Source organism: Pseudopipra pipra, chromosome W (genome assembly GCF_036250125.1).
Source record: "Pseudopipra pipra isolate bDixPip1 chromosome W, bDixPip1.hap1, whole genome shotgun sequence".
In the NCBI taxonomy this organism is placed as follows: domain Eukaryota; kingdom Metazoa; phylum Chordata; class Aves; order Passeriformes; family Pipridae; genus Pseudopipra; species Pseudopipra pipra.
Genome location: NC_087580.1, coordinates 59444209 through 59516297, shown reverse-complemented (window position 1 = coordinate 59516297; position 72089 = coordinate 59444209). Strand labels below are relative to the sequence as shown.

The following is a 72089-nucleotide window of genomic DNA, read 5'->3' as shown; positions in this document are numbered from 1 at the left end:
GGGTGTCCCTGCCCATGGCAGGGGCTTGGAACTAGATGATCTTTAAGGTCCTTTCAAACCCAAACCATTCTATGATTTAGGAAGAGGGTTTTCATCCTATAGGCATGAATCCGACTTGCAAAGAGCAATGGAAAATCCAGACAATCTCAGGCAAACAAGTGGAACTTAAGGCATAGGTATAAAGTTGTCAGCACAAGACTGAGGCATTAGCATACAATACATTTGTGCTCTTCTCATCATGTTTCAGTCATAGTCATATGACTTGGTCCAGGCTTTTTCAGCATTCAAAACCTAATACACTTGTATATTAGCATGCTGATTCCTCCTAGATAAAGGGATTTCAATGCCTATTTACAAATAACTGTCCTTCAAGACTTGTGGCCAGATGGGAAATATGCAATCAAGTAATTATAAGTGCTGAGATTCTGTAAAGGCATTCAGGCTTGTATTTGTCTAGCAATCCCTGGCCCTGGGATTTGAGGTCCTAAACCTGTTTTGCTGCCCCCTTACTTCCAGATCAAACACCTTCATGGGTCTGTAGAGCTCTAAACAAACTTGTTTTATCTACCTACATTAGTTAAAAAAAAAATCTTTGAAAGAATAACTTGTCCTTGCAAGCTTGATACTAGCTCAGAACTAGTCTGCTCCATAGCCTGCATGAGGCTGGTGCAGGATGTGAGAGCAGTATTACCACTGTGCTCTGTGTCTTGGGCACTGGGTAGAAATGTGGTTTGCATCCTCATACCTTGTCTGTGTGAGATTTGTATTGTGGGAAGATTTGGAGGGGCACAAATCAGTTATTTGTAACTGTGGGGTCCCCTAGCTTTCCTTCAAAACCTCTGAGGTAAGTACCTCTGAGGTACTTTCAATGTTACCATAAGCCAGCATCCTGGGAACTGCCAACTCTGTGGCTCTAGGGCTCAATCTGCTGTCAGTGCTTGCACTGCACTGATAGGGGTTGGTGTCACTATACAGTATCTATATTATCACTATATGGAGATGATTAATGAAGAGCATAAGGTGGGATTCAGCAGCAGATATGTCATTTCCCCCAAAATGGGCATTTCTGTTGCGAGGGGTCTTTTAATTTCTCACTTTGTGTTGAAACTCTGATGCAAATATACAATTTGCCTATTATTTATAAACCTTAATCTATACTGATTAAAATATAATTTTAGCAGAATATTTTACAGGTCTAAATTATGCTTCAGTTCAAACCAGTCAACAGTGTCATGGTTTGAGATAGTCCCAAAATCCAATTCCCTAGCTCCATCCCCCTCCCACATCTCAACCTAATGTGAGATGGGTTTTTCCAGACAAAACACACCAGACTCAAAGTGGGGGAAAGGGAATATATTACAATGACTGTACAAATAAATACCATATCACATTATACACGTGATCACAACTATCTCTACCATGACATATGTATTTACAATGATCAGATCTCTTCTCCCCTCCAAATAAAAGTCCAGGAGGGAAAGAAGGACAGATCTCTTCCAGTCCTTAAGCAGCAGCTCTTCTTCTGTCCTCCATGCAGCAGTAACTGGGTTGTTGTAGCTGGATCTCTGTTCAACATACACAAGGGGGTCTCCAAGCCCCTCGGCTCTCCTTCGGTCCAAGCGAAGGCCTCACCTGTGGACTGCCAGCAGGGACAAGACTCGCATCACCACAGGCATATCACGAAATGCAGGGGCATCTTCGTGAAAGTCCCTTCCTCAGGGGATTCAAATTCCCGTTTGCAGAGCTCCGTGCTCTGTCTCCAGGCAGCGGGGGGGGGGCGAAGCCCTCCTCCGCATTCCTTTGGCTGTCCTGGTCCAGCTTCAGGACGCCTTTGAGCTTCTTAGCTCCTCTCTGTAAGTGCTGTAGCACTCCAAGGCTCTTTCAAGTAAGAGTCCATCATCTTCCTCCTTCCAGGAGGTCTCAAAGGAGTTTTGGGGGGTCTGGTACAGTCTTACCCCAAACTCTGTCTCTCAGCTGCTGGCTCTCTTTCTCCTCCCTTTCCAGGAGTCTTCTCTCCAGTGCTGCATGTTGCTTCTGCTGCTCCTTCAGTTCAGGTCCTTATCTCTGGCTCTCTGCCACCGTTTCTCTGGTCAGTCCCGGCTGCTGTTCTGTGCCCATGGAGAAAAACATCTCCCAGCATAACTACAGGCACCTAGCCCAGCTTTATGCTGTTCCAGGTCCCTGAAGCCCCCAGCCAGGGCTGGGAGGCCCCAGAGGGCCCAAGGGGCTTAGAGCCCCTTCCTCGTGGCCCTACAACATGGCCACCTCTCCTACAACAACCAAAACTACAACTCATCTCTTCCGGTCTGGTTGTGATATGTTTACATTTCTGCAGGAGTGACCATTGGGCAGAATTTCAAAATTTCTAGGGGTTTCCACCCCTTGGGGTCTACCACTTTTCTCAGCCTCTGGGGAAAAACAAGGTCCAAACCACGACAACACTCCACCCCTCGCTCCTGCGAAATTGTCAACATATCACAACAACTTAAAAAAAACTCTAATCAACATGCAATCTTCAACAAACTAAAATATAATCAAAATCTCTCTACTACACATCAATATAGCATCATCACAAACTTAACTCTACTCTTAGTACTTAACTTACATTACTATAGCCTTACTTTCTCTACAATGGTACAGTCTGTGTTTTGTCTGGAAAACTCTTTCTGCTACCACAAGCATCATGGCTCTTATCTCTTTCCCCTGATGGTTCGCAACCATCCTCTGCTACCATTTATGTCATGGTTTGAGATAGTCCCAAAATCCAATTCCCTAGCTCCATCCCCCTCCCACATCTCAACCTAATGTGAGATGGGTTTTTCCAGACAAAACACACCAGACTCAAAGTGGGGGAAAGGGAATATATTACAATGACTGTACAAATAAATACCATATCACATTATACACATGATCACAACTATCTCTACCATGACATATGTATTTACAATGATCAGATCTCTTCTCCCCTCCAAATAAAAGTCCAGGAGGGAAAGAAGGACAGATCTCTTCCAGTCCTTAAGCAGCAGCTCTTCTTCTGTCCTCCATGCAGCAGTAACTGGGTTGTTGTAGCTGGATCTCTGTTCAACATACACAAGGGGGTCTCCAAGGGAGTTTTTTCTCTGGGGGGAGTGCTGGGCCGTGTCCAGACGTACTGCTTTCTTTCAAGGGAAGTGGTGAGCTCTTGCCAATTCTTCAGCTTTGCTGGGTTTTTAGACTGTGTAGATCTGTTTTATTATTTGTCCCTTTTCACCCTATTTTATCCTTTTCCCTTCTCCCTTCCCCCCTCTTCCCTTCGACTTCGGGAAGCTATTTGGAGTCATAGATTCATATATATATAATTCTCATTGTATATCTCTGTTTTATACATAATATATATATATTTTTGCTAGAACTTTGGCTGCCTGATTTTTCTTTTTTTTTTTTCCCTCCCTCTCTGGGAAGGAGACCCTGTTGTCGAGTTTCGGAGATTTGGCAGGAAGCCAACTCCAAACTTGCACAACAATTTTGGTGTCAGAAGTGGGATATTTTGGTTAAGTTTGGCCTGTTTTGAAAACATTGTCCGGGAAGACAGCCAAGCTCGGTGTTATTTTTCGAACCAAATCTATTGTTTTGGGAACAGGTCTGGGAACACTGCCAAAGTCTGGGAAAGCAGCCAAGAAAACTTTGTTTATATAAACAAAGGGTTGTTTTAAGAACAAGAAGAAATAATAACAACAACAATGGGTAGTGCTGGCTCTACCTTCATCAGCAACTACCACAGGAACTCTGTAGGTGGCCCTAACAATGACCCCGAAATTGGCATTGCCCGACGGTCCTATAGGGCAAGGGCTCTTCTTTTAAAGACCATCCTACCTATTTCCTTGCTGATTTTAGCAATGTTTGTGCCCGTTCTGAGTTATCCCATAGGGAAACGTCCACGCCCAGAGGACCAATGTTGCCAGTACTTTTCTTAATCTCGACATCAAAGGCCTGGTAAAGGAGATCCCCATGGTTACGATTGGACCCAATTATTATCAAAATTGTGTGGCAACCATGCTGTTATTAATGAAGGTAATGGAAGTGTTGCTTAAAATTGGAAGAATGGTGTTGTATTGCTTTCCCTGTTGCAGGAAAGATCGCACATCAAAGGAGATCGCTGGAACTTTGGAAAGGGCTGCGGACAGGCCAGTCCCCGGGTGGCATGGAGCTTGGGTAGATTTTGGTAAATTAGTAGGAAGTGTGTCACCTCCCATTAATTGGGAGTTCACACCAGAACAAATGTTTGATTCCGGTGAGATGGCCCGTTGTCTAACAGAAGGGTGCTTCTCCTACAAGGATCCGAATATGCGATTCTCTGCTTTGTGCTGGGGCCTGGCTAATGCTTATCGAGCTGCTGTAGACCACTTTCAAAAGGTTAAGGTCAACACAGAAACCCAAACCACGCGACCTGAAACCAGTGATGTCCCTGCTAAGTCCACAGAAGTTGGGGTCCAAACACAACTTAAAGTCAGTGCCATTTCTACTAAGTCTACTAGAACTGGGACTCAACCTAAAACCCGGAAAGTCATTGTTGCCCCCATTAAGAAGAAGAAGACGTGGGTAAGGGAGATCAAGGAACTTACAGACCCATCTCTGCTACCGGAACACACAGAAGAAGAAGAAGAAGAAGAAGAAGGAACAGAGGAACCTATTCAAACCATGCAGGAAGTAGCTGACGAAGGAGCGGCAGCAACAGATGAAGGAGTGGCTACAAGCGAGGAAGGAGCCGCAGCAATGATCGAAGGAGCGACTGCGAGAGAGGAAGAAGTGGCTGTGACCGAGGAAGGAGCAATTGCAACAGAAGAAGCAGCTGCCGGAGAGGAAGAAACGGTTGCATGAGAAGGAGCACGCCCAAAAGAACTAGGGGCGCGTCCAAAGGAAAGCAGAGTAGTATCAAGAGAAAGGAAGGCAACAGTACAAACGGCCCGTGGTATATTGTCACTTGATGATTTATACCCTGACTACACATTCAGTGTTACAAAAGATGCAAAGAAAGGGCCAAAGTATCCCCCTCAACCTGAGAGAGAATTATTTCTACCCCTTCAGACCCAACCTTCTCTTGGAGGCGTGGATGATTGGAGGAAGCCCTTATCTTGGCACCCGAGAGACTATTCGCTACCTCCACCGGCTGGGTATCGTGAACGACATAGAAGTCCATCTCCACGGCGTGAACAACGTAGAAGTCCATCTCCACGGCATGAACGACGTAGAAGTTCATCTCCGTGGCGTGAACGACGTAGGAGTCCGTCCCCACAGTATGAAAGGCGTAGAAGTCCATCTCCACGGTATGAACGGCGTAGAAGTCCATCTCCATGCCATGAACAACATAGAAGTTTATCCCCACGGCATGCCCAGTCTCCACCTCCACGTGAGAGATACAGAGAGGAGGCAGGGGCGGTTCCACGTAAGAGCGGAAGAGTAAAGAGGGAGGTGGGAAAGATTCTACGTGGGAGAGATGGACAAGAAATAATGCGAGAAAGCGAAATTACACAATCACTGACCACAAGAGAGCTTCGAGATTTACGGAGAGATTATATGCGCTTGCCTGGTGAACAAATCCTCGCCTGGCTGGTGCGATGCTGGGACAAGGGAGCTGATAGTCATGTAATTGAAGGTGACGAAGCACGACAACTGGGATCCATTGCCCGAGACCCTAAGATAGAACAAGAAATGGGAAGGGAGAAAGCGGCATCCAGTCTTTGGCTCCGAATTCTTCATGCTGTGAGGGCGAAATACCCGTTTAAGGAGTCCCCGAAGAGTTCTTCGAGAAGGTGGAGGACTGTGGAAGAAGGCATCCAATACCTATGGGAATTGGCCATGCAGGAGATTGTCTACTCTGATCCAGAATATTATGACATCCAAGTTCCCGAGAATGTTCCTTGCACACAACCAATGTGGAAAAAGGTAATTCAAGGTGCCCCTAAACTGTATAGGTATTGCTTGATAACCGCATATCATCCAAAGATGGATGAACCAAGTGTGGACACCATGTGCGCTTGGATGAGGAGCATAGAGGAAAATCTGGAAGACCCCTTCGACCCTCTATACCGACACCCCTATGATAGGGAAAGAATGGAGAGAGATTATGAATACTACAGATATGAAGACGACCTTAGAGACAGAGATGACAGAAGGTATAGAGATTACAGAGAAAGGTCGATGGAACGGTCACGGCGGGATCGACGCAGACAACCTCGACCTAGACCTCGATCCTGGTCTCGATCTCGCTCACGATCTCCATCATTCACGCGTCGAAGGAAAGAAAACCCCAAGCGTCGGTCATGTAACCAATTATGGGCATACCTCCGTAGTAAAGGAGAAAACATGAAGAAGTGGGACGGTGAACCCACTTCCAAGCTTGCCGCTAGAGTGAGAGAACTGAAGCAAAAGGACACGGACAAGAAAGTTGTCTACGTAGTAGATGCAGACTTCTTGGAGAAGAAACTGCGATCGCCAAGGCACAAAAAGAGGGAGGTCCCCTTTGACGATGGCAAAAAGGCCTCTAAGAAGTCAAAGTCCGACGATGAATACTCTGATCAAGACCAGTAGAGGGGCCCTGCCTTCTGCCAGGAGAAGGAGAGGGACCAAGAAGATAATCGAGTTTACTGGGCTGTGTGGGTTCGATGGCCTGGCACATCGGATCCTCAGAGATACCGGGCCTTGATAGATACTGGAGCCCAGTGTACTTTAATGCCTTCGGAGCATCAGAGTACCGAGACTGTGTCCATTTCTGGAGTGACAGGAGGGTCTCAAGAGTTGTCAGTGGTGGAGGCTGACATGAGCTTGACAGGAGACCAATGGGAAAAGCATTCCATTGTGACGGGGCCAGAAACCCCTTGCATTCTCGGCATGGACTACCTGAGAAGAGGATACTTCAAGGACCCAAAAGGGTACCGGTGGGCTTTTGGAGTAGCCACAGTGATTGAAGAGGAGTCCAAGCAATTGTCTACCCTTCCTGGCCTCTCAGAAGACCCTTCCATTGCAGGACAACTACAAGTTAAAGATCAAGAAGTGCCAATAACCACGACAATTGTACACAGATGACAGTATCGGACGAATCGAGACACTGTGATCCCTATCCATAAGATGATCCGGAAGTTGGAGAGCCAAGGGGTGGTCAGCAGAACCCATTCACCCTTCAACAGCCCCATTTGGCCTGTACGTAAGTCTGATGGTGAATGGAGATTAACCGTGGACTATCGTGGCTTGAATGAAGTCACGCCGCCATTGAGCGCTGCTGTGCCAGACATGTTGGAGCTCCAGTATGAGCTGGAGTCCAAGACAGCAAAGTGGTACGCCACCATTGATATCGCAAATGCATTTTTCTCCATTCCCTTAGCAGCAGAGTGCAGGCCACAGTTTGCTTTCACCTGGAGGGGCGTTCAATATACCTGGAATCAACTGCCCCAGGGGTGGAAGCACAGTCCAACCATCTGCCATGGACTGATTCAGGCCACGCTAGAGAAGGGTAAGGCTCCAGAACATATCCAATACATTGATGACATCATTGTATGGGGGGACACAGCAGAAGAAGTGTTCAAGAAAGGACAGAAGATCATTCAGATTCTCCTCGATGCTGGTTTCGCCATCAAGAAGAGCAAGGTCAAGGGACCTGCCCGAGAGATTCAATTCCTAGGGGTGAAATGGCAAGATGGACGACGTCAGATACCAACAGACGTAATCAACAAGATTGTAGCAATGGCTCCGCCCACAAACAAGAAAGAGACCCAAGCTTTTCTGGGAGCAATAGGCTTTTGGAGGATGCACATCCCAGAGTACAGTCAGATTGTGAGCCCTCTTTACTTTGTGACCCGTAAAAAGAACAATTTCCAATGGGGTCCTGAACAACAACAAGCTTTCAGGCAAATCAAGCAAGAAATTGCACATGCCGTGGCTCTTGGACCAGTCAGAACGGGACCAGATGTAAAGAATGTGCTCTACACTGCAGCTGGAGATAAAGGTCCCTCCTGGAGCCTCTGGCAAAAGGTGCCTGGCGAGACAAGAGGGCGACCACTGGGTTTCTGGAGCCGAAGCTACAGAGGTTCTGAGGCCAATATCACCCCTGTGGAGAAGGAAATCTTAGCAGCCTATGAAGGCATATGAGCAGCTTCAGAGGTAATTGGTACCGAAGCACAGCTCTTCCTGGCACCCCGATTACCAGTGTTGAGCTGGATGTTCAAAGGGAAGGTGCCCTCTACGCATCATGCCACCGATGCCACGTGGAGCAAGTGGATTGCTTTGATTACGCAACGTGTCCGAATCGGGAACTCGAATCGCCCTGGCATTTTGGAAATCATAACCAATTGGCCTGAAGGTGGGAACTTCAGTCTGGCAGAAGAAGAAGAAGAGCCAGTGAGTCAAGCTGAAGAAGCTCTGCCATATGATAAGCTGCCAGATGAAGAAAGACGCTATGCTCTTTTCACCGATGGTTCCTGCCGTATTGTAGGGAGGAGCCGGAAGTGGAAAGCAGCTGTTTGGAGTCCCACCCGACGAGTGTCGGAAGCCACTGAAGGTAAAGGCGAATCGAGTCAGTTTGCGGAACTCAAAGCGGTCCAATTGGCCCTAGATATCGCAGAGAGAGAAGGATGGCCAAGGCTCTATCTGTACACCGATTCGTGGATGATAGCCTATGGGGATGGCTAGACCGGTGGAAAAAGATGAATTGGAGGCGTAGAGGGAAACCCATCTGGGCTGCTGATGTGTGGCAAGACATCGCTGCCAGAGTGAAGAAACTAAATGTAAGAGTCCGCCATGTGGATGCCCATGTGTCCAAGAAGTGAGCTAATGAAGAACATGCTAATAACGAACAGGCAGACCGAGCTGCACAGGTCAAGGTCTCGCAAGCAGACCTAGACTGGCAGCAGAAGGGAGAGTTGTTCCTAGCTCGATGGGCTCATGATGCTTCAGGTCATCAGGGCCGAGACGGCACTCATAGATGGGCACGAGACCGAGGGGTGGATTTAGCGAAAGATATTATCTCTCAGGTTATCCGTGACTGTGAAACCTGTGCTGCTATCAAGCAGGCAAAAAGGTTTAAGCCCCTGTGGTATGGTGGACGTTGGGAGAAGTATAAGTATGGAGAGGCCTGGCAGATTGATTACATCACATTGCCACAGACCTGCCAAGGTAAACACTATGTGCTTACCATGGTGGAAGCAACCACCGGATGGTTGGAAACATATTCGGTACCGCATGCAACAGCCCGAAACACCATCCTAGGCCTTGAGAAGCAGGTCCTGTGGAGACATGGCACTCCAGAGCGAATTGAGTCAGACAACGGGACTCATTTCAAAAACAGTCTAGTGGCCACTTGGGCACAGGAGCATGGTATTGAATGGGTATATCACATTCCATATCATGCACCTGCTGCAGGAAAAGTAGAAAGGTGTAATGGACTGTTGAAGACGACTCTAAAGGCACTAGGTGGGGGAACTTACAAAAATTGGGACAAGAATTTAGCCAAGGCCACCTGGCTAGTCAACACCCGAGGCTCTGTCAACCGAGCTGGTCCTGCCCAAGCAGAGTCCCTCCACACTGTAGATGGAGACAAAGTTCCAGCGATCCATCTAAAAGGTATGTTAGGTAAGGTCGTTTGGATCACTCCTCCCTCAGGCCAAGACAAACCCATTCGTGGGATTGTCTTTGCTCAAGGGCCTGGATATACCTGGTGGGTTATGAGGAAGGATGGAGAGATCCAATGTGTGCCTCAAGGAAACCTAAGCCTGGGGAAAAACTAATTCTGTGCCTTGAGTTGCATTTTACAGGAGACCAGACACCAGACGGAAAGAAAGACCTGAACAAAGCTGATACGAGAATCCAAGGATGGCCGATGATGACACAGCCCAAACCAATGAGCCAGCCCTAAACCGGAACTGTGATTATGACGAAAGGGTCAAGAACACAAATCGAGTTGCTGGTGGTGCTGATCTTCAATGACAGACGACAGCCTTCGAGAAAAATAAACATGGACTATATATGTATATATGTATATGTGCGGGATAGAGACGAACACAATATACAGGTGTTACGTAAAGAAATAGTATGGAATAAGGGGTGGAGAATGTGATGGTTTCAGTCTAGGCCTTCCTGGAAACCAGCTTGTAACCAGGAAGGAACTAGGAAGGTGACCAAGGAAGTATTCCATGCTATTCCTTTACGTAACCTAGGGTATAAATAAGGCATTGATAAGAGAGTTCGCGCTCTTCTCTTCCGGCGAGGTTGGAGAACGGTGGTCCCTGTCTGGGCCTGGCTTATCTAGAGCTGAGGCCTACAGTAACTGCTGTTATTGACCACGCGTGAGGGGGGAGTGCTGGGCCGTGTCCAGACGTACTGCTTTCTTTCAAGGGAAGTGGTGAGCTCTTGCCAATTCTTCAGCTTTGCTGGGTTTTTAGACTGTGTAGATCTGTTTTATTATTTGTCCCTTTTCACCCTATTTTATCCTTTTCCCTTCTCCCTTCCCCCCTCTTCCCTTCGACTTCGGGAAGCTATTTGGAGTCATAGATTCATATATATATAATTCTCATTGTATATCTCTGTTTTATACATAATATATATATATTTTTGCTAGAACTTTGGCTGCCTGATTTTTCGTTTTTTTTTTTTCCTTCCCTCTCTGGGAAGGAGACCCTGTTGTCGAGTTTCGGAGATTTGGCAGGAAGCCAACTCCAAACTTGCACAACAGCAATCGGCTCTTGGTCCACACAAGTATTCCCTGATACAAGGGCAGCTGAACTGATAGGGCACAATTTGGTTATCTACCATTTTGCAAATGAATACCTGGAGCTAATAAAGAGTGTTGACACTTCAGCATAAAGCCACGGAGAGAATATATACCATATCTCCTATTTCAGCAGAAAGAGAGTCCTGAAAAGATGTCCAAAGGGGTGGACAGAGGTTTGTTGTCTGCTCTGACTGGGTGTGTCTGAGCAGTTCTTGACACACAGCACTGCAGAGACAGCCTGTGATGAGCTCTCAGGGAGGTCGTGCCCCACTGTATGAGGCCTCTGTGCTATTTAAGGCTCCTCCTGTTTAGCAGCCAGTTTTGTATACAAGCCAGGCTAGCAATGTTTATCATAATAATCACAGCTTGTGCAAGGTTATATTCTGCTTAGCTTCTATTAGCTTTGTATTTCATGTTTGTGCCAAATAAACTGCTGCTTTTGAAATAGCTGAAATTGCTGACTTACATAAGAGCATATTCATTGTCATACATTCCTGCCAATAAATAACCATCCTGCTGACCTCAAAGGAGAAGAAATAGCAACAGGATCATTGTTTCCAGTAACACTGGCTGGAAATTTTCCAGGTGAATTTTTTTCCTTCATAAAATACTGATCTGATAAAATAAAAAAGACAATAGAGAAATTACTTGGTCATTGGTCACACTTTTCAATGGAAAACTAGTGATGCCTTTTGCATGATGGGCCTTTATGATTTATGTTGTGTTATGTCTTTACCTAAAAGTTAAAAAACAAAGAAGTCAGACCAAAATGTCTTAGCCTGAACAAAATAAGGCATAGGGACCATTTCCAAATAAAATATTTCATTTAAAAGCAGTCTCAGTGTGGTGGGTTGACCTTGGCTGAATGCCAGGTGCCCATCCAGCTGCTTTATCACTCCCCAGCCAGACAGGGGAGAGAGTAAGGTGGAAAAAAACAACTCGTGGGTTGGGATAAGGCAGTTTATTTAAAGCAAAAAGTAAAGCAAAGCTTGCGTGTGCAGAAGCAAAAGATAGCAGGTTTTATTCTCTACTTCCCATGAGCAGCGCTGGTCGGCCATTCCCAAGAAGCAGGGCTTCAGTACATGTGACGATTTCTCAGCAGGCAGCCATTGGAGGCAATCAATGCCCGCCTTCCTGCTCCTTGCCTCAACTTTTTATATCTGAGCTGACGTCATATGGTATGGAATATTCCTTTGTGTAGGGGAAAAGGTTAACATTATACAGGAAGGTGTCACATGGAAGCATGGGAAATGTAGTCTTTGTATCAAGTCCCCGGAGATGGACTCTACAGAGCATGCCCACTGGAAGGACTCGCTAAGAACTGTGGGAAATACATGATGTCATGGGGGGTATATAAAGCCGTGTTTGCCTGCTAATAAACAGATTTACCAGTTGCACACCATCTGGTTGGTCTGTGACTTCAGTGCCATACCTTTGGTGAGTTTTGGTCAGCTGGCCTACTTGGGTCGCCTCCCAGGATCTTGCCCTCAAATGAGGAAGGAATGTTACAGTGCTGGTGCTGTGCTCAGCAGTAGCCAAAACACCAGTGTGTTATTAACACCCTTCTAGCTGCCAATGCAAAGCACAGCACTGTGAGGGCTACTATGGGGAAATGAACTCCAGCTCAGCCAGACCCAGTACAATCTCCACCCCTTATTCCATACCATTTACATCAGATCTCATATCTGACTATCTCCTGCGCTAGCATAGATCTTGTTTAATGGCCTTCATCCACCCCTTCAGGTCTTGGGCTCCATTCCATTGGAATGGGTACTCAGGGCAGGAGAAGCAATTGATCATTGGGCACCAACACCAGCCCGGCTCGGGTCACTGTCACACTGTCCTTTCTCCTCGCAGAATTTGCTCTTCATTGTCCTGTGACTTTACTTCCTGCAACATGCAACTGAGAACACAGATCATCTTTCCCCCAAGGTTAAATCTCCTTGAGGCACACACCAGGTCTCCCCATCTTCCCTCATTACCCACCAGGTACACCCTGGTCCTTGAGCAAAGACAATCCCACAGATGGGTTTGCCTTTTCTCATGGGAGGAGAAACCCACGTTGACTTCCCCAGCCACTTCCCCATGTGTAGTACCGGGACTTTATCCCCTCCCAAAGTGTGTAGGGGTTTTGTTTGGGCAGGACAAGGGTGGTTGGCAGATCCCCTAGTGTTGACCAGCCAAGTGGCTTCAGCTAAATTTGCCTCTCAATGCTTCCATGTCCCATTACCTAACACTCTTAACATAGTTTTCAACAGTCCATTATACCTCTCAGAGGCTTGTGGGTGATAAGAGATGTGATAGATCCATTTGATGACATGTTTCTTTGCCCAAGAACTTATGAGATTATTCTGAGGCCTAAGATGGTGTTTTGAGCAGTGGCCTGGTTTACAGGATATGTTTCCAGCCAGCCAGTTGTTGCCTCCATCATGGTGAGTATGTAGTTCTTGCCCTGGTGTGTTCGTGGCAGTGGTCCAATGTAGTCAATTTGCCAGGCCTCACCGTATTGGAAATCCAGCCACTGCCCTCTGTTCCAGGGAGATTTTACTCGCATGGCTCGCTTAATTGCCGCACATGTTTCGCATTCATGAATAACTTCTGTGATAGCCTCCATGGTCAGGTCCACCCCTCGATCACGAGCCCATCTGTACGTTGCATCTCTTCCTAGATGTCTTGATGTTTCATGGGCCCATCGGGCTATAAATAGCTCCCCCTTCCGCTCCAAGTCTAAGTCTACCTGAGCTATTCCAATCTTGGCAGCCTTATCCACCTGCTCATTGTTCTGATGTTCTTCAGTGGCACGACCTTTGCACATGTGAGCATCTACATGATGCATCTTCAGAACCATGTTTTCTACCTGTGAAGCGGTGTCCTGCCACAATGCAGCAGCCCAGATGGGTTTACCCCTGCGTCGGCAGTTGGTCTCTGTCGCTGATAATGTCAGAACGGCCAGAGTGACACAGATATCAGACGTAGTCCAGGTGTAAGGTGAACAGGAAGCTGTTTATTGCTCTCAAGTGTTTCTTTTATACTCTTTGTACACTATCGTGCCACAACACAATTGGTCAAAAGTCTCAAGCATAAAAAACTGTAGACACTGCACACACTCTTATTGGTGACACTGAAGACACTGTCCATGCTGTGACATGCTATTGGTGGCACTATACACATTTTGATTGGTGACCTTTGGTCTGGGCTGCATTATGTTTGTTCCGTCTGGCATTACAGTAAATATTTCCTAAAAGTTGTTTAAATTCCTTGTCACTAATTGCCAGGCTGCTGACAGGTTCTCTATCAACCCCGACAATTCCCCCTCTTTTTTTTATTTTATGCCGCAAAGATGGCTTTGACAGTCTGTTGCAGGGCCCTTTGCAACAGGCTGATCAAGCAAGGCACCGGCATTGGCAACCCCTGACCCAAAGCTAAAAAGAAACACAGCAACAACATCTCACCAAGAAAGAATCCAGAGAGCTCGTCCACCATTCAAAACAAGGGTTCACTACAGTCCTAGAGATCCATGTAATACATTCCCCCAAAGTCTTAACACTCCAATACAAAAGCATTATTAAGTTCACACACACATATATTGTCACACATATATATCTACAGTCTCTCTCTCTCACACAATCTCTCTTCAGTCATTCAGATCTATTCTGATTTAGCATCTGTTTATGTGCCTGCATAGTCTCTTTCCCCCCTTTTTATATTTTAAAATGTTTATTTGATGTGTAAAATATTTTCTTGACAACAATTTGTTCTATGAGTGAGTTAGGAATCTCTGCATATCTGTATCTTGCAGTAATTTGATTTTTCTACGCAGCACAATAAAAACAATGTCATTTGAGTTAAAAGAATATAAGGAGGTAATGCCCGTACACCTTCAATTTCCAACCGAAATGCATCCAATTTGTTTCACAACCCAAGTTCCACTGTTATAACCATTATTTGTTATTGATGCTATTTCATTTTGGGTACTAACTTCCAGTTAAGTCAAAGTTAAGAAGACAGTATTACATACAGAGCATTCTAAAGGAGATGATCAAGGAACATCAAGAGAAATTACACATCATGCGTTATATACGCTACTTGATCTTATTTTTAGTTCCAGTGTCTTCTGTGAGAAGTCAGTCCAAGTTGTCTCTGATGTCTGGGACATAATTAACTCTCGGCTCTTGTTCATCTGCTTCTTTTAGTTGTTCTTCACCTTTAATACAAAACTCACAAATTTGTTATTAATAGTTCAGTCAGTTTTAAGTGGGTATCATGGGTAATTTTGCAGTTTTTCTTTGAAGCTGAAGGCCTAGTGATGATTCTTTGCAGTGTAATTCTCTCTGTTGGAGATAGGTTCCATGGCTTGGTTCTTTGAATTTTTTCCTGGAGCATTCTTCAATCCTGCTTCTCAAATAACATTGGTTAGAACAATCACATTTAGTTTTAGCTCATCTTTTTTAGGTCTCTAACTTCTGCATTTCCTTTTACTTTGCTTTTATCATTTTGAGTAGCATTTTATCATGTTGTACTGCAGAACAATTCTCTCCTATTGTAAAGTAAAACACACTGAATTTCAGGAAGGTCACTGTAACTCCAATAAAAGCAAATAGCAGCTTTCATTATGAAGAAACAATTGGCTGTTCAAAATGCCAGCATATGGAAATCTTTCAGAGGATGGGATTACTGATTTTGATAAGGGTCTTAGTTGCATAATTGGATTAAATATAGTTTTGCATCTTTTACTTTTCTATTATCAAGCCACACATGGTTTGGGATTTGAACAGGATTCACAAATTCATAGGGCAGATTCCCGCCTCTCTGAATGTAAAAAATGAAACTGGAGAACAATCATGTCCTTTTAAAACTTAAGCAGTCTCACCCAGCCTCTGAAACGATATGATCAGCTAGGATTTATAAGCAGCCAATTCTGAATTTTTGCTGATATTTATGTATTTTTCTGGGATAAGTGTGAAAACTTTAAACATCTTATTTAAACAAAATAGGTGTAACAGTTTAAGTTACATCCATGTATTTAAGAAGGTAACACTCTTAAAGTAGCTTTCAACTTTAGCAATTTACATAAAGCCACAGTAAAACTCACTCAGGTTGTTTTAAACTAGGGTTTTGCTCATAAGAGTATACCAGGGATCCAGAATGCACACCTTGCAAAGCAGCAACAGTTCTGGTTTAAGCTTGTCACCTGATAACAGGGACACACCTCTGCTGCTTAGCACAGAGACTAGGACAGATGCAGTTTAAACTTGAAACACTGTCTGTTGTTAAGAAGTTTCCTGTATTATATCTTTAGATTTTATCTCTCTTTCCACAAAGGTGGAAACTTCCAGCTAGAAACAGTTTATTTATTTTTCCCTTTTTTCTCTGGCAAAAACTGCCCCTGTCAAATAAGATATTTTTGAGCTAGGTATTCCACCAAATAAGTCTACCTTAAAGCTTCCTCAACAATCTCAAAAAACTTATCTGTAAAATACAGAAGCAACAAAAGAATGTTTACAGAGCTGTTTGAGCGTAGCACAGCTGTGCTTAACAGCTCTGCCGGAGAATCACTCCCCCCACACATTGGAATTTTCTTATCACAGACAGTTGTCAGCAGTTACTTTAAAAACTCTATTTCTCCATTACATTTATATATGTATTTTAAAACAATTTTGGTTATTTTAATGAACAACTTCAGAAAACAGTTAGTGAGACTATGTTATGAAATTGTAAGACAATTTCTTTCTCCAATCAGAAGGTTACAAAGTTGCAATTTTTACAAAGCAGGAGAGTTTCACTCCTGCTTAGTTGCCAAGCAACAGACCGTCTCTATCAGAAGAAATACACACTGTTTTTTCTCCCTGGCAAGGCTAAATCTTTTCAAGGGAGGGCTTTTTACTTTTCTTTTTCCTTTTTCTCCTGGCAAAGAACTTTGTTTCTTCACATACACACACACAGTAACAATAATATTGTGAGCTCACAAAAACACATTCCACAGACTCTAGAGTTAACACAAGAATTAACAGAAATATCAGAAGGCAGTTTTTTGCCCCCCCTTTTCTTCCCCCCCCAGTAGGGATCATCGTCTTCAGGCTTCCATGACACCAAACTTGATTTGTTGCATATTTTTCTGTGTTTTATCTTACACACATTGTGAGACTGAAACAGCCAATATGAACAAAAAATAGGTAACTTAGGCTGTGAAGAAGCAAGAAAAGGAGGTAGATGCTGACTTTTAAGTTCGAAGGCTTATACAGGGATGGGCTTTGCTGTCTTGTTTTCTGCCCAGTCCCCACTGTTCTAATTTATCTCTGTCCCTCTCCATTCACTTATATATCTTGATTTGAATTTCTTTTCTTAGTTGTTTTCTCGGTGGAGTGATCTGGTGGAAAAACTGTTTTTTCTGCAGCAGTGGCAGTGGAGGGGGGGGTCCTTACTTCTTTTCTGCCTCCGGGAGTGAATTATTAAATTTTTCTGCATTTTTTTGCTTGGAGGTGTAGTTCAAGGACAATTTGTTACATCAGCAACCTGCTTATCTTTCTGGGCAACTGCGTTTCAGAGTTTTAGTTCTTATATGAATTATTGCATAGATTGTTGCCTCCCGTACGCTTCTAAATCTTTCAAAGTCTCACGGAACAAGTGTTAGGCAAACACACAAAATGCAACTTAACGTAGTAGCTTCAAAGCCTTATTTTCAGTACTGTAACAGCACACGTCATAAATTAAATTCAACAACCTTGACATTCTTTCGGTTAAGGAGGGCTTTCCATGTAGATAGAGCTACACTTTCCTCCTTCATTATATGCTGTCCTGTCGTTAAAATATTGTCCCCGGTGGCACCCCCGTTAGCTTACCTAATGAGGGTTTGAAAAAGTTCAGGTCCGGACCTTTTGGCGGGAACCAACCCCGCTCTCAAGCTTCACCAGGCTCCGTTCCCCCTGTGCCTCGCCCCACAGGTCCAATCTCTCTCTAGGAGAGAAAATCTCTGCTCTTTCCCCCTCTAGGAGGGAAGTCACGGCAGCTCCGCAGTTGGAGATAAATCCTTCTTCAACGTTGCAATCACGTCGGCGTCTCCATATGTCGCTGATAATGTCGGAACGGCCAGAGTGACACAGATATCAGACGTAGTCCAGGTGTAAGGTGAACAGGAAGCTGTTTATTGCTCTCAAGTGTTTCTTTTATACTCTTTGTACACTATCGTGCCACAACACAATTGGTCAAAAGTCTCAAGCATAAAAAACTGTAGACACTGCACACACTCTTATTGGTGACACTGAAGACACTGTCCATGCTGTGACATGCTATTGGTGGCACTATACACATTTTGATTGGTGACCTTTGGTCTGGGCTGCATTATGTTTGTTCCGTCTGGCATTACAGTAAATATTTCCTAAAAGTTGTTTAAATTCCTTGTCACTAATTGCCAGGTTGCTGACAGGTTCTCTGTCAACCCCGACAGGTCTCCTTCCATTGCTGTAGCCACCCCCACAGGGCATTAGCCACCAACCAGGAGTCAGTATAGAGATACAGTAGAGGCCACTTTTCTCGTTTGACAGTCTTTAGGGCTGATTGGATGGCTTTCACTTCTGCAAATTGGCTTTACTCCCCTCCTCCTTCAGGAGCCTCAATGACTCATTGTGTGGGACTCCACACAGCAGCTTTCTACCTCGGTTTCCTACCACATGACAGGATCCATCAAGTAAATAGAGCAGAGCTTCTTTCATTTTCTGGTAACTCGTTATATGGTGGTGCTTCTTGGGCACAAGTCACCTTTTCAGGCAGTGCTCCAAAATCTCTGCCTTCTGGCCAGTCCATAATCTCTTCCAGGTTTCCCGGGCAATTGGGTTTTCTCATTCGGGTTCATTGTATAATCAATGCTACCCACTTGCTCCATGTAGCACTGGTTGTGTGATGTGTTGAGGGGATGTTTCCTTTGAACATGCCAGGCTTCTGATCCTCGATAATCCCATCTCCAAAACTCTAATGTTCAACCTCTGGTTTCTTCCGATGTTCTCTGCCAGAGGCTCCAGGTGAGACCATGCTCCTCAGCTTCCATGTAGAGGATATTTCACACAGCTGGTCCTGTTCAAATAGGCCCCAGAGCTACTGCACGGGCTATCTCCTGTTTGATCTGCTCAAAAGCCTGTTGTTGCTCAAGGCCCCACTCAAAAAGGCTCTTCTTCTGGGTCACTTGATAGAGGGGGCTCACAAGCTGACTGTAACCTGGAATGTGCATCCTCCAGAAACCCACAAGGCCTAGGAAAGCTTGTGTTTCCTTCTTGTTAGCTGGTGGAGACATAGACGCGATTTTGTTTACTAATCCATGGGCACATGACGGCATCTATCGTGCCATTTTATTCCCAAGAACTGGATCTCCTGTGCAGGTCCCTTTACCTTGCTTTGTTTTACGTCAAGACAGGCTTTGAGAAGAATTTGGATTATTTCCCTCCCTTTCTTAAAAACTTCTTCTGCTGTTTTGCCCCATACAGTGATGTCATCAATATATTGTAGGTGTTCTGGAGCTCCCCCCTGTTCCAGTGAAGTCTGGATCAGTCCATGGCAGATGGTTGGACTGTGCTTCCACCCCTGGGGCAGTTGAGGAATTAGTTCATGGATGGGAATTATGGAGTCTCTGTTGGTGCAATACTGCCGTTGGTGCACTCTTCTGGTGGCAATGGGCACGTGTTGGTGTTGGACTTGCAGCAATCCCATGATGGAAGGATCCTTTGAGAGGCCAGGCAGGGTAGATAATTGTTTGATCTTCTCTGTAGTCACAGTAGCTACACCAAAAGCCAATCTTTACCCCTCTGGATCCTTGAAGTATCCCCTCCTGAGGTAATCAATGCCATCTGGGCTGCTGAGATGTGGCAAAACATCACTGCCTGGGTGGAGAAATTGACAGTGAAAGTACATCATGTAGATGCATTTGTACCTAACAGCTGGGCTATTGGAGAACATCGCAACAACAAACGGGTGGATCAATCGGGCTGCCAAGATTAAAGTGTCTCAGGTAAATTTGGCCGCCTGATAATACAAAGGTGAATTATTTCTAGCTCGGTGGGCCCATGACACCTCAGGTCATCAGGGAAGAGATGCGACATACAGATAGGCTCGTGACTGAGGGGTGGATTTAACCACAGACACTGTCTTCCAGGTTATCCACAACTGTGAAACATGTGCTGCAAAGGAAAAGATGGGTGTTCCTCCCCTCTGCCAGTGACAGAGCAGTGTGATATGTGAACAAGCCACGCAGTTCCCCTTTGGCTAAGAAAATTTTATTTTAGCTTCCAAGGGAAGCTGGCAAGAGAGAACAACATAGGAGGGAGAGTCTAAGAATAAGTGGTAGGGCCATTAGGTAATATTTAAACAGAAGATAAGACCTGTGCAAGTGGGTGTTACATCTGAGAAGCAGGCAGGCAGTTCTTAGTTTCTTTTCCTGTCTGGTACTGGATCACACCAGCAACTGAAAGTCAAATTAGCTGGAGTATTTCACTTAGCTACTTAAATCTGCATTCACCTCCTCCCTCACCATAGTGGAAGTGTATGCAGTGTCACAGCAGCTACTGGAGGCCAAAGCTTTGCTGAAGTTTGCCCACAGGAGTAAAGAAAGAGAGATTAAGAGAAGGAAGAATAAAGAGAGAAAGAGAGGAGAGAAACACAGTTACCACTATGAAGGTCACATCTTGACAGGTCAGGAGGGCAGAGGCAAAGGGGCGATGGAGACTTTGGCTATTGTGGCCACTCCCTCTAGGCAGGACCTTTGTCTCACTGCCACTCACTGTCCCCCTATCCAAAGTGAGGGAAGCCCCAGCCAATTAGAGGCTTCAGGGGGCGTGGTGTGGGCTGGACACCAGTCAGACTTTATTGACAGCCCAGCCACATGGCTTTCCCTGCCATGTGCTCTGCATGGATGCGGCCATGTTGGCTGCAGGCCTAGGCCTAGCCTTTCCCCTCCCACACACACAGAGACAACATGGTTTATTGGACCCATCAATCAATTCAGTGTGATATGAATCCGGTCTCTGACAGAAGGGAAATCACATCCAGTGATGGGTAGACAAGGCACCGATTGGGAGGGGTAGGCAAGACAAGACCAGGCAATGAAGTGGTAGCCAAGTCAAGGCAGGGGATGGGTATGCAATTCAATGCAATGCAAGGCAAAGGAGGGGAGGGGTAGGCTGAGTAAGGAAAGGAAATGCAAGGCTGGGTAGACAAGGCAAGGACAGGAAGGAGTAGGCAAGTCAAGGGAAGGGTAGGGAAAGGAAGGCAAAGCAAAGGAGTTGTAGGCAAGGCAACTGAGATAGGCAATGAAATGTAAGGAAAGGCAAAGGAGATGTAGGCAACTCAAAGCAATGCAAGGAAGGGATAGGCAAGGCAAGACAAGGCAAGACATGTTAAGGCATGGCAAGGAAATGCAAGGTTGGGTAGGGAAGGCAAGGTAGGGGTAGGCAAGGCATGGAAAGGAAACACAAGTTTGGGTCAGCAAGGCAAGGTAGGGGAGGGGTAGGCAAGAAAAGGTGTCGCTGGGTATCTGTCGAAGGGCCTCGGTCCAAGGGGGGAAGAAGACACACAACACACACGAGGGAGTGAGACAAAGAGATGTCTGCCAGCTCAGCGCAGCAGGCAGCCTTTTATTAGGTTCTCCTACTTCTACTTTCCCACACACACAACACAAACATATTTCCACAAAAACACTGAGGAATGCGCACCTGCACTTCAGCCACACAGCTCAAGGCTGTGTCCATGGGAACTATCTAGTTAGCTTCACTGCTCCCATGGAAAACGGCCCAACACTTTGTAATATCCCAAAACCCTCAAACTTCAGTTGTGGGGCTGTGACTTCACCCCACAATTCCCCCTGTCTGTAATTGTGCCACAAAGGCCGCTCGCATCGCATCCTGCAGGGCCCTTTGCAGGAGCGATACTAAACAAGACAGCATCAGCAACACAACTACAACCATCAACACTACCAAGCATCCCGTTTTGAAAAGTGAAGCTAACCAGCTAGGTATTCTTCATCTGCCAAACCAGTTCTCCAAGCCAAAAAACTCAGTGCTTTCTTTGATCTTCTGAGTTGCCGCCTGCAACTCAGCAATGCTTCTATAAATAGAATGATCTGACAGATTCATACAACACATCCCATTAAAGTCTTGACACCCGTATCCGTGGACTAGAAGTAAGAAATCCACGGCTGCTCTATTTTGTAATGTTGCATGTCGGACAGAATTCACGTCAGTGGCCAGTTGGTACAATACTGGTGAAGTTTTATTGACTTGCTTCGCTACCCAGCAAGCCATATGATTTAAAGTGCTTAAGGCCTTAGCTGCAGCTACCCAAGGGAGAACTATGGAAGCAGCCACTCTCTGTCCATAATTCCAGAGCAGTATGTTATCATTACACCGTTCATTAAGGTGTACTGCCCTGCGGTTTCGTTGATGGAGTAACGAGTGATTAAGTAGCAGTCTGTGAGCGGGTGTCAACAACCCCAACCTTCCAAATGTACAAGGTCCCCCTATTGGCTGTGCAGGGATTCCTGGCTAGATTCTATCTTTACACAGAAGAAACACTCCCGTAGGGAGTCGACAAGGTGCACTCACTGCTGGAGTACTCCAAGTCAGATTCTCACCGACACCAGAAGGAACTATTTCTATAGAAAGACAGTTCAGGGAACACATCCCGTACCATAGACTCACCACGTGCTCGTTCTATGTCATAACCTACACGATGATTAAAATACACACAGTCTTTTACAAACAGTGACTCTAAAATACCTAACTTTTGAAGTGGAGTGTTAACAGCTATCAACACGATCGCGACACCCGCGCACAGTATGACAGTCCCGTTTCAATAAGTCACGCCGTCGGATGACATCCTGCACCAGGAGAGATGCTTCCGTGTCACCCAGAGGAACACCAACAAGACAGGTGTGAAATGGCTGCTCTGGATACGCCAGTGATGCACAAAAGGTTGTGTGGTTCAGTTCCTTCATTAGAGTCACCCAGATGTTTCGACTATGCCATGGAGTGAACTTCGAGAGGTCAGGAACTGCACTGACGACTTCCAGGACCAACAGCAGGACGTACATACCGCGCAGGTATTCAGCGAGGACTATTATCTGTAGAGACAAACATATCCCTTTCCCCAAGTTATCAAGTCATGTGGATCAGACCATTGACCAGAGACAAGTTCTGCATCTGCATGCTGTGCTCTGTCCTCAGCTCTCACAGGGATCACAAGATTATCAGTTTGGAGGAGGCTTTCTGCCAAGCACAGCATATTTTTCCTGAAACTCTAAAAGAAGATAAATAAAGACAATCGCCAGAGAAGGTCAAAAGGTTTGAGACATACAGAGCTTTGTCTAGCCTAGAGACTGAGGGGGTTATCCCCTCATTCCCCCTTTCTGTTTTTGAAGCAAGTGCTTCAGGGCACCATACACTCTCTCCACAATAACGTGTCCTGTAGAAGAATGTGAAATAGCTGTAACATGAGTGATCCTCCACAACGCAAAGAAAATTTGGACAGATTTACAGACATAAGACAGATTATTGTTCATCCACACTTGAGCGGGTGCTCCAGATGTAGGAAAAGCACAACCGAAGTGTTTAATGACACCATGACTTTTTTGTCTAGTATGTGCATTAGCAACCACCACATGGGAAAACATGTCAGTGGACACATGGACATGCTTTAAATTACCAAATTCATTGACATGAGTGTCATCTGATTGCCACATCTGTAAGGCCTTAAGGCCTCGAGGGTTAGTACCAAAATAGACAGGAGTATAGGCATTATGGCACTCTGGACAAGAGCATAGGCATCATGACAGTCTAGACAGGAGTATAGGCATTACGACAATCTGGACAAGAGTATAGGCATCATGACAATCTGGACAGGAGGCAACAATTAAGCTAGCAATAGAATGAGTCAAGCCAAATCGACATCTGAAAGCTTCTGCACCTTGATAATAGAAAAAACTGATGAGACAAGACAGCTTGCTGGTGAATGTTAGGAACAAGTCTCAAAGCGACAGCAAAAACCAAAAGCATCTGCCTGGGCATTACCCTCTGTGAAGAAACCTCGGAAAGAGGTATGACTACAAACATGTAGCACAAAATAAAGAACAGGCCTCTGCAAAAGAGTTCTCTAGAGCTCGAACAAAACTTGAAAAATAAGACCTGGAGATGGACAATACAACACCGCCTGATAGAGTTGCTGTAATAAATTAACAACATATGCAGAATCAGTAATAACATTTAAAGACCGAATAGGAAATAACTGAAAAGCAAGAGTTACAGCTCGACATCCCATAATTTGAGGAGAACCCTCTTGATGAACAATTTGATGTTGTCATCCACATTCTGTTTTCCACGCTACCGCAGCTTCACTTGTCTTCCTCGAGCTGTCTGCAAAGACTGTAAGGCCATCGAGGGGCTCTGCGCTCCGTAGTGTTTTTGTCCAATTGGAATTTCCCTAAAAAAAATCTTAAGAAGGGAATGTGAAGGTAAATGATAAGAAATTTGGCCGTGGAACACAGCTAAAGCAGCTTGCAATTCATGTTTGTCTCCCAGGCACCATTCAAAGTAACGAGATTGTACAGGTACAACAATATGAGGTGGATTTCTGCCAGAACACTCTACACACCTTTTTCTAACCTCAATGATGATTTGAGCTATGAGCTCAAACAATCCAGGAGCAGTTTTTGAGCCCGATAAGGCAAAAAATAGCCACTCTATGATGTGCAGTAGATCAGACCAATGGTCAAACCACTGTACCAATGCCCCAAAAGGAACACTGTGATCTGCAAAAATAAAAAATTAGACAATTTAGCAATGATCAATTCATGAAACAAATTTAAGATATAAAACCTGCTCTACTTGCTGGATGGTTTGAACTGCTCTTTTAGTCAGTTCCCTTGGTTCCCGAGGATCGTCAGAATGTTTGAGTAGGTCAAATAGAGGTGCCAGATGGGTGTTTGCCAATTCCAAATAGGACCTAATCCAACTGAAAGACCCTCATAACTTTTGTACGTCAGGTAGGGTTCTGACATCAATATCCAATTGAACTGGCTGAGGAATAACTGCTTTCCATGTAATTTTGAACCCTAAATACTTCCAGGGTTCCTCTCGCTGCACCTTTTCAGGAGCAACTACTAGGCCAAAGGATTGTAGACTCTTTCTGGTTTCAGCTTCCAACACACCCAACTGATCCTCAGTGGCCACAGCCAGCAGAAATATTACCTATATAATGACAACAAAAGACAGTTAGAAAATTACAGGAGACAATGTTGGAATCATAAACCACTGACAAATTATAGGAATATCTTCATTTCCTGGGAGAGGGTTTTCTATGTATAACACTTGTAAGGTTCTGCACGATCAATAGATGGAACTGAAAATGTGATTCTTTCTTCTCTATAACTGGGGTCTAACTGGATTGTGAAAAAACAACCTGTCAAATTAATAATAACAATGGGTTATTCAGCAGAAAGCATAGAAGGGGTCAATAAACCAATGCTGACATGGTAACCATGACAGCCCCACCCATCTGAGATTATACAACAGTCTTCATTTCACAGATTTTTTTCTTTATCACAAAGACAGGGGTGATTAAAGGATTCTGAGATGGTTCAATGTGATCAGCATCAAGCTGGTCTTTAACAAGCTGTTGCAGAGCCAACAGCTGTTCTGTAGGTATGAGCCACTGCTGAAATCACACAGGATCTGTATGTTCTAAAAGAAAATTCTGAGTAGTACCTCCTAGTCTCACAACCCAAACCCCTGGCGTGATCACAGGCCAGGAGGCTGGCCAGGATGTCCATGCAATGATAGTTACGTCAGGTCCCGAATGCAGAAGTCCGGCCGCTTGGACAACTGACAGCAAGCTTCAAGTATCGTAGAGAGTGCAGGTCAGCTGTGGATGTTGTGCAGAGATTGGCACCGACCAAAAGACTTGTGGTGCATCAGTAGAACCAAATCCTCCATCCCAACACTCACAAGGCTCTGCTTGGGGAACACAACTCAGAAAAGATACAAATTGAGCTATTCGTGTCCCTTTAGGAATTGTCACTGAAGGATAAGGTGTGGAGACCATAGCACAAATCTGCCTCATACAGTTAGCATCAATGACTGCAACATGAACAAAAAATCCCCAAATCCTGCAATCGTGCTACTAGAACGGCTGATTAACAAGGCACTTAACCCACGCTGCCTTCGTATAATGCTAAACATCCACCAGTCAGATTATGTGACCAATATGTCTGGTATAGAACAAGCAGCAGTCACAAGCATTGAGGACATTTTTCTGAAAACACAGTTGCCACAGGCAGGGCACATCCCAAGGATGAAGGACTAGCTGTTCCCCAATGAATATTGCCACCAGCTGCCACATGAAAGAAGCCCCGAAAAGAAGACACAAGGACTCCCTGAAACGACATCGCAGCCCTGGCTACACTGATCAACATAACTGGTGTACTCTGGTCTCCAATCAGAAGGCCTAGAGACACACTATCTGTAACGCTGTTGATGTTTCTGAGAAAGGACGCAGGACGGCCCTGACAGTCTGCAGGGCCCCCCCGCAACAAGCTGATCAAGCAGGGCAGCAACATGGACAACCCTTGATTTAAACCCTGGAAAACACAGAAAAGCTTAAACGACTGCCTCCTGCACAGCCCACACAGCTACAGCCCATGGGCAGCATGACACATGAAAAAAGAACAGCACCAGAGGAAAGGCTCCACCTGAGATTTAACCTCTATAAGCCTCTGAAACAAGGCTGAAATAGAACACCAAATTTGTGTAAGAACCTCTTATTTAATTTCAGTCCTAATCATATGGCTAGTCAGACAGGGCTAGTCTTGAAATAACTAAAACCTCACCAGTTTTCATAAGAGTGGAATTACTCGTGGTGGGAATTTGAAGAATTCATATACCATTCAGAATAAGGAGTCACTATGGCTCAACAGAATCATGTTACACATCTCTAAAATCTTGACACCGGCAGAAAGTATTTGTAAGTTTACACAGTTACACATTCATATAGCTTTTCTCTTTCACACAGTCTTTTTCCACTCATGCATTCAGGTGGCCACCTCAAACACTCTCCTCAGTCACACACAGATTTCAAGCAGTTATTGGCTGTGTAGTTCTCATCAGTCTCGTAACTTAAAGGGAATTTAAGGCATATTTGCTAATATTAACTTGCAAATCTTATACAGCTCCCCATGCAAAAGACAAATACGATGGGAATGGACAGTGTGATATATAAATAATTGTGATTCGTGGAACAAATGGGTGATTACATCAAAATAAAACAAACGGATTGTAAAACTTAATTACACCCCCATAAAGAAATAAAACAGACCCTCACAAGGTCAAGAGGCCTAAAACCTCCTTACTATCCTAAGGATAAAATATAGTAGAACTTTAAATCTTTAGGCGCCTGTTCGTCCAAGAATGCATGAATTATGACTGGTTGTAGAGATAACCCTTTTAGCTTTAGCTGTAAGAAAACCCATATATTAAATACTTAGCAAAAACCTGTAGAATGTATATGTATATGATATAATTAATATGCATGAAGTAGCTAAGATAAATACTAAATGTACCCTGTAGTAGGGGTGTGCAGATTTGGGAAACTGGTCTCATTTCTGTCACCCAGCCGGCTGCTTGCTTTTACCATATAATAAACTATTATTCGAAACTTATAGAAACTCGAGACTTTGTTTATCACAATTGGTGACTTTCCCGACATGATGTTCTCCGATCCCTGCTGGGTTAATTAGTACTCGAAACAGGGGGGCCCCCGCTGAATTCAGCGGCCTATTTCGGGTCTAATTTTCCACAGGACTGGAGTAACACGTTCTATGGTTATATGGTAAAAGCAAGGATTGCTCCCGGATTGCTGCAGCAAAAAGGGCCCATAATTCTCGTGCACGAAGACCCAGGGAAGAACAATGGACTGTGAGTATTCCCTGGTTGGGCGGGTAAGAGGTCGGGGTGGATGAGTGGATGAGACGCAGCTTTGCTGCCAAGGGACTGCGGTAGCCCTTTGAACTGCGCTTCTGTCCCCGTGCGAACGGAACAGCCAGTGACCGGGCGAAGCGAGAGAATTGCTGATTGGACCTCTGGGGTCGGTGGAAAGTCTTAAGGAGAGACCTTTGTGTCAGTGGGGAGAGTTTAGAAGGGATCCCAGAGAGTCGGTGGAGAGATTCTAGAAGGGACCTCGGAAAAGTATGGGGCAAGGATTCAGTAAGAAAGGCAGCCCCAAGAGAAAAGGGAGCAAGCAGGCATTGCCCAAGCAGGCATTGCTGGATATTACCCCTACCAGTCCTCTGGGGGTAATGATATCAAATTGGGAAGATATTGAGAATATTAGTAAGTTAACCCAAGAAAGGCCAATAGAAAAGAGATCAAAAGAAGTGAAATGGGAACTACTAGGTAACTTACCTCTCCCCTATAACCCTTCTTATTGTTTACAAACTCCCTCGGTTGTAGTTCCCACAGCCCCAAGAAATACTCCCCCTCCCTCTCCACAACTCCCCTCAGCTGTAAACCTCACAGCCCTGTTAAATCAAGGGTATGGAAGTCCCAAAAGAACTAAAGCCCAAAGAAAAAAACAGACAGCCCTAAGAAACGTCAGAACCTTTTTAGTAGATCAGGAAAGCTCTGGTGAAGAAGACAAAAGTTTAAAAACAACAAAAGAAGTAGGGAAACTGATGGAAGACCTCTTGGGAGTAGCTGAACAATTAAACAAATTCTTAGGACTCGATTGGGAATGTAACTCAGCCCTGACTGAGTACTGTACTCCCTTGCCCGAAAGAACCAGAAAGGCTGTTCCCCATGAGAAAAATGTCAAAAAGGCATTTAAAGATCAGCAAGAAAAAAATAAAACCCCTATTACCTGGTTAGAAAGACTAAAGAAAAATTTACAGCAATATTTAGGCATTAGTCCTGATACACCAGCTGGCCTAATATTGTTGAAAGTCCACTTTATAAATTATGCCTGGAGTGATATTAAAAGAGAACTAAAGAAATTAGATGGATGGGAGAAAGGGGAGCTCAAAGACTTACTGAGAGAAGCCCAAAAAATATATATAAGCAGACCCCAACAAATTGTTTCAAGAGTCCAGGCAGTAAAATGTTTTTATTGTAAAAGAAAAGGTCATCTAAAAAGAAATTGTCTGAAAAGACAGAGGGACTTGAAACTATTTGAATAAAATAAATGAGATTAAAAGTGTCAAGAGCTCTATTTTGCAAGAATAACACACTGTAACCAGCTCTTGACAAAACTGAATTGAAACCTCAAGGTGAAAAATATAAATTTATAGTAAAGACTGAATCTAATCGAAAAGATATAACCAAAGTTCCCCAAAATTATAAAGCCAGTAAAACTACAATCAAAGTGATTAAAACAAAGAAGAAAAAAAAAAATTCACAATACCTCTCAAAAAAACAAGTTTAAATTTAGCAGTTTATTTCAAATACTGGAGAGAATGACTAGACCTTCCCTTTTGCACTACCAACCCACGTAAAACACGCTGGGATCAGCCCAGCAACCGTCCGAGCAGTGCCCCAAACCCTGTGATAAACAGACAGATCTCTGTAAGGAGCGGGCTCACACTGCCGGGACCCCCCGAGCTCACCAACGCCAGATCCTTCCTCAGCCCGGCTGCCGGCGACCTGCCCGTGCTGAGTCATCTACCTTGCCCTGGCACACGAGCTGGGGACACTGTGTGCCATCGCAGAGTCGGCGTCCCCTCCCGACACACACCCCGGAGACACCGCGGAGTGAACTGTCAGCTTCGGCTCTTGGCTGCTGCTTCTCTGTCTTCCCCGAGCGGGAGGAGGGGGGGAAGGAGGAAAACTGAAGAGGTGTCCTGCAGGAGCAGGACAAGAGAGTCTATAACTTTAATTTTGGTGACTTGAGAAGAGGAAAGTTATTTCTGTAATATATTTTGTCCTTTAGAACAACAAACACCAGGTCCTAAAAGTATGTATATGTATGCAGTTGAATGTCTTCACCCATATTTGCAATTAAATTTGGAGAAGATTTAACAGTGATAAGGAGAGAGGAGGAGAGAAAGTGATTGATTTATGCTGTGTTGGAAACCCTGCTGTAGTGAGTCTGTGGTTGTGTTTGTCAATGTAGTAGAAGAAAGCGTTGTGAGGTTTTTACTGTTAAAAATTTGATTTTAGAGGAGCTGATATGTGTTTGCAAGTGATAAAATGGATTAATTTGCTTACCTGTGTCTCAAGTTTGGCACTTTTAGAGATCCTCACCCATTAAACAAGCTAACATGAGAAAAGGGAGGGCTATAGTGAAATAAGAAGGGGAACCACTGCTTTACTCTTGATATGGGTTAGCAATAATATTGGAAATTAAGTCTTTATAAAAAGTTCATTTCAGCAGACAGACCTGGTAACCAAGCAAAGACACCAAAACTCGGACTGGAGGTGGTATGGATGAAAAAGATTTTTGTGCGAAAATGAACAAATACCAATCTCCAAAAAGTGATGCATATACAGAATTGAAGTGCAATTTTGAATAATACTGTCAGAACACTAGATAATACCATGACTATTATATTCGTCTTTTGTTATCTTCTGATTTGTAAATATTCTGTCCTGGCAGTTTAACAACCTTTTATACTTCCTGATTACTACAGCTATCCTGGGGAAAGGGAGCAGGGAGAGAATTTATTAACTCCTTTGTACCCGGGGGTGGGGGAAAGGGGGGGCTAGACCGAATCCTGAAGGGCTGTGCTGAATCCTAAAAGGCTGTAAATAGCCCCAAGATCCCCAATACAAAAAGGCTAAAAGAACAAAAATCAGGAAGCATAATTCTAATCAATACAAGAGCTGTATTTTAAGTATTAATCAAACTTTAGTACCCACTGCTGTAAGTTTTGTATTGATAAGGGGAGCCATGGGTCAAACAGAAAAAGCTCATTTCTTGAAACCTTTAAAATACAAATTAGGAAAGTAATTTGAAATCCACAGATTCTTATACATGCCAAACTCACCAGTTTGTTTACTGGGAAGAGACTTACTAGAGCCATTGAGAGCTGAAATTAAATTTGAACAGAACAAAATAAAATTCAAAGTAAAAAGGAGCAATTGATTGAGATTTTAAATCTTGCCCTAATAGAGACTCAAAGTTCAAGCAGCATACATGAAGTAGTAACGGATCAAAGTATGAGCTTCGAAAACTTCAAGAAGAGCAAAAATAACATTGTCAATTGAAGTAAAAGTTAAATTAGGGGCACAGCCAATAAAGATTAAACAATATCCCCTAAAATAGAGAATCAGGAAAGGATTCAACACAATATAGAAAAGTTTATTAAACATGAGTTATTAAAAAATATATAAATCAAAATATAATATTCCCATCTTACCAGTAAAGGAACCTCATGGGAAGTATAAAATAGTGCAAGATCTTGGAGCAATAAATGAGATGGCTGGGGGCTTGCACCTCATAGTTGCAGATCCATGTACACGGCTGACTAAATTGACACCAGAGCTAAAATAGTTTACTGTCCTGGATCTAAAGGAGGCTTTCTTCTGCCTGGCCTGGAGCCCTGAAAAGTTAATCACTGTTCGCTTTTGAATGAGAAAATCCTTGCAGGACAAAGAAAATCCAAAATAATATGTACTGAATGAACTGTTCACATGCTAAACTTTCTCAGATTGGTTGAGTACTAAGAGCTGTGCAACAAGTCTCCTACCTCAATTGCAAGGTCGCTGCAGGACAACGAACCCTAAAAACAGCAAAGAAAGAAGCTGTCTGCCGGACTCCTTGGCCACCAGAGAAGGAAGAGCTCCAAACATTGCTCCGAGGGACCAAATAATGTCGTTTGTAGATCTACAGCTATGGACTTCTGGTGGAGCCCCTGTGTGAGCTCATAAAGGTGAGTCCAACACACTCACTTGGAGTAAAGAAACTGACAAAGCTTTTCATAAGCTAAAACAAAACTAATGAGGGCTCCAGCCCTTGATTTAAATCATTGGCTTTCACCTCAGCGCTTTCTGAAGTACCAAGCCACACTGATTGACCAAAATAATCAATCCAGCTTTTTCTTCAAGAAGCCACCAAAAATACAGTTGCACGTGACTGCTTAGAGACAATAAGAGCAACGTACTCAAGCCGACCAGACTTGAAAGAAGAACCCCTGAAAGATGCTAAAGACTTCTGGTTCACAGAAAAATTTCGTCTACAAAAGAGGACGTAAAGCTAGATATGCAATAACCACGATAAATGAAGTAATAAAGGCAAGAGCCCTCCTTGTCAATACCTTAACTCGGAAAATAACCAGATTATAACACTTCAGTTGCCAGAAAAGTTGCTATTATGTATCGAAAGGCTTACCAAAAAGGGTGTTACTGGCCTTGAAAGAAGAAATGCCATGAATGATCGGAAGTAAAAAGGGCAGTAAAAGCAGAAGAAAGCAAAATCCAGTATTTGATCCCTGACAGTAAAATTCAAATTCAGTAGTCAAAGACAGAGCCTAGATACTCTAAAGAAGACTGAAAGTTAATCCAGAATTTAAGAGGAAAAATAGAAGAAAAACAAATGGGTCAAGACACCACAGGGTAAGTTAGTAATATCCTCTTCTATTTCATGAACACTTAACAGAACGTAAGAGAACACATTAGGAGCAGAAGCTCTATACAGATATCTAAGCCAAAATATAGTAACACGAAATCTCTATACCATTGTGAGACAGGAGACACATAACAAAATTCAACTAAGACAAATAGAAAAAATAATTATCCAAGACAGAAATGGCAAATCGATTTTTAGAACTACCCAGAAAAAGGAGGGTATAGATATTTACTTGTTCTCACTGACACTTTTTCAGGTTGACCTGAGGCGTATCCTTGTCAAACTAATGTAGCCAGAAACATGATAAAAGTACTATTAAAAATTATATTGTACATTTATAAAAACAACTTAGAAATGTTAAAGAGCTAATCCTCGAAACAAGCTTATAACCTCGAGAGGCCAATTCATAATGTTGTACCTAGAGATTATATATGTAAGATCTTTTACAGGTGAATCCCTGGAGCCACAGTGAAAAATCTATATCAAGTGATGCTAATTACACGAACTGCAATCAAAATTAAAAAAGCAACTTCCTTAAATACATTACACCAAAGTCAAGAAAACGCCAAGATCTGCGTAGACAACATCACCAACAGAAAATTTAAAATAAAATTAAGACATAAACCGACAAATGGAAACTTAAAGACATTTTTTAAACTTTTGACTCTATTACTGTATACAATAAATAAGACAAAATATACAAAGTTAATGTTATAAAAATCAAAAAGTCACGAATCAATAAGTTAATAATAAAAAAGGGGAGGGAATTGTGATATATAAATAATTGTGATTCGTGGAACAAATGGGTGATTACATCGAAATAAAACAAACGGATTGTAAAACTTAATTACACCCCCATAAAGAAATAAAACAGACCCTCACAAGGTCAAGAGGCCTAAAACCTCCTTACTATCCTAAGGATAAAATATAGTAGAACTTTAAATCTTTAGACGCCTGTTCGTCCAAGAATGCATGAATTATGACTGGTTGTAGAGATAACCCTTTTAGCTTTAGCTGTAAGAAAACCCATATATTAAATACTTAGCAAAAACCTGTAGAATGTATATGTATATGATATAATTAATATGCATGAAGTAGCTAAGATAAATACTAAATGTACCCTGTAGTAGGGGTGTGCAGATTTGGGAAACTGGTCTCATTTCTGTCACCCAGCCGGCTGCTTGCTTTTACCATATAATAAACTATTATTCGAAACTTATAGAAACTCGAGACTTTGTTTATCACAGACAGGATGTTACCTCGAAAATTTTCAACCTTTTTCATAGAGCAAGGACACTCTATTTGTCATAATGGCAACAGAACCACTGCTGCATTTTGTCCTCCCTTCTTCACCTCTTCCCGCCCTCTGCCCCCCCTGCGTCTCCTGTTTCTCTTGAGCACTCGGCCCCCCTGGAAGCAAGTGTTGCTTCGCTAAGGGAGCTTTCACCAGCACTTGTCGGAGGACGGGGGAGAGGGAGGGAGGGAGGGGGAGGAGTGGGAATAGAGGTTGGGTCTTTCGGAGAAAAATCAGGAAGAGAGGTCAAATTGCCTTTGCTCTCCTTATGTCGCAAGTTATCTACATGGTCTGCTGAGAAAGAATGATACACAGGAGGGAAGGAACGGCTGCAGATGGACACGTTCCGGGGAGGAGGAAGGGGGGGGGGGAGGCTCGGGGGGGAGTGTAAAACAGGGGAGAACACAGACAGCCCCCCCACTGCACCGCCTGTCACCGCGGCCGCCACTACCAGCCCGCTACCCCCCCGCAACACTGCTCGGGACCATGGCTGTCGGCAGCGCGGGGGAAAAACAGAGCCCCTCGCCGTCCGGCGCGCCGAGGCGCGCGGCCGCCGTTGCCGGGGCCGCCGCCAGCGCATGCGTGGGTGTACCGCTCCGAGCCGGGGCCGGGGTCGGGGTTGGGGCCAGGGCCCGGGCCGGGGCCGCTCCGCCCGGAACCGGCGCCTGGGACCGCAGCTGCTACCAGTCTGCTGGCACCCAGAGCCGCGGCCGCTGGGGCCGCAGCACGGCTGCCGCTGCCCGCGCGGGCATAGATGGACTCGACGGCGCCGAAGCCGGACCCGGCGCCGCTCCGCAGGCACCCACAGCGGGCGGACCAGACACAGCTGTGCAGGCACCCAGCGCCGGGTACACAGGCGCGGTACCGTCCGAAGGAGACGTAAAAAGCTCCTGAAGGTGAAAGTCAGCCACTATGGTCACAAAATCGTCTCCCGGGCCATCAGTCGCACATCCATGCCGTAGCTGTCCTTGATTATCTTGGACAAGTGCTGCCGAGTCGCTAGCAGTGCATCCATTTTGGCGGGGCCGCTCGGCTGGTCCCGGCGCTGCTCCGCAACATCTGATCCCACTTCGGCTCCCTTCGGCTCCGCCCGGCCCCTCTTCTTTAGCACTCTAATGTCCTCCCAGGCAAAGCAGCCTCCCTCTCAGTCCGAAGACACAAAAGTAACAAGCGACATAACTTAGCTTCGTCGATCTAACACCAAAACGCCGTAACAAAGCTTTCCAGGCGATAAACACACGCCTGTCGTTTGCACACATGGTCTGCCCCCATGGTGACTAGGAAGAAGTGCCCAGGAGCTCACCTGCGCCCTACCAAGTGCCAGATGCACCCAGGCTTCCCAGGCAACTCGTGCCTCAAGTGCGGCAGAAACACTTGTCTGCAGGTGTAGAAAACGATCAGACCCGGGTCCTGCAGGGCACCCCGCTGCTATTCAGCTCCTGAGTACCGAGACCCTGCTGCACCTCGCCCTGCAGCACTCACCTGCCTCCGGCCGCGATACCCCTAGGACCCAGGCAATAGTCGACAGTCTTTTTTTCTGTTCCTCTGGTCCACCGGGGCACCAACTGTCGCTGGGTATCTGTCGAAGGGCCTCGGTCCAAGGGGGGAAGAAGACACACAACACACACGAGAGAGACAAAGAGATGTCTGCCAGCTCAGCGCAGCAGGCAGCCTTTTATTAGGTTCTCCTACTTCTACTTTCCCACACACACAACACAAACATATTTCCACAAAAACACTGAGGAATGCGCACCTGCACTTCAACCACACAGCTTAAGGCTGTGTCCATGGGAACTATCTAGTTAGCTTCACTGCTCCCATGGAAAACAGCCCAACACTTTGTAATATCCCAAAACCCTCAAACTTCAGTTGTGGGGCTGTGACTTCACCCCACAGAAAGGCAAGGCCAGTGATGGGAAGGCAAGACAAGGCCAGCCACGGTAGGGCAAGGCAATGCAAGTCATAGAGCAAGCAGGAAAAGAAAGGCAAGGCCAGGTGAAGGAGGGGCAGGCAAGGCAAGGCGGGTGATGGGCAGGCAAGGCAATGCAAGGCAATTGAGGAGTAGGAAGTACAGGGTAAGGCAAGAGAGGTTTAGGCAAAGCAAAGCAAGGGATGACTTTGCAAAGACAGGCAGGTGACAGGTAGGCAATGAAAAGCAAGTTAAGGCAAGGGAAGTGTAGGCAATATATGGCAAAGTGATGCCAAAAAGGCAGAAATACGACTACTCAGGGACAGTTTTGGGTCCTTAAGCAGAAAAGGTATTTATTTCGAGCAACATTGGGGTGCTAGGCAGCTAATGCTGCACAAACTAGCTCCGAAGTTCTCAGTGAAAAGTCAGGTAATTTATACAGTTTTCACAAGTGATTGAAACATCTATATATGCATATTCATTTAATTTCACAATCTAATTATCATATTCATAATAGGCAGAGTTTAGGCAGAGCTTGAAGCAGAGTCATCCTTTTGGGGAGTCCTCTGGTGGTCGTTCCGGCCCTTCAGTCTCAAGGGGGTCGTCTCTTTCACTCCTCTTCGTCATGAACTTTTCAACTTTTCCTGACTACGTACTGAGAGCTTGTGAAACCCCCCGATTCAGCTCATTTATCTCCCTGGATGTCCATTCTATCTAATTCATGACTACTAAGTTGTCCTTTCTGTTATCTTTTCATTAGTACAGAACATACGTAGGCAGAGCTCGGAACAGGGTACCACTTGTCCCTTAACATATATCAGGCTATACACATGTCATCCTGCTATTGGTACACATAGATCAGGTCATATACTTGTCAGCTTACTTATTGGTATTTTCATGTACACACACACCAGGCCATATTCATGTCAATCTACCATTGGTGTCTTCATGTATAAATAAATCAGGATTGGCTGACACAGCTTCTGTCGAGTCATGATGACTTGCAGAAAGTACAGGAAGTCCATTTCTGTCCTCCATCTTCTTCCTTTCTGAAAGTTGCCCACATTACTCTTCATGCTGTCTTCTCTTCTTTTCAGGGGTGTACTGTAATCCAGTTTATGTTCACTGCTTCGTTGATAAATGCCAGGCTGCTGACAGGCTTGCTGTCAACCCTGACAATTCCCCCCTTTTTTTTTATTTTATGCCGCAAAGATGGCTTTGACAGTCTGTTGCAGGGCCCTTTGCAACAGGCTGATCAAGCAAGGCATCAGCATTGGCAACCCCTGATTCAAAGTTAAAAAGAAATACAGCATTTTACAATAAGGATAGATAACAATATTTTACCAAGAAATAATTTAGAGAGTTCATCTATTGTTTAAAATAAGGATTCACTATAGTCTGACAGATTTATGTAACATTCTCTTAAAGTCTTAACACTCTAATATAAAATATTTTTAAGTTTGGACACATATATATTTCTATACAGTTTCTCTCTCTCATACAATCTTTCTTCAATCATTCATCGGTGGCCACCTCAGTCATTCTTCACTCACACACAACTGGAATTTCTATTACACTTCCACACTTCAATTACACATTTTACATTTCAAGTAGTTATTGCCTATGTACTTTCCAGTTTGTCATTTTTTTGGGCAGTCACATTTACCAACTGTACCTGGTTTGAAAAGGAAGGAATATAAGAAATATAAGGTCTAATAAACTTAAATGAGATCTATTCTGAATTCACCTTTGTTTATGCGCATATATAGTCTCTTTCCCCCTTTTGTATTTAAAAGCGTAAAATGTTTTTCTGATAATAGCTTGTTCCATGAGTGAGGTAGAAACTTCTACATATTCAAGTCAAAAGAACATAAAAAGGAATGCCTGTTACACTTTTAATTTCTAATTGAAATGCACTTAAGTTGTTTTATAACTTAAATTCTATTGCTATGACTATTGTTGGTTATCATTAAAAGTATCGTTGCTTCAGAAAACACACCATACATCTTTATATTTTCAGATAAATTCACTCGTATGTGTTGTTTCTAGTTATACCTCAAAGGTGCACTAAATTTATAGTTTTATGGCTTTAGTTGTATGCTTTGTCTATAGGCATGTTGAGAACAGGAGAGAATTAAAGTGACAGCAGGAATATTCTATGGCAGCTCTGCAGTGTTCTGCCAGTTAAAGAACTTATCAAAAAATTGAGGTAACAACAGTGATCGAACCACTCAGCTGAGAATTGCTCAAAATTCTTGGAAGTTTTCAGAAATTCAAGTACACAAACACTAGCTGCAATTTGTCAGAAATGCCAGATAAATTAGGTTGGCTGCATTTTATTAGTCTATTAGCTGGTGTTCACACAGCTCCCTGTAAATTCTTTTTCTCACTCGGGGCATATCTTCTTGGGAGAACTGAAAAGGCTGGTCTAAGGTGAGGCACTTGCAATATTGGAGCACAAAAACTCCACAATCACTGTCATTTTTCTGTCGTGGAATGCATTTTGTCACAGCAGTTTGCCAACCTTGAGGGAACTTGGGGTGTTTCTTCTCCTTTGCTTCAGTCAGCAAATATTGTTGAATGTTTTCCACACAAAACTGAAAATTAATGCCTAGGGAATCATAAAATGAAATAATTTGACTGGGGATGTTCACAACAACAAGGGACCAGTGGACTTCCAGGTGAATAGGAATTAATAAGAGAGTCTTTTTGAATAAGTCTACCTTTTTAGTCCATCGTTTTACCCCAATATATCCTTTGGTTATGAGCTGTCCATGAAAAAAACTGTTAAAGAAATGAATTTTTTCAGGTTCACCATACATGTTAATTATTTGGTCATTCAGCCAGTTTTGGCCTTCCAGTGCAGCTAAATCATTTATATCCAGTATATGTTTATTATAGGAGATTTGGAAATTGCAAGTGGAGGGTTTTGGATGTTTTTCTTGATATTTCATTATTTCTCTCGTGATAAAAGATTTTCTATGGGAGAAATCTTCATTAAAGATTTCTTCTAATTTCTTCAGAACATCTTTTTTACAGAGTGGTATTAAACTGCCATATTTCTTTATAAATTCATCTAGAAATTCACTAAGCCACGTTGCCAATTGTTCATCAGTTACCCGAGAAGTTTTTTGATTGTCTTTTTTGTCTCTTTTGTGAGTTCTTGATTTCAGTCCTGTGCTTTCTGGTGAAGGTTTTTCAAGAGGATTTTTACAGTAAGGGTGATCTAGTAATATTGAACTAAAAATGTTTAAGGAGTCTCTTATTTCCCTTTGGTTAGAGCTATATTCATTTTATGTTAGCTCCATGGATAAGAGTTCATTTGTATGATTGGATAAAATATATTTTTATCTCTTTTATTTTTCTATTATTAAGTCACATACAGTTTGGGATTTGAACAGTATTTCTAATATTGATCATTCATTAGGGTATCTTCTAGTCTAGATCTCATTTGTACAGGAACACTGTAAGTGCCAGTTGGTTCAGTTACATTCCCAAGGTTGTCACTGAAGGTGACAGTGCTGTCAGTGAGGTCGAGGGTGGTGATGGTGCAGGACAAGTTTGCGTGATGCGGCATCATGTTTTGGGTGTAATTGTCCAGCACAGGCTCTTGTTTGATGACTGTGTTGATCATATCAGGGGAGTAAAGGTTTGTGGATGGAGTAGGGAACAGTCCATATGCTTGAGCTTGCATCTCAAGTTTCTGTATTCTGAACTGCAGGTGGTCGATGGCATGTTCTAGCTCTTTTGTGCACTGCAGGTCTCTTTGTAGTTTACGGATGTAATCCACTGAGGCTTTTAAGATTGTTGTTTTATCCCCGCGTAGATTCGGGCCATTGGGTATTAAAGCGCGCAGTTCTTTTAAATGATTATTAATAGTAAATCTTCTTTGTTCATTAAAGTTGTGCTTGTCTTTCTTTTGTCTTTAACTAATGCTCTTGCTTTTGAGTCTGCAAGTTCTCTTTCAACATTAGGAAGATTAGGTGGACATGAGTTGCTGATATTTAACTCTGGAGGAGGCACACTTTGTCATGAAGGTTAATTAAATCGTCAAGCACGGACAACGTATTTGTCATTTTTAGTGTGAGGATTTACAGTAATTTATAGAGTAGAATTCTGTCTCTCTGGATGTAAAAGAATGAAACTGGAGAACAATCACGTTGTTTCAGATATAAGCAGTGTTATTTAGCATTTAGGTTGCTTTAAACCAGGAGTTTGCTTATAGGAGCATGTTAGGGAATTAGGGATGCTTCTTGGGAAAGCAGCAGCTTTGGTCTAAGGTTGTTACTCACTTCCATTGCTTAGCACAGAGACTAGAATAGATGCAATTTAAGACAATTTTAGTTACTTTTCAAATCATGTATATTTGTAATTTATAGAATCTGAGCAAGGTAGAATTTGTCTTTTGAATTCCCAAATATAATAAATCAAAACGAATTAATGCAAGGTTATAATTAATAATTAGTTGTGTTCTATTTTGAGTTTGTTATTGGTATTGTTATCTTTTTTAGCAAAATAGTTTTGGGTGAAAGAGTATTTATAGTCTTTGTTTTTTTTTCTTAGAAAGCTTCACAGTACTGAAAGCATCTAAATTGGTTTTTAGCAACAATTTGCATTAAAAAAATTAATTAAGGAACAATTTCTACCTCTCAGTCTTTCTGGCATATGCTTTATGGAGAAGAGAATAGAAAAATTAAGATTATCGAATGATGTCAGCTCAGCTGATGCTAAAGAAAAAACTCAGAAGCAGTTAATTGAGGGTGAGATAAGGAAAGGGTTTAATTTGTGCTAAGGCATAGATGTTACAGGATGCGTGCCCGCTGTGCCTGAGATGTTACATTTTATAATACTATCTGTCCAATCCCAAGTGTGTCCACCCCGTAGCCTTTGCTCTGGTCCGCCCCCTGGGAATTGAGTCTGGGGTGCATTTTGCGACCCTCTCTTCATCACCATCACCATCTTCAGAGCACAAAGGGTACACAGTCACCCAGTTCTTGACTCTATTCTGTTGTTCAGGCCAAGATATGAGTGTTCTGTAAACAGCATAGGCCTTGCCTTGACAAGAGACTAAACATTTCTACTGAATTCAGGGGTAGGATTGATACAGGGAGCATGGAATGGGGTAGGAGGGTTGAGGAATGTGTAAACTAAAGGGTGCTAAAGGGTGAGGAATACAATATAGCTACTTCTAAAATCTACTTCTACTATAATTACACATAAAGCTTATAAAAATTAGCAAAGTCAAAAAAAACTAAAAGGGTCTTAAGGCATCATGAAAAACCTTACATAGTTTTGTTTCTTGCTCATTGCTTTAAAAGGTAAAAAAGGTTTTGATTTTCTCTATTCACTTACTGAGCAACTGTTTAGATTTAAAAAGCCGTGTATTTGTTAGGCAATTCTCTGTGTTATCTCTTTAGATCTTATCTCTCTCCTCACAAAGGTGGAAACTTCAAGCTAGAAACGGTTTATTTATTTTTCTTCTTTGGCAAAAACTGTTTTTGTCAAATAAGATATTTTGGAGTTAGGCATTCTATTAAATAAGTCTACTTTAAAGGTTCTTCAATAATCTTTAAAAACCTGTCTGTAAAATACAGAAGCAACAAAAGAATGTTTACATAGCTGTTTGCGCAGGGGGGGAAGGAGAGAGAAGATAGGTGCAGCTGTGTTTACTATTTCTGCTTTGCTCTGGTGAGAGCTGCTTTTCCCACACTGTGGAATGTCTTATCAGTAGCCACTGAGGAAGAACTTTAAAAACCTTACTTACGCATGTATCTTAAAACAATTTAGGCTATTTAAATGAATAATTTAAAAAAACAGTTAGTAAGACTATGTTATGAAATTGTAAGATAATTTCTTTCTCTAATCAGAAGGTTGTAAAGCTACAGTTTTTATAAAGCAGGAGAGTTTTATTCCTTTCCCAGCTCCCTGAGAAATTGGTATTGTAAACAAAAAGGGGGGCGATTTGGGTTCTTGTTTAGCTGCCAAGCAACAGACCATCTCTACAGTGCGAAATACACTCTATTTCTCTCCCTGGAAGGCTGAATTTTTTCAAGGGAGAGCTTTTTACTTTTCTTTTTCCTTTTTCTCTCAGCAAAAACTTTGTTCGTTTTTTCACACACACACACATACACAGTGACATGGTAAACATTGTGAGCTGACAAAAACACATTTGACAAATACTAGAGTTAACACAAGAATTAACAGAAATGTGAAAAGGCAACTTTTCTTTTTTAGTCTGCTCTCCTTTCTCTTTGGCAGGGATTGTCTTTTTCAGGCTTTCATTACATTAAACAATCTGTTGCATATCTTATGCACACACACATTGAGAGACTAAAAAAGTCAATTAGTACATGAACAAAGAACAGGTAATTCAAGAAAAGAAAGTGGGTGCTGATGGTTTTCTAGTTTTCTGTCCCTCTTCATTTGCCTATACATCTTGATTTGAATTTCTCTCCTTAGTTATTTCCTCGGCAGAGCTTGGAGATTTATGTTTTCAGTACGCTGGCAGCCTGTTTATCTTTCTGGCTAGTGAATCAGAAAAACTCGGTCGGAGAAACTGCTCAGAGACTTTTTTTATCTTTTAGCAGCAAGGTATTTGTTCAACCTTGGGAGCAAACCAGCTAATGCTGGACAAACTTGCTCGACTTGCAAGTGCAAAACTAAGCCATTTTATACACTTTACTTACATGGTTACATCATTTATTATACATATTAATAAGCAGGCTAGTCTCTGGGTAGTGTCTTTCCAGACATGCGCAGTCTTCTACTGTGGGGGTCTTCTCCTCAAGCCTTCATTCCTCTGGTGGTCGCCATGGACGTCTTCCTCAATTTGACCTCTTCAATTAGGTGACGTGAATTCTTCAAGCTTGCAAAATCCTGGCTCTGGGCCTTCTGGATCTTATTCAAATGTCTATACCTAATTTATTACTGTGTGTGTACTACTTCTATTCTTTGTATAATAAGGCCTTTGGTCCAGTGAGCAGAACAGAACATGATATTAACCAGTGCTCCTAAAATGTTCTTCTAGCAAAACAGATATTGCGGTTTCTTAGCAGGCCAAGATATCTCAGTTAACTCTTTTAGGCCTGGCTCCTGTTTCAGTCCCCTCTTTTTCTTATAACTTACGAATTCCTTCATCAAGTTCTAATGGGTTTTGATAGGTATGCATCACTGCCCACATTATCTGCATCCTTTTGACTATGATTCTCAATCCGTATCACAGTCGAACATTTAAGAGGGATAGCAGAATTATAGTTACTACTAGGACTAATATTGGATGTATCAAATAGTGAAACATTTGTGTTGCTGTGGGGGAATACCCTGTAAGGATGTCCCACCAGTGATGTTCTCCTACTTGCTCTACGTTTGTCAATATGGTCCTTATACTTTCAGTGTTATGTTCTACATGCCAGAGCATTCACTGAGTCGTTCTGTTCACTTCCTGGACCAGTTTTTTTACTTCAGAATGTCTAAGCATTGCTTAAAAAAGATTAATGTTCATTCCTATCTGCAATGTCGGTACATCATGATACATTGTATAATCAGCTTCAATCAGTTGTCTAGTAGTCACTGGAACAATATAATCAAAGTCACAGCCTATGATTCAAGTAAAATTACATATGCAAAAATTAATACCATTCGCTACTTCATGACAAGCATCTATGGTAAAATTAACACAAAAGGTCCTACCACATGCACATCCATTTCCTACATAATAGACTTGTGATTGGGCTTTAGCATGGGGAAGCATCTCAAAGGTACACATGCTATTTTTAGTATCTAAGCATAAATCTTCATTTTCTACTACAGCATTTTCACAGATATATCCTAATTGTCTTTAGGAATACATGCTGCAGTACTGACTGACTGCCGCTTTTTCTTGGTGTGATCGTAACTTGCCCAAACATTATGGTCTATGGGTCTGACAATTCCATTTTGGTGTATGGCTCCTAATGTCAAGATAGGAAAGATGATCTTTTCTTTGGCTGCACTGATAGTGAGTACATAGGCTTCAATTTGTTTGAGGATTGTAAGTGAAGTTCACTAACTGCCACCACGCTTGGTAATTTTTCTCAAATTGTGTAGTGGAGCTGTTTCTAGCTATTATTTCTCTTATCTCTTGTGGCAGTATTCCTGAAGTTCCTTCTCTTAATATTCCTGCAGCTACAGATTGTACCTGTTGTTGAGTTTGGAGACATTGAATCGCAAGTGCAAACCTTTTATGGATGCTGCCAGCATAGTCGGCAATCTTGGTAAAATCTTCCACAGTGTGATTAGCTACTAATGTCAACAATCTGACTGCCAATGATTGTGTTTCTGCCACAGTGAGCAAAGATGATCTTAAAGGGGCTTTGAGTTTTCCCAAATCAGAAGTGATGGCACTTAGTTTATTCACTAACACTTCTTGGCCTATAGTGTTTAATACACCTAATCCTGTGCCAAACCATGCATTCCAGCCCTTAAGACTTTGCTGAATATAGGGCTGACAGTCTTTCTGTATCTGTGATATGTTGACATGAATGTTTATTTGAACTCTTTTCAGTGAATATGTGGGATCTAACAGTAGCTTCTGCTCATTTGATTGTCTAATTACGTAAGGTCCAGCAAAAGTTAAATTGTGGACACTCTCACAGGTTAAAGAAGGAGTTGTAGAACTGGTGGTGGTCTTAGTCAGTGGGGTGGTAGGAGATTTGATAGTTGGAATACTTGATGAAGCATTAATTATAAATCTCCTGGTTATATTTCCTTCCCTGAATGTCCACTGACACATCACAGAAACTGATTTATCTAGAGTGAAGGTGTGCCAACACTGATCAGAATCAAATGCATGTCCACTAATTACATTTCTGTAGTCAAACAGGTAGGTAAGAAATACTTTCACAGAGTCCCGTACAGTAATGTCAATTTTGGGTGACCATCTAATCTGTGAGAGTGGTTTATACGCTTTGCATCCAACTCGAGTTCGTTCTCCAATTTTTCCTATTCGAACACTTGCATCGTATGGGGTACCAGGATTTTACCAATTATTCAGTACCCCTGTTCCTTGGAGGACAATAACAGATGCATTGTATTGGTTCATTTGGGCTGGCTGAGGCGGAAGATCTGGTTGTAAATGAAATAATAGACCAGAGACCCCATTATAGGCCTGAGACCATAATGAGTTCTGGGCAAGAGCTTGATTTAACACCAATGTACTTATCAGTCCGAAGGTAGCATTGAGAAGGCTTGAGAGTAGATGATTTCTCTCCCGAGGTCCATGCTTCCTCTGGAGCCCTCTTGACTCGAGAGTAGTGGATCCACGTGGGTTTCTCTTTCACCCAGATTGCTGTGAAGGTGGTCATCAGCACCTGGTAGGGTCCATCCCACTTCTCTCATAGTAGTTCTCCTGAAAGATTCTTAACATATACCCAATCACCAGGATTGAATGGATGCAATTTACTGTCAGGTTGTTTGGGTTGGTGTTCTAACACCACCATAGCATTTTTCTGCAACTCTTTCCCTATAACCATAACATAATCATATACATACTAATTACCAATTTGATCTAAAGCTTCACTATTCACAGTTTGCATCATATAGGGTCTGCCGAATAGAATTTCAAATGGACTCAGTTTCTCTTTTGATCTCAGCTTGACCCTTAGCCTGATTAAAGCAATAGGTAAAGCTTGGTAGCAATGAAAATTTGTTTCTTGACATATTTTAGCAATTTGTTGCTTAATGAGATGATTCATCTTTTCTACTTGCCCACTTGCTTGTGTTTTGTAGGGCATATGCAGTTGCCAATTGATTTTTAGTGCTTTACTTATTGCTTGTACAATTCGTGCACAAAAGTGTGAACCTCTATCTGAAGAGATGCTCTTAGGCATTCCAAACCATGGTATAATCTCGTTCAACAAGACTTTAACCACTCCTTTTGATTCATTTGTTCTACATGGGAAAGCTTCCGGCCATCCAGAAAATGTGTCAGTCAAAACTAAGAGATAACAGAACCCCCCTCTTTTCTAGGGAGCTCAGAGAAATTAATTTGCCAAATTTCACCTGGGAAATGCCCTTTGCTTATTACCCCTTCGTGTATTTTTGTTCCAGTATTTCAGACAAAGTTCACATTGGGATGTGACTTGCTCTACTGTGGTAAATAAATTTGGTCCTGCCACTCTGGTCCTTAAATGCTAATAGAGTGAGTCTAAGCCCCAGTAAGTTTTATCATGTTCTGATTTTACAAATTGCCACAATAATTTTTCTAATAATATTAACGGACCTGTTTTTAGTTAACCTCACCCATTGTCCAACAGCTTACCTTCATTTTCATGTATCCACTTATAATCTGTTTCTTGATATTCTACCTGTTGATCTGTGTCTAGTTCTTCTAGCACTAAAGCTGATACTGGTAGTTCTTTACTTCTTGCAGCAGCTAATTCAGCTTCTCCATCAGCTTTCCTGTTTCTTATTTCCAGGACAGTGTTACCTTTCAGGTGTCCTTGGCAGTGCATAATTGCCACCTGAGAGGGGAGTTGTACAGCTTCTAGCAATCGTAGAGCTTCTTCATTCACATATTATAAAAGTACACCCTCTCCCGGTGGTGACTGCCATTGTTCCAATTCTTTAGCTAATTGATTCCCAAAAATTATGGGAAAAAATTTGAACCCTTAAGGTAACACTGTCCAAATGAGCTGAGTTTTCCTTCCTGTGGTGGGATTTTCCCACTTGAAGGCAAATATCCTTTGACTTTCCTGTGTTAAGGGAAGGCAGAAAAAGGGCATCCCGTAAGTCTAATACTGTGAACCAAATTAGATTTTTTTTTTTTTAATATTGTTAAGAGGGTATATAGATTTGCAACAGCTGCATGTATGTTTTAGCTTTTTTATTTACTGCTCTTAAATCCTGAACCAACCTATGTGTTCCATTTGGCTTCTTGACTGGTAAAATTGGGGTGTTGAAATCTGATTCACACTCTCATGGCTAGGCTTCGCGAACGAAGATTTGGGAAGGCTCTATCCACATTTGTTACAGGCACGCTGGTGGCTTATGAGGCCAATACGTGACAGACATATCCGATTGCAAAAGGCACAGCAGAAAGATTCCTTAGATGGTGTATTCTGCAATGCACGGTTCTTTCTGCGTTGCCTTTTTTCCTCGAGGGTGATCCTGCGTGCGTTCTCAAAGGAGACAGCTGCGTTATAGATGGTGTGTCTCCAGGTCTCCCGATTTGAGGCCAGAGTAGACCAGTTATGGTGATCAATATGGCCAAGGCTGAGGTGTTGTTTCAGGGAGTCCTTGTATCTTTTCTTCGGGGCTCCTCTCATGCGGCAGCCAGTGGCAAGTTCACCGTAAAGCAAGATCTTAGGGAGGCGGTGGTCCTTCATCCTGGAGACGTACCCTACCCATCGCAGCTGTGTTCTCAGCAACATGGCCTCAATACTTGTGATAGCTGCTTGCTCTAGAACAGATGTGTTGCTCACATAGTCTGACCAGTGGATGTTTAGGATTGTGCAGAGGCAGCGTTGATGGAAGCGTTCTAAGAGACACAGGTGGTGGCGGTAGATGACCCATGATTCGGAGTCATATAAGAGAGTCGACAACACTATGGCTTTGTAAATACTGATCTTGGTGCTTTTCTTCAAGTGTTTATTACGCCATACTCTTTTGTGGAGTTTTCCAAAAGCACTATATGCCTTTGCTAATCTGTTGTCTATCTCTCCGTTGATCTTACCATCTGAGGAGATGAGGCTACCTAGGTAATTAAACTGTTGGACTGATTTGAGCTCCGATTGGCCAATGGTGATGTGGGGATGATGGGGGACTTCCTGAGGTGCAGGTTGATGGAGGACCTCTGTCTTCTTTAAGCTGACTTCCAGCCCAAAGAGCTTGGCAGCATCTGCAAAGCAGGATGTTAAACGCTGCAGGGCTTCTTCTGTGTGGGCAACAAGGGTGGTGTCATCAGCATAAAGCAGCTCCCGGACAAGATGGTTTAAGGTCTTGGTGTGGGCCTTCAGTCGCCTTAGATTGAATAGGCTTCCATCAGTACGGTATCGAATGTAGATACCGTCCTGATCATCGAGGTCTGCTGTGGCCCTTTGGAGCATCATGCTAAAGAAGACAGTGAATAGGGTAGGAGCAAGAATGCAGCCTTGTTTCACACCATTCTTAATTAAAAAGGGCTCAGAAAGTGTGTTGCCATATCTGACTTGGCCGTGTTGATCCTCATGGAGTGAGATGATCATTTTAAGGAACTTGGGGGGACAACCTAAACGTTCCAAAATCTGCCACAGATCTTTTCTGCTCACAGTGTCAAAAGCCTTGGTGAGGTCGACAAAGGTTACATAGAGACCTTTGTTCTGTTCCCTACACTTCTCTTGCAGTTGTCTGAGGACAAATACCATGTCTGTGGTGCTCCTGTTGGCTCTGAAACCACACTGACTTTCAGGAAGGATACCTTCTGCTATAGTGGGTATTAGTCTGTTCAAGAGTATTCTTGCCAGGATTTTGCCAGCAATGGAGAGCAGAGTAATACCACGATAGTTTGAGCAGTCAGATTTGACTCCTTTCTTCTTATGCAAGGTGATGATGACTGCATCACGAAGGTCAGATGGTAGTTCGCCGAGTTCCCAACAGTGCACCACGAACTCATGAAATTTGGTGTGGAGTGCAAGGCCCCCATGTTTCCAGATTTCAGGTGGAATTCCATCAATCCCAGCTGCCTTGCCGATTTTCACCTGCTGTATGGCCTTGAGGGTTTCTCCTAAAGTGGGGGCAGTATCCAATTCATACTTTACTGGTTGTTGTGTGATGGACTGAATTGCTGAGTCTTGGACTATGCGGTTGGTACTGAATAGAGTCTGAAAGTGTTCAGACCATCGATTCAGAATGGAGGTTTTATCTGTCAGAAGTGTTTGACCATCAGCGCTGAGTAGAGGGCTTTGTACCTGGTATGTAGGCCCATATGCTGTTTTCAAGGCCTCATAGAAACCTTTGTGATCAGCTGTATCTGCGCATAATTGAGTTTTTTCAGCTAGATCGATCCACCATTTGTTCTGGATGTCATGGAGTTTCTGTTGGAGCTTGCTGCATGCAAGACGAAAGGCTGTTTTTTTGCGTGACAGGATGGCAGTGCAAGGTGTGCTTGGTGGGCGGTTCTCTTCTTCCTCAACAAGTCTTGGATTTCTTGGTTGTTTTCGTCAAACCAGTCCTTGTTCTTCTTGAGGGAGAACCCTAAGGATTCTTCAGAGGATTGCAGGATGGTGTTTTTAATATGGTGCCAGATTGTTTCAGGAGAGGAATCTGCAGAAACTGTGGGAATGTTATCGAGTTTAGTTTGAAGGTTTGCCTGGAAACTGTCTCTTACTGTGGCTGATTGGAGATTGTTAACTTGGAGTCTTCTCCTTGGGATGCTGCCCCTTTTTGGTTTGAATTTGATCTTGAAATTGAGTTTACAGCGCACCAGCCAATGGTCTGTTTGGCATTCTGCGCTGGGCATCACGTGGGTGTGGTGGACATTGCGGACATCGCTCCGTCGCACCAGGACATAATCGATGAGGTGCCAATGCTTAGAACGGGGGTGCATCCAGGTTGTCTTCAGACTATCTTTCTGCTGAAAGATAGTATTAGTGATGGTGAGTTGTTGCTCTGCACAGAATTCTAGCAGAAGTCGACCATTATCATTGCAGTTTCCAACACCATGCTTGCCTAATACACCTTTCCAAGCTTCAAAATTCTTGCCTACTCTGGCGTTGAAATCACCAAGGATAATGATCTTATCGTCTGCAGGAACCTTTTGGGTAAGGAGGCGCAGGTCAGTGTAAAATTTATCTTTTTCAGCAGGGTCAGCTTGGAGAGTTGGGGCATATATACTAAAGATGACAACATGTTGCTTGTTGTTTAGTGGAAGGCGTAGGGAGATAATGCGGTCAGAGTGACCTGTCGGCAGATTTTCGAGTTTAGGAACAATGGAGTTTTTGATCATGAAGCCGACTCCTGAGAGGTGTTTTTTGGTTCTGGGCTTGCCTGACCAAAAGAGTGTGTAACCGGCACCATGTTCTCTGAGGTTGCCTTCTTCATGAAGGCGAACTTCACTGAGAGCGGCAATGTTTATGTTGAGACGAGCCAACTCGTAAGCAATTAGGGCAGACCGACGCTCAGGACGTCCGCTATCCGCAGAATTGAGCATGGTTCTGATGTTCCAACATGCTAGAGTTAATTTAGGTACACCTTTGGAGGCCGGTGCGTGCCTTTGTCTTTTGGTCTTTGTGCGACCGCATTGGAGGAAGATGCCCATTGGTCTGCGGTTAACCAACCGGGTGAAAGTGGAGATGAGCTTTGTTTAGGCCACCTTTTCTAGGCCCCTCTCCGAGTGGAGCAAGCAGTGCTGTCCTTGAAAAGGCTGCTTGGTCGTTCATGGTGCTGCCTCAAGAGACTGTCATCTCCGGTCAGTCTCAAATGATCAATATCCTGAACCGCCTGCATGCAGGGTTGAGTCTGCGGCTCCCAGTGCACCTTTCACCTGCCGTTTCGACCCTCACCCGTCGCTACAGGACTTTTTGCATGTGGGTAAAGCCTTCAAGCCTGCGCAATGGATTTTTTAGGTGAGATGCAGTATGCGCGGAACTGAACCCACCCTTTAATCCTGAGGCTCATCTGCCAGGGCCGAGCGAGCTTGAACGGTGGCAGTGAGGTCCTCAGGACGTAGGTTTGATTAGAGTGACCTTCTCTTAGACGGATGACCTTACAGGGCTAAACGAGCTCCATCTGCCCGGGTTTGGGATTAGAGTTGTCCTTCTCCTAGGATGACTGCCAGAAGGCTAATGAGCTCATCCTGCCCACAGATTTATTGTATCCGACCCTACAGTTTTGACCTGTCTGGCATGGGCGACCCTACCGAAGGCATGTACCATCGCCAGCATAGCTCGCAACCACATAGGGGTATACAGGCTGCATTCTTACTATTAAAAACGATTAGGCCAAGTCTTACACTACCTAGTTTTCTGCCATCTGTCTATATTCATCCCAGGGAAGCACCCAGGATCAGCCCTTTGTCCTGACCAACCTTACAGGATGTAACAAATAAATCCAGGACATACCAAACCTGGGCAGTAGCCACGGGTGAACCAAAAACAAACAAACGAGCGAAACTGTTCTGGCCACTGTATCCACCTAGGGCTCGAGGACCTCTCCAGGCCCCAGCCCGACCAAGATCTCCAAGCCCCAGAGGAAACTATTATCCACCCTGATCTTGTCCTCCCCCCACCGTGTTTCCTCATATCTTCCCACGCACTACTTACCTGACCACCCTCCAGTCCGAGGACCCCACAGCCTGCCTGGTACCCCCCCCCCTCCCCAAACCAGACCGGCAAACCTCTGTGTACTTCGAGGCTTCAATTCTCCTCTCTCTCCTTTCTCACGAGGGCATAAGGCTACGCCGGCGACGCTCCCTCTCTCCTTTCCCGCTGGGGGGGAGGGAACTGGGGGTGGACCCGTGCGGGACCCCGGGGCGGCCCCGCGGCAGCGCGAGAACCGCGGGGGCGGCCCCACGGCGGCGCGAGAGATTCACACTCAACAAAAAGCCCTAATTTCAAGAAGTTATCTATTATTGGTTCAATTCCTTTTCTATCTTCTAGCCTCAGTGCATATTGCTTCCTAGTTACTGGGTTTGCTCCTGGCTGTAATTCTATTTGAATGGGAACTACCCTTTTCGACCTTCCTGGTGTTTCAATAGCCCAAACTCCTGGGTATACCTGATCTAAAATTTGATTGACATTTGAATTATCCTGGCTTGGCTCCACATAGCTCATTGCTAAACTCAGAGCTGCTATTAATTGTTCTTCCTTTACCTTAAATTCAATTTTACCTTGTTTGAATTCTGTTACAGCTCCCAGATTTTCCAATTTTGAACTTCAGGGGTTTCAAAAGAAAGCTTTTCTGATTGGCCAGTGGCACCCACGACTTAAACATATTTATCACTTTTAGGTATTAATTTTTGATTCAAAACAGAAAATGTAGCCCCAGTATCAATTAGAAAACCTAATTCTTCTTTTTCTTCCCCTAGCTTAATTTTTACCAGCAGGTCCCCTAGGCACTGGCCCACCGGCCCCCCCCTTCACTCAGTACTCTGCAAGCAACAACAGCCCCTCCTGTGCCTGTATTTCCACCTGTTAATTCAGGGCATTCTTGCTTCCAGTGTCTCTCTTTCCTACAATATGCATACTGGTTCTGACCCAACCTTGTCCGTTGGGGAGGCAAACCTTACATCTGTTACACAAGGTTTGTACATATAACCAATAGTTGCAAAATGGACAAATCTTAATTCTAGGTCTTATCCAAAGTGGTGTGCTTGTAGTTAACTCTTCAGCATTACCTCTCATACAGCAATTCTTAGCATGATAATACCTTTAACTATGTGCTCCTGGATGTTTCAAGGTAAGCAAGGTATATCAGGTACACAATAACTTTTCTGAAAACAAACAAAACAACCTTGTTTCCCTCAAAATAAACAATATTTGGCCAAATACAAACAAAACCAGACCAGACCAGAGGGGATATTCCCCTGGAAGAGCATCCTCTCCCATATCCCTGCAAGTGAGGGCATCCCACCTTCAACTTATGGGAATCCAGAACCAGAATAACCAGAATCAGAATAGACAAAACCAGATACAAATACCTTTTCTCAACAGGCAATGTTCTTGTCCAGCCCCTGCAAGAAGCCACCGAAGAAGGGAACCCCTTCAGGTAAAGAGACTTACCCGAGGGCACCCAAGGGGGTCCCGTCCTCCGAGGGATTCCGCAGCCAGGTGGAAAAGGTGTGCTGCTGTGGTCGCCAAATGAATCCGAAAAACTTGATCCGAGAAACTGCTCAGAGACTTTTTTTATCTTTAAGCAGCAAGGTATTTGTTTATTCAACATTGGGAGCAAACCAGCTAATGCTGGACAAACTTGCTCGACTTGCAAGTGCAAAACTAAGCCATTTTATACACTTTACATACATGGTTACATCATTTATTATACATATTAATAAGCAGGCTAGTCTCTGGGTAGAGTCTTTCCAGACATGCGCAGTCTTCTACTGTGGGGGTCTTCTCCTCAAGCCTTCATTCCTCTGGTGGTCGCCATGGACGTCTTCCTCAATTTGACCTCTTCAATTAGGTGACGTGAATTCTTCAAGCTTGCAAAATCCTGGCTCTGGGCCTTCTAGATCTTATTCAGATGTCTAGTTTACCTAATTTATTACTGTGTGTGTACTACTTCTATTCTTTGTATAATAAGGCCTTTGGTCCAGTGAGCAGAACAGAACATGATATTAACCAGTGCTCCTAAAATGTTCTTCTAGCAAAACAGGTATTGCGGTTTCTTAGCAGGCCAAGATATCTCAGTTAACTCTTTTAGGCCTGGCTCCTGTTTCAGTAGTTGTGTTTTAGAGTTTGGTTCTTATGTGAATTATTGCATAGACTACTGCTCTTTGCACGCTTCCAAATCCATCAAAGTCTCATAAGCGCCAGGCAGATACATTAAATGCAACTTAATGTAGCAGTTTCAAAGTCTTATTTTTCTAGCACCATAACGGCACACGTCGTAAATTAAACTCAGTAACCTTGACATTTTTATGATTAAGGAGGGTTTTCCATGTAGATAAAACTACATTTTCGTCTTGTCTCATTGTTAAAAGTTTTTTGTCCCCAGTGGCACCCCCCGTTAGCTTACCTAATGAGGGGTCAATAAAGTTATCAGATCCGGATCTTTTTGCGGCCTCCCCACCGCTCTCAAGCTTCACCAGGCTCCATCCCCCATCGTGCGTCAACCCACGAGTCCCCTCTCTCTAGGAGAGAAAATCTCTGCTCTTTCTCTCTCTAGGAGAGAAGTCACTGCACCCTCCTCTCTCTCGGAGAGGAATCCCTCCGAACTCTTTCTCGGAGTCAGAGATAAATCTTCTTCAAGCTCTCTCTTGCAGATAAATCTTCTTTGGCCGCAGCAATCACGTCGGGGTCACCAAATGTCGCTGTTAAAGTCGAGGACGGCCAGTGCGACATAGAATCTTCTTCCAAAGCAGGGACAGGATTACAAGAAGACTGTAATCACTTTATTGTAACAGGTTACAAACATTTATATTTTTCACATATGACACATGTCAACTTCTGTTTGGTGGCTTTGTGGAAACGACAAGACCCAGTCCTATCTCTGCTGTTCCGAGGACTGCCCCAGGCATAGCAAGCACGACTGTAGATCGGGTCGTAATGAAGGCACCGGGGGCTGCGAGGAAAGCAGTTCCTGACCCCGCAGGGACAAGGAGAATGAATAGGCATGTGAAATTTCCCCTGCCTGTACCAACTAGCGTGGAGAGGGTGGCCCTTTCCCCCGTATCTGCTGACCCCGCACAGTCAACTGCTGCGGGTGCAAGTGTAGTGAGTTTCAAAACCAGCCGACAACTTTGCGGTTGTCATGGCAACAAGAATGCCCCCGGAGCAGGGCCGAGGCCGGGAACGGAGGAATTCGTACAGCCTGTCCTAACGGGCGAGGGGAAGGTTTCAGCTGTTTCAACTAGTGAAGGAGCTTTGGCCAGTGTGGCAAACAGAGGAGCGGTAGCTCCCTCAGGAGTAGCAGGAACTGATGCTGGTGCAGGGAGAGCAAGTCCAGCTGCGGGACAGTTAGAGTCTGGGTTTAGTACAGGAGCTGCTACCACTCCGATGAGTGGAGCGGGGACCGCAGCAAACGCAGAGGCAGACCTCTCCCCAGCTGTGGCTGATACAAACACAACTACCCATGATACCTTGGCAGCTACAGGCAAGATGCTGGCTAGAACTGCAGAAACTGCAGAAAGAGCTGAAGCAGTCTCTGTAATTGGAATCCCAGCCCCGCCTGACCCAGGACGCTCTGGCTCCGCCATTAGGGGAGGAGACGGAACTGTCACTCCCCCTCTAGCCCTCCCAAGCCTTCACGATCCGTACCCTCCCACCAGGCCGAAAGGGGGGGGGCAACATCAGTATGCATTTCCAGTAGTGTTAGCTCCAAATCCAACAAACTTATTCTCAAACAGGATAGAACCTTCAACACCCACAAGCATTGTAATAGCCAATAAAGACCATAAAGAGATAATTTGCTTATCAACTTATATTTGCAATACTGTAATTACAAACCATAATGTTATGTTACCATGATGAGTGATATTTTGTTATGTTACCTGTAGATCTTAGATATATATGTATAAAGTGATACCTAGAGCAATATGGGAGGGAGCTAACTACGTCAAGAGGGAGAAACAAAACAAACCGAGATTACTTCCCTAGCAACAGAGCAGAGCATGCGCATACAGAACTGATGATGTAAAAAAGAAGAAATGAAAATTAGGAGGGGACTTTGGGAAACAGGCAGTTACAAACCTATAAAAGGCAGACTGAAACTTATTGAACGTGTGTGCCTTGAGGGAGCTGTTTTGCTTATTTGTCTTTTTATATAAATCTTTAATAAATTTTTGCTACTATATTTAAGCCTAGTGTTAATTACTTATAACAATTTTTGGTGCCGTGGCTCGGATCAGAGTTCCTGGGCAGTAGAACTCCCCTCTGGGGTGGGTACCCTGTCCTTTTGGATGGTCCTGGAGGGAGTCCTGCAGCACAGACTCTGAAATTCCGACCGAAAAGATTTAGAAAAAGCAAATAAGCAAATAAATTGCTGCAGTTCCCTGTAATCTTTATGCATAAGCCCGGGCGAAGACTTACTCCAGGAGAGAAGTGAGTAATAAACCCTCTTCAGTCGGGAGGGGTCCATTTGGCAGGGGTTCAAACGGGGACTTACTCCAGGGGAGAGTGTCTTACTCCAGGAGAGAGTAAGAGTACCAGGTGCCATCTGGTCGGGGAAGGGACAGTCCAGCGAGGAGCTGGACGAGGACTTATCCAGGAGAGGTATTTGTGAACCCCCTTTTTGGTTGGGAGGGAATCCCAGAGTGTGAACAGCTGAGACGTCCTGTAGGACGAAGTGATTGTGGGCCTCTTAGTAGTGCAGTTCTTGTATCCCCGCGAGGGGTTGAGTCACGAAAGGAGGGAAGCGATTGAAGTGAATGTGTGTGAGTGAAGGCATTCTGGAAGATGGGACAGAAGAAAAGTAAATCTTCTACTCCCATGGGTGGCTGTAAATTAGTGCAGGACAACCCCAAGAGTGAGGAAAAACCCAAGGAGAAGGGTGGAATGGGGGGTCATAAGGAGAAGTTGCAGGATATCCCACAGGAGAGGAAAAAACTCGAGAATGAGTCCGTGGTAAGGTTACCAACCATACCTCCAGACAGTCCTTTAGGAGTTATGATCAAGTATTGGAATGATTATCCCTCTAGAGAAGGAAAGTCGAGGGAAAAGATGGTGCATTATTGTATGGAGGTATGGGGAGGAAAGCAAATCAGACAGGACTATTTGTTTTGGCCAGTATACGGCTCATTTGAGGACTGGATATGTCAGGCTTTACACCTGTACGTGAATAGCAAAAATCTGTTTTGTGCAGAGGAAAGTGAGTACGCTAGCTTAGGGATAGGAGCAGACACTAGAATCTCTTTCTTCCCTTTAAGTGAAGAGAAAGGGCAGAAGACAGTTTATGACCTAAAAGAGTCCCGAAGAATATCCCCTCCATATGCCCTGTCTTTGTACATGCCCGTGGTGTTACCTCCGTGTGGTGCTGTAATTCAGAATGACCACAGGAGTGTATTCACTCCCACTGCTCCAGCAGAATTACCTCTCTCCTCTATCGAAACCCAGGAAGCCACCCTGTCGGTGGCTGCTGGAGTAAGAGACCAGCAAACTTTCTGTCCAATTCCCCTTCAAGAAGAGCAGCAGTTCACCAGTTTCTCAGCAGCTCCTGACAGGCAGAGTCCTAATATAATATCCCCAATGATCCACAGTCCATGCAAACAGAGCCTTGTTCTCCAGGAGTAGTCTCTTTATCTACAAACAAGTCACAGCTGTACCCCCTGAGAGAGACTACAATAGGGGGAGGAAGAAACCAAGGGGATAGGATAGGGTTTATATCAGTCTCATTGAATTCAGGAGATGTTAGAGCATTTAAAAAAGAGATGGGAAATCTCCTAGAGGATCCTTTGGGAGTGGCTGAGAGGTTTGACCAGTTTTTAGGTCCTAATATATATACTTGGGAAGAAATGCAGTCAATTTTAGGAATATTATTCACTGTGGAAGAACAGGGAATGATTAGGAAGGCAGGAATGAAAGGTTGGGACCAAAGGCACCGGCAGGGTCCAGCTGCAGATGTTAAATGGCCCTTGCAAAATCCTAATTGGAACCATAATGATGCGAATCATAGAGGAAACATGAATGACCTGAGAGAGATAATTGTCCAGGGTATAAAAGAATCTGTTCCTAGAGGGCAGAATGTTACTAAAGCTTTCAGTGAATATCAAAAGAAGGAAGAAAGTCCAACTGAATGGTTAGAGAGACTCAGAAAGACTTTCCAACTTTATTCTGATATGGATCCAGGTGATGGAATGGGACAGCAAGTGCTTAAGATGCGGTTTGTGAGTGGAGCATGGGCAGATATTAAAAAGAAACCGGAGGACATAGATGATTCGCAGCGTAAAGAAATGGATGAATTGTTGAGGACAGCGCAGAAAGTATATGTGCGGAGGGAGGAAGAGAGTCAAAAGGAACAAGAGGAGAGACAGGAAGAATTACAGAAAAGAGAAGAAGAAAGGCAGAAAAGGCAAGAAGAAATGCAAAGGAAGCAGACAAAGATTTTAGTGGCAGCTATAAAAGGAGGACAAAGAGGGGACAGAGAACAAAGACGAAGGATCCCTTGTGGACCCAATAAACGTGAACCATCAAGAGGACATGTGCGGTTAGACTTAAGTGAGGTGGAGTGTTACTACTGTGGGTAGAAGGGACATATGAAACGAAATTGCAGGAAGAGATTGCAGGACGACCAGATTTACCAAGAGGAATAGGGGAGTCAGGGACTCTATTTGCTGGGTACCCAGAAGGATACAGAGCCCTTGGTAAAACTTAAAATAGGTCCCCAGCAACAAGAACTCGAGTTCCTAGTGGACTCGGGGGCAGAAAGATACCTTGGGGTTGCACAACCTCCGCAGACACAGTCCAAGTTATAGGGGCCAAGGGAGAACCCTTTAAGGTGCCCCTCGTAAAAGATGTGGAAATAGAGGCCCAAAACAAATATGCTTTAGGAACATTTTTGTTGGTACCTGAGGCTGAATATAATCTATTAGGAAGAGATCTGATAATAGAATTGGGAATAAACTTAGAAGTGAAGGAGCAGAAAATACAAGTTAAAATATACTCCCTCACAGAGGAGGATGAAAAGAAAATAAATCCTGAGGTATGGTATACCCCTGATTCTGCGGGAAAATTAGATATAAAGCCGTTTGAAGTTTCTATTCGAAATCCAGGGGAGCCTATAAGAATAAAGCAATATCCTATCTCTCATGAAGGAAGAGTCGGACTTAAGCCCACCATAGAACGACTTTTAATGCAAGGATTGTTGGAACCATGTATGTCACCCCATAATACACCCATTTTGCCAGTAAAGAAACCTGATGGGTCTTACCGACTAGTGCAAGATCTAAGAGAAGTAAACAAATGAACAATTACCCGGTTCCCAGTAGTAGCCAACCCCTATACTTTATTAAATCAGCTATCCCCTCAACATAAATGGTATAGCGTAATTGATTTGAAAGATGCTTTTTGGGCCTGCCCTCTTAAAGAGAACAGCAGAGATTATTTCGCTTTTGAATGGAAAGACCCTGACTCTCATAGGAAGCAGCAGCTTAGATGGACTGTCCTACCCCAGGGATTTACAGAGTACCCAAATTTATTTGGACAAGCCCTAGAGCAGTTGCTAGAATCCTTTGAACCCCACCAGCGTACCGTACTGATTCAATATGTAGATGACTTGTTAATTGCTGGAGAAAAGTCAGAAGATGTTAGAGATGAGAGCATTAGACTTCTGAATTTCCTAAGTTTAAAAGGCCTGAAAGTATCAAAATCGAAATTACAATTTACAGAAGAAGAAGTTAAATATTTAGGATACTGGTTAAGTAAAGGACACAAGAGATTAGACCCCGATCGAGTAAATGGAATTTTGTCATTACCTATGCCTAAGACTAAAAGACAGATTAGACAACTTCTGGGCTTATTCGGGTACTGCCGACAATGGATTGAAAAGTACAGTAGTAAAGTTAAATTTTTATATGAAAAATTGACAAAAGATGGGTTAGTAAAGTGGAGTGACAAAGACGAAGAGTAACTAGAAAAGTTGAAGGAGGATTTAGTGAATGCACCCGTGCTGAGTTTGCCAGACAATCGAAAACCTTTTTATCTATTTGTAAATACTGAGAATGGTACGGCCCATGGAGTCTTAACTCAGACGTGGGCCAGACAGAGAAAACCAGTTGGATATTATTCTAAATTATTAGATCCAGTAAGTAGAGGATGGCCAACCTGTCTGCAAGCGATAGTTGCTATGGCTTTGTTAGTTGAAGAAGCTATAAAAGTGACCTTTGGAGGAGAATTAAAAGTTTTTACCCCTCACAATATAAGAGGAGTACTGCAGCAGAGAGCTGAGAAATGGCTGACAGATAGTCGACTGTTAAAATATGAAAGCATTTTAATACACTCACCCAAATTGGAGCTGGAAGTAACGAATCTGCAAAATCCAGCCCACTTCTTATACCGAGAGCCTAGGGGAGATTTGGTACATGACTGCTTACAAGTAATAAATCTTCAGACAAAAATCAGGGAAGATTTAGAGGAAGAAGAATTGAGTGAAGGCGAGAAATTATATATTGACAGCTCATCTAGAGTAGTTAATGGAAATCGAAAGTCAGGATATGCAGTAATAGATGGAATGACTTTTCAGGTCAAGAAATCTGGACCCTTAGACAGGGCGTGGTCAGCCCAGGCTTGTGAGTTATATGCGCTGTTGAGAGCGTTACAATTATTAGACGGAAAGGCAGGCACTATATTCACAGATTCTAAGTATGCTTTTTGGGTAGTTCACACTTTTGGCAAGATATGAGAAGAAAGAGGATTGATTAATACCCAAGGTAAAGGACTTATTCATGAAACTCTAATACGAGAAATTTTAAAGGCTTTGAGAAAGTCAAAGCAGATTGCAGTTGTATACGTTAAAGGGCATCAAAAGGGGTTAAAAGTTACTGTCAGAGGCAACAATCTGGCAGATGAAGAGGCAAAGAGGGCAGCTTTATTAGAAATGGCTAGTTCAGGGCCAGAGGACAGAGAAGTCCCGAAAAGTTTCAGTGACCAAGAGAAAGACAAATTGCAACAATCTGGAGCAAAAGAAGAAAATAATAGATGTTTATTAGCAGATGGTCGAGAAGCACTTCGGAAGGGGCTCTCTCAGAGAATAATGAAGAAATTACATGAGCAGACACACTGGGGGACACAAGCCTTAGTGGATCAATTTGAAAACAAATTTGTCTGTGTGGGAGTTTATGGAATAGCAAAAAGAATTTTGGAAGGGTGTTTAACCTGTCAAAGGGTAAATAAAAGGCAATTGAGAGAATGGGTACAAGGAGGGCGAGAAATAGCTAGGAGACCTTTTGAGAAAGTACAGACAGATTTTACTGAGCTACCTAAAGTAGGAAGGTATCGCCACCTACTGGTGTTAGTAGATCATCTCACCCACTTTGTAGAAGCTTTTCCTGTAGCACGATGTACGGTCAAAACTGTGATTAAGATTTTATTAGAAGAAATTATTGTAAGGTATGGTGCTGTGGCAGTGGTGGATTTGGATAGGGGACCACACTTTACCTCGAAAATAATCAGAGACAACAGAGCTTTTTGGAACCAAGTGGGAATACCATACTCCTTGGCATCCACAAAGCTCTGGTGAAGTGGAAAGAATGAATGGGGAAATAAAGAAACAATTGACTAAATTAATGATGGAAACTAAAATGAATTGGGTAAAGTGTTTGCCATTGGCCTTATTATACATCTGAACCCAACCACGCACTGACATGGGAAATTCACCATTTGAAATGATGTATGGGATGCCATATGATTTTGGAATCTCGATAGAAAATCCAAAGGTAGAAGATACCCTCTTGAGAGAATATATAATTGAGTTAATGAAAAGAAGATAGGAATTGAGGAAGAAAGGATTAGTAACTCAGAGACTGATACAGGAGGCTAGGCCCAAAAGAGTTAACTAAGAAATTTGGGCCTGCAAACAAGTTACCAACATCCAAAACGATCTGTACCCGTTCTGTTCTACTTACTGGACCAAAGCTTAAGAGAATAGTACAAGAACATGTAATAGGCCTAGAGGCAATAAATTAGAAATACAACAGGATCAGGTAGACATTTGAATAGGAGAAATAGGCCTGGAGCCAGGGCCTTTTCTAAGCTTCAGTGAGCGGGTCAAGAACAATGGAAAGGAAGAAGGGTCAAGCTGAGGAAGATGAGTTGAAGACCCTTGCCCCATGGAGGAAGATGGGAACGACCCCTCCAAATGGGGTGCCAAGAGAAGTACCGCCCCAAGCTCCGCCTATACTCCTCCTATTTTTAATATGTGTTGATAGATGTTGTAATCGTTTGAATATGCATTTAATCACATCTGAAAATTGTATAAAAGTGTTGATTTTCTGAGGAGCCGGTGAGCAAGTTTTTCCAGCAATAGCTGGCTTGCTCCCAGTGCTGCTAATAAATACTTTTGCTGCTCAAAAGATCAAAAGTCTCTGAGCAGTTTCTCGGACCGGTTTTTCGGATTTATTTGGCGACCTGCGGCAGCCCACCTTCTCCACCCGGCTGCGGAGACCCTCGGAGGACGGGACCCTCTGGGCGCCCTTGGGTAAGTCTTTCTACCCGAAGGGGCTCCCTCCTTCGGTGATCTCTTGCGGGGGCTGGACAAGAACACTGCCTATTGATAAAAGGTATTTATATCTGGTTTCTGGTTTTGATTATTCTGATTCTGGTTATTGGACACCCGTAAGTCGAAAACGGGACGCCGTCTCTCGCGGGGAATAACCCCTCTGTGCTGGTATGTTCTGGTTTTGTCTGTACTTGGCCTAATAGTGTTTACATCGAGGAAAACAAAGCACCTACATTTCCTTTGGTTGTTCTTTTGTCTATGTTTTAAAGTTATCTATTATGTACTCTTGGAAAATAGCAATTGTTATAGCAGTTTGTGTGTGCTATATTGCTCTCCTAATTTTCTATTTTCTTGCTTTGTGCTGTCGGCAATTTCGAATTCCTTAAATCTCTGTTCACCCTAAACCAATCATAGAAACATCCTGTTAAATCTGTATGGGGAGGGGATATGAGAAATTGACTGTGAATCTACCACATAGCTTAAAACCCAGAATTAAGATCTGTCCATTTTGCAATTGTTCATTGTATGTGCGTGCTCTATGTAACAACTGTTTTAAGTATATTCTAGGACCCAGATCCTCCCAAGAAATAAGGTTAGGTTGGACTTTAAATTTGTATTGTGTTAGATGTGGAAATAATCAAACTCTAGAGGAAACTAGGTGCGTCCGGTATTATTGTTGTAGGATTCATAGGCCAGTGTCTCTTTCAATATGCCCAGAATTTTAACATCTGTTTTGGATTTTGTGTTTTGAGTATACGGATTTGTTATAAAAGTGGGCGTTCGGTGGTTAACAGCAGTATCTTGTGGATTTATGTGGATATATAGGCTCTTGTGAGAGCCAGGTGTATTTGTGGTCTAAGGGTGACATCTTGTGGATTTTTGTATTAGTGCAAGTTGGTTACAAGAACTAGTGATTTTAGAAGCTGGTTATAAAGCTGGTAATTCTAGGAAATTTTTGTTGAAAAGCAATATTAGGGTTTGGTGGTTGAATATTGTGTAGAATATAGTAGTTGTGGTTGTTAGCATATTTCAGATCTAATTCCCTGCTTTCATAATGGGAATCGGTGGAAGTAAGGAGATAAATTCTAAGACTCCCGTAGGATGTATATTGAGTCATTGGAAGGAATTAGGAGGAACTCCTGGGGGTAATTTGAGTAAAAAGACCTTTTTAAAATATTGCCAGAATTGGTGGCCTTTGTATACTTTAGATGATGGCGCAAAATGGCCTCCACAGGGGAGCATTAATTACAATACCATTTTACAACTTATGTTATTTCTCCGTAGAGAGCAAAAGTGGGATGAAGTCATGTATGCCGACATGTTTTTTTATGTTAAGGAATAAACCAGAGTGGCAGAAAAGTTGTGGAATTAATGTAGCTCCCCAGGACCCTCTTGTGCTGGCATTAGAAAGAAATCAGAAAAATACTAAGCCGAAAAAGCATTGCTGTGATGCCTGTAGCATAGGTCAGAGGTGTCTTAAGCTGGGAAGGAGAGAGAGTGATGGAGATAGTATCTTGGACCCTCAGGAATTGCAGTCAGCTTGTTTTAGAGGACCGCAACCAGCTAGACAAGGACCAGGTAGCCAGAGTATAGATGACCCCGAGGAAGGGATAAGTAGCACTCATCGTGGTCAGACTTCAGCACAGAGTGGTGGAAGAAGGAGCGGGGTCAAGACAAGGGCTCAAACAGCAGGGACTGGTCATATATTAGTGCCTCTGCATCAGGTAATAGCACCTACAGTCACGCAGACAAAAGTGAAAGTACCTTTTCCGACTAGTGATTTGAACAGCTGGAGAGAGGAAGCTAAGTGCTTCAGGGAAAATCCTGAGAAAGTGGCTAAGAGATTTGAATTAATTGCAAAGAATCAAGAAATAGATTGGACTGATATTGACTTGATGTTATCAGAACTGACAGAAACAGAGAAAGACCTGGTAATAAAAACAGCTAGATGAGAGGTGATGAGCCAGATTGCCACGGGAGTTTTAACAGGGGATGTAGATCAAATTTTTCCATTGCAACAACCTAACTGGGATCCAAACAATTCAGAACATTATAAAATGTTGATGAAATATAGAGATTTGATTAAGGTGAGATTACAAAATGCTATCCCTAAAGCAGTGAATTGGGCAGCCTTGTACGATGTAAGGCAGGGACGAAATGAAACCCCCACAGAGTTTTTGGATAGACTGAGGGCTGCTATGAGAAAATATACCACCTTAGATCCGTCATCAGAGGAAGGTAAACTACATTTAGTGGGGTTATTGATGGGACAAAGTAATCCTGATATTAGAAAAAGATTGCAGAAAATAGAACACCCTGCCAATAAAGATTTAGAGGTTTTGATGAATGAAGCCTGGAAAGTGTATAACAACAGGGAAAAGAGGGAAGATAGAAGGCTTACAAGAGCAATGATTGCAGTTTTAACACAGAATCCTGTAACAGCTGGATGATATTACAGGGGTCGTGACCGGGGACAAGCAACACGGGGAAGGGGAGGTTCACCCTTTAAGCAAACAGAGATAGGTCAAAATCAATGTGCTTATTGTAAAAAGGAGGGACACTGGAAAAGAGAGTGTCCCACTCGGGCAAATAGAAATTCAGGGGGGGCTGTCATAGCCCATCAAGATAGTGATTGACGGGGACCGGCTGGTTTTTCCCTGGCAGACCCGCTGGTTACAATTCGGCTAGGGGAAGAAGAAAAACTGGATTTTTTGATCGACACTGGAGCAACATTTTCTGTTTTAAATCAGGAATTGATACCTAAAACTGATAATTATGTACAGGTTATTGGTGCCACTGGCCAATCAGAAAAAGCTTTCTTTTTAAAACCTCTAAAGTTTAAAATCGGGAAACAAATGAGATTGCATCAGTTTCTGTATTTACCAAGTTCACCTAAACCCTTATTGGGTAGAGATTTATTAGAAAATTTGGGAGCTGTAATGAAATTTAAGCAAGGCAAAATTGAATTCAAGGTGAAAGAAGAACAATTGTTGGCAGCTCTGAGTTTAGCTATGAACTGCATGGAACCGAAACCAAACAATCAAGATATTGATCAGATTACAAATCAAGTGTACCCCCTGGTATGGGTCACTGACACCCCGGGTAAGTCAAAATGGGCAACTCCTATTCAGATAGAACTACAACCAGGAGCTAAGCCAGTAGCAAAGAAACAATATCCACTGAGGCTAGAGGACAGAAAAGGAATTGAGCCAATAATTGAAAACTTTTTGAAATTAGGGCTGTTGATAGAGTGTGAATCAGACTTTAACACTCCAATTCTTCCAGTGAAGAAACCGAATGGAACCTACAGGTTAGTACAAGATCTGAGAGCAGTAAATCAAATAACCAAAACTACACATCCTGTTGTAGCAAACCCTTATACACTTTTGACTAAATTAAGGGACAATTTGATTTGGTTTACAGTGTTGGATCTAAAAGATGCCTTTTTCTGTCTACCCCTAGCACAGGAAAGCCAAAAGATTTTTGCCTTCGAATGGGAGTCTGTTAACAAAGGGAGAAAAATGCAAATTACCTGGACGGTCTTGCCTCAAGGTTTTAAGAACAGCCCCACACTTTTTGGTAATGAACTAGCCAGAGAGCTAGAATTATGGTAACAGCCACCGGGAGAGGGCGTACTTCTGCAATATGTAGATGATCTCCTAATAGCAACAGAAACAAAGGAGGACTGTATCCAGTGGACAATACCTCTCTTAAACTTTTTGGGTTTAAGTGGTTATCGAGTCTCTCAACAGAAAGCCCAGCTGGTCCAGGAGAAAGTCGTGTACCTGGGATATGAAGTATCAGGAGGACAACGATCCCTGGGGACGGCGAGGAAAGAAGCCATCTGCCAGACAGCCAGACCAGAAACAGTGAGGAACCTCCGAGTCTTTCTGGGAATGACAGGTTGGTGTCGCTTGTGGATATATCAGTATGGGATAATTGCAAAACCTTTGTATGATCTGCTGAAAGTGAACAAAGATCACTTAACCTGGACCCCTGAAGCAGACAAAGACTTCAAGAGACTGAAACGAGAACTCATGAGGGCTCCGGCGTTGGGTTTACCTGATGTGACGAAGCCCTTCTGGTTGTTCTTGCATGAGCGTCAAGGGATGGCTTTAGGGGTCTTGGCTCAACAACTGGGACCGCACAAAAGAGCAGTGGCCTACTTCTCCAAACAATTGGATGAGGTAAGCAAAGGATGGCCTACCTGTCTAAGGGCAGTTGCAGCAGTGGTTGTAAACATAGAAGAAACCAGAAAGCTTACTATGGAACAGAAAATGACTGTGTTAGTATCCCATACTGTATCTGCAGTACTAGAACAGAAAGGGAACCATTGGCTGTCACCTTCTCGGTTCCTGAAGTATCAGGCAATCCTAGCTGAATCAGATGATGTGACCATTCAGGTGACTAACATTGTCAACCCAGCTTCATTCCTAGAAGGAAAAGCCTCAGCAGAGCCTGTCGTACACGACTGCTTGGAGACCATTGAAGCAGTGTATTCCAGTCGCCCAGACCTCAAAGAAGAACCCCTCCAGGATGCAGACGACTGGTTCTTGGATGGTAGCAGTTTCGTGAAACAAGGCACAAGGATGGCTGGTTATGCAGTAACTACAACAGAACAGGTAATCGAATCCAACCCCTTACCTGCAGGAGCCTCAGCTCAGAAAGCAGAACTGATAGCTCTTACCTGAGCTCTTGAACTAGCAAAGGGAAAGCGAATCAACATTTGGACTGACTCTAAATATGCCTTTGCTGTTGTACATGCCCACGGAGCGATCTGGAAGGAAAGAGGACTATTGACCACGCAAGGAAAAGCTGTAAAACATGCTGAGGAGATTCTGCTATTGCTAGAAGCTGTACAACTCCCATTACAGGTGGCTATAATGCATTGCAGGGGACACCTGAAAGGCAACACCGTTCCAGAGATAGGAAACAGAAAAGCCGATGCAGAAGCCAAACTAGCTGCTGCAAGAGGTACTGAACAACCAATAGCAGCTCTAGTCCCAGAAGAATTAGATACAGATCAACAGGTAGAGTATCAGGAAACAGATCATCAGTGGATACATAAGAATGAAGGTAAGCTGTTACAAAATGGATGGGGTCAATTGAAGACAGGCCAATTAGTATTACCAGAAAAATTAATGTGGCAATTTGTGAAAACAGAACATGATAAAACTCACTGGGGTGTGGATCCACTCTATCAACACTTAAAAACTAGAGTAGCAGGACCAAATTTGTTCACTACAATAAAGCAAGTCACATCTCGATGTGAACTCTGCCTGAAAAATAATCCAAACACCAAACTTAAAATTAATCTAGGAGCAATAAAAAGAGGAAGCTTTCCTGGTCAGATTTGGCAAATTGATTTTTCTGAACTTCCAAGAAAAGAGGGGTACCGTTATTTATTAGTTTTGACTGACACATTTTCTGGTTGGCCAGAGGCGTTCCCATGTAGAACAAATAAGTCAAGAGAAGTGGTTAAAGTCCTGTTAAATGAGATTATACCAAGATTTGGAGTGCCTAAGAGCATCTCTTCAGATAGGGGCTCACATTTTTGTGCAGAGGTGGTACAAGCAGTAAGTAAAGCTTTGAAAATTGATTGGCAATTGCACATGCCTTACAGGCCCCAAGCAAGTGGGCAAGTAGAGAAAATGAATCATCTCATTAAACAACAAATTGCTAAAATATGTCAAGAAACAAATTTACATTGGTATCAAGCTTTAGCTATTACTTTAATCAGACTAAGGGTCAAACCGAGATCAAAAGAGAAATTGAGCCCATTTGAGATCTTATTCGGCAGACCCTACATGATGCAAAGTGTGAACAGTGAAGCTGTAGATCAAATTGGTAATCAGTATGTGTATGATTATGTTATGGCTGTAGGGAAACAATTACAGAAAAATGCTACAGTAGTGTTAGAACATCAACCCAAGCAGCCTGATTTTAAGTTACATCCATTCAATCCTGGTGATTGGGTATATGTTAGAAATCTTTCAGGAGATCCACTGCGAGAGAAGTGGAATGGACCCTTCCAGGTGTTGATGACCACCTTCACAGCGATCCGGGTGAAAGAGAAACCTACGTGGATCCACTACTCTCGAGTCAAGAGGGTTCCGGAGGAAACATGGACCTCGGGAGAAGAATCATCTACTGTCAAGCCTCCTCAATGCTGATCTTTGGACTGATAAGTATAGTGGTGTTTGATCAAATTCTTGCCCAAGAGTCATTATGGTCCCAAGCCTATAACGAGAGTTCTGGTCTACAATTCTTTGTAGACCCAGAACTTTCCCTTCATCCAAACAAGCTGAATGAGTATAATCCATCTGTCATAGTCCTTCAGGGACCGAGAGTACTAGATAACTGGAACCACCCTGGTTATTCTTACACTACAAGTACTTTAATAGGAAAAATTGGAGAACAAACCCGAATTGGATGTAGAGTATATAAGTCACCTTCACGGATTGACTGGTCACCCAAAACTGAGCTTACTGTACGAGACACAGTGCAAGAAAAACTCACCTACCCATATGATTTTGGAAGTGCAATTAGTGGACATACATATGATTCTGATCAGTGTTGGCACGCTTTTATTCTAAACAAATCAGTTTCTGGATTATGTATGTGGTTACTTGACGAAGGAAATATAACCAGGAGATTTATAATTAATGCTTCGTCAAGTATCCCGACTACTAAACCCCCTACCACTACCACTACCATCACCACTACAACCACCACCACCACGACTCCTCCTCCAACCTGTGGTAACATCCACAATTTAACTTTTGCTGGACCATATGTAATTAGGCATTCAACAGCAAAAGCTGTTGTTAGATCCCACATACTCACTGAAAAGAGTTCGAATAAACCTTCAAGTAAACATATCAAGAATACAAAAGGATTGTCAACCCTATATACAACTAGCCCTCAAAGGCTGGCATGCATGGATGGAGGCCAGATCCCCTCGTACCAGGATTCAGAGGGATGTAACTGGATGGTTTGGTACAGGATTAGGTGTATTAAACACCATAGATCAAGAAGTATTGGTGAATAAACTGAGTGCTGTCACATCAGATCTAGGAAAACTCAAAGTCCCTTTAAGATCATCTTTGCTCACTTTGGCAGAAACACAATCATTAGCAGTTAAATTGTTAACATTAGTAGCTAATCACACCGCAAAGGATTTCACCAAAATGCTGGTGCCATCCATAAAAGATTTGCACTTGCAATACGTCTCCAAACTCAACAGTGGGTACAGTCTGTAGCTGCAGGAATATTAAGGGAAGGAACTTCAGGAATATTACCACAAGAAGTAAGAGAAATAATAGCTAGGAATAGTTCCACTACACAATTTGAGAAAGATTACCAAGCGTGGTGGCAATTAGTGAATTTCACTTACAACCCTCAACATGAACAAATTGAAGCTTATGTACTCACTATCAGTGCAGCTAAAGAAAAGACCATCTTTCCTATCCTGACATTAGGAGCCATACACCAGAATGTAATTGTCAGACCAATAGACCATAATGTCTGGGCAAGTTACGATCACACCAAGAAAAAGTGGCAATCAGTCAGTACTGAGGCATGTACTCCTAAGGGACAATTGGGGTATATCTGTGAAAATGCTGTAGTAGAAAATGAAGATTTATGTTTAGATACTGAGAATAGTTTGTGTACCTTTGAGATGCTTCCCCATGCTAAAGCCCAATCACAAGTCTACTACATAGGAAATGGATGTGCATGTGTTAGGACCTTTTGTGCTAATTTTACTATGGATGCTTGTCATGAAATCACGAATGGTACTAATTTTTGTGTATGTAATTTTACTCGAATCACAGGCTGTGACTTTGATTATACTGTTCCAGTGACTACTAGACAATTGATTGAAGCTGATTATATAATGTATCATGATGTGCCAAAATTACAGATAGGAATGAATATTAATCTTTTCAAAGCAATGCTTAAACATCCTGATATAGAAAAACTGGTCCAAGAAGTAAACAGAACGACTAAACGAATGCTCTGACAAGTGGAACACAACACTGAGAGCATAAAAACTGTTTTAACCAAAGTGGAAAAAGTGGGAGAACACCACTGGTGGGACATCTTTACTGGATACTCCCCTACGGCATCACAAGTGTTCCACTATTTGATACATCCAATATTGGTTTTAGGAGCTGGCATGATTATACTGCTGATCCTAATTGTCTGGCTATGGTACAAATCAAGCATCATGGTTAGAAGGATGCAGATAATGTGGGCTGTGATGAATACCTACCAAAATCCATTGGAACTTGACGAAGGAATTCGTAAATTCTAAACAAAAAGGGGGAATGATACAGGAGGCTAGGCCCAAAAGAGTTAACTAAGAAATTTGGGCCTGCAAACAAGTTACTAACATCCAAAACGATCTGTACCCATTCTGTTCTACTTACTGGACCAAAGCTTAAGAGAATAGTACAAGAACATGTAATAGGCCTAGAGGCAATAAATTAGAAATACAGCAGGATCAGGTAGACATTTGAATAGGAGAAATAGGCCTGGAGCCAGGGCCTTTTCCAAGCTTCAGTGAGCAGGTCAAGAACAATGGAAAGGAAGAAGGGTCAAGCTGAGGAAGATGAGTTGAAGACCCTTGCCCCATGGAGGAAGATGGGAACGACCCCTCCAAATGGGGTGCCAAGAGAAGCACCGCCCCAAGCTCCACCTATACTCCTCCTATTTTTAATATGTGTTGATAGATGTTGTAATCGTTTGAATATGCATTTAATCACATCTGAAAATTGTATAAAAGTGTTGATTTTCTGAGGAGCTGGTGAGCAAGTTTTTCCAGCAATAGTTGGCTTGCTCCCAGTGCTGCTAATAAATACCTTTGCTGCTCAAAAGATCAAAAGTCTCTGAGCAGTTTCTCGGACCGGTTTTTCGGATTCAAGACCCCCGTTGGATATGACAATACACAAAATTCAACCTGGAGACAGAGTGTTAATTAAGACATGGAAAGAGTCCTCATTAACCCCTCGTTGGGAAGGACCTTTTGTTGTTCTTCTCACTACAGATACAGCCATGGACTCACGCATCTCGTGTTAAAGGACCAGTCAACACTCCTGAATGGACTGTAACCTCTCAACCTGGGAATCTCTGAATGAAGTTCAGGAAAACAGGACTGGTAAATGAATTGCTTTGAACAGGACGTAAGACCCAGCCTATACTCCTGGTTTGGAGTACCTCCAGACCTAACCTTAATAAGAGTGACCAATCCCTTACCAGACTGGGGGAAGTGGATTGTATCAAATTGCTGAAAAAGGGAAAACTTTCCCTTTTTGTTGTGAACTTGAAACTGAAATTACTTTGTCAGAAAGACCTGTATGGAAAATACCCTGTATAAAACACCCAGGCTCAGGACATCAGAGTTGGGTCAGTTGTAAATGTATATTATGTGATATAGAGTGGTACTGTGTAGCAAGTAGACGGAATACCCATTGTATGAATTGTAGAGACTTCTTTATTGCTTCTGATGAGCAACTGAGTGTTCTGGAAATTGATAAGTTATTCTGCGGGTGGGAATGGTTGGTACCAGAAAACTGGGAAGTCTATAAAAACGATTGGTACAAAACTCTAGAACAGTGTGCCATTAAATTTAACAACCAACCAACTTTTAGAAATACTAGAAGAGCATATAAAACAAACAAGTCTTGAGAAATAAAGGAAAGGATCGGAAAGTTATAAGAAACTATCAAAACCCCATACTCTCCTGAAGAATATTGACTGCTGTCGAGAAGATAATGAAAACCTCGTTGCTCCCTGCAAAGGAGTAGACAAAGGAGGCAGAGCAATAATACGGTGGAGAACAGATGTGGGAAATTATATATGGATTGTAGTACTTTTGTGGTAGCTTCCCCAAAGCAGGGAAAGTCCACATCAGCCGTACAATTGGACCCTGACCAGATGGAGCGATCTAAAAATAATCAGTAGTAATCTTACAGCAGGATCTCCCAGTTTCTCTACTACTCTGTGTCAAATAGCACCTTTATCACGTTGTTCAAATTTGAAACCTTACTATCTTTGTCCTGCATCTAATCCAGGAAAGGGATATTGTAACTATCCTGATCAATATTATTGTGCATACTGGGATTGTGCCACGATTGCTTCCGCCTGGACCCCTACTTCTCGAGATAAGTACCTAACAACGACATGGGGACCACCTGGCTGCAAACCTTCACAAGTTGTTTTGTCTAGAGGATCAAAGAGGTATAGCAATTGCGATTATATAACCCTCCAGGTAATGCAACCAGAGGACCCAGAATGGTTAGTAGGAAAAACTTGGGGAATCAGATACTGGGAACATGGAACAGACAGGGGAGGGTTGATATTCATAAAAAAACAAGAAATCACCCAACGCCCTCTGGCAATAGGACCCAATAAAATCATAAAGAAGAAAGAGGATAACTTAAACCAGAAGGAGAGTAGGAAAAGAAAGACTTTCACGGTCTCAACTGTCCCAACTGTTAATTTTAATAACTCTAGTGGAACCTTAACCTACACCAAGGTATATGAGAAAGCAGAAGCATTATTAAAGTTAATGCAAGCGACCTATTATACACAACCACACAGACTCTAACATGACTAATTCCTGTTGGTTGTGTTATGATATCAAACCTCCATTTTATGAAGGGATAGCTTTGAACACCTCATTTAAAATATCCAGTGAGGGTAACCCCACACAATGTAATTGGGGAGAGAAACAG

The 72089-nt window shown here is 43.2% G+C and overlaps 1 protein-coding gene and 1 pseudogene across 1 annotated transcript; both read right to left on the bottom strand.

Moving 5' to 3' along the window:
• Positions 1-37691: 37691 nt before the first annotated feature.
• On the bottom strand, positions 37692-38843 carry LOC135404755 (sentrin-specific protease 5-like; annotated as a pseudogene).
• A 92-nt stretch (positions 38844-38935) lies between these two features.
• On the bottom strand, positions 38936-39608 carry LOC135404754 (microphthalmia-associated transcription factor-like; the record flags this gene model as incomplete). The annotated part of the gene is given in 3 exon segments (XM_064639492.1): positions 38936-39456; positions 39459-39560; positions 39563-39608. Coding segments are annotated over 3 exon segments (669 nt in total), but the record flags the coding sequence as incomplete, so codon positions are not given.
• Positions 39609-72089: the final 32481 nt, after the last annotated feature.